General features: G+C 37.3%; 2 protein-coding genes across 4 annotated transcripts; one reads left to right on the plus strand and one right to left on the minus strand.

Annotated features, from left to right (window-relative positions):
* The first annotated feature begins 33,655 nt into the window (after positions 1 to 33,655).
* Positions 33,656 to 38,821, plus strand: LOC136203698 (uncharacterized). 2 transcript variants are annotated; one of them, XM_065994904.1, is made up of 6 exons: positions 33,656 to 35,344; positions 36,200 to 36,672; positions 36,763 to 36,924; positions 37,881 to 37,956; positions 38,196 to 38,351; positions 38,446 to 38,821. In XM_065994904.1, exons 1-6 carry the CDS (start codon positions 33,860 to 33,862, stop codon positions 38,572 to 38,574), a joined length of 2,481 nt encoding a protein of 826 aa, XP_065850976.1. In that variant the 5' UTR covers positions 33,656 to 33,859; the 3' UTR covers positions 38,575 to 38,821. The 2 variants fall into 2 exon arrangements, with proteins under 2 accessions (XP_065850976.1, XP_065850977.1); XM_065994905.1 differs by having other exon boundaries at positions 36,239 to 36,672.
* A 5,996-nt stretch (positions 38,822 to 44,817) lies between these two features.
* On the minus strand, positions 44,818 to 47,555 carry LOC136204070 (GCN5-related N-acetyltransferase 6, chloroplastic). Of its 2 annotated transcripts, none has more exons than XM_065995255.1 (10): positions 47,342 to 47,555; positions 47,144 to 47,221; positions 46,841 to 47,051; positions 46,555 to 46,607; positions 46,049 to 46,085; positions 45,930 to 45,956; positions 45,570 to 45,674; positions 45,313 to 45,466; positions 45,167 to 45,243; positions 44,818 to 45,095 (listed from the first exon to the last, which is right to left on the minus strand). In XM_065995255.1, the coding sequence occupies exons 1-10, from the start codon at positions 47,431 to 47,433 to the stop codon at positions 45,030 to 45,032; spliced, it is 900 nt and encodes a 299-aa protein (XP_065851327.1). In that variant the 5' UTR covers positions 47,434 to 47,555; the 3' UTR covers positions 44,818 to 45,029. The 2 variants fall into 2 exon arrangements, with proteins under 2 accessions (XP_065851327.1, XP_065851326.1); XM_065995254.1 differs by having other exon boundaries at positions 45,891 to 45,956; positions 47,342 to 47,553.
* Between the last annotated feature and the right edge of the window lie 24,534 nt (positions 47,556 to 72,089).

A 72,089-nucleotide genomic window follows, 5' to 3' on the forward strand; every position in this document is an offset into this window, starting at 1 on the left:
GAAGCAAATGAGCTGAGTTGATGATCATTCGGCCTAACTCAGAGGCATTAAGGAAGTTGTAAGAATCATCATCAGTCTGGTTTTGTGTAGTCTCAACAGCCATTTTCTGGTTAGCAGCTGGTGGAGAATTTTGATGCTGCCCAGAAGTAGAAGTGTCAGCTTGATCAGTTGCTGCACTTTTGTTATTGAGGCCAGCAGCAGGAGCTAACTGGCTTTCTAACTGCTCAGTAGGGGAAGGAAGTGGTTGCTCAGCAGTATTATTAACCTGCTCAGGGTCAGTCTGAAGTTGAGTTGGAATCTGAGGTTGAGGCAACTCGGAGTTGTCTTTAGCAGGTGGATTTTTCTTTGCTAACTTAGTGTGATGAGCAGCTGGAACTTCGAGCACTTGCTTAGTGGAAGGTGGAGCAGAGGTGTCGGCAGAAGTTTGACCCTTAGAGACTTGTGGGTTGGCTTGTTCCTCAGCTTGAGAAATAGAGGCTTGTTTTTCGTTGACTTGGTCTAGAGTGGGTTCAGTGATGTCGGTGAAGAATTGGAATTGAAGCCCGGTTAAGTCTGTGATGGGGTCCCTCAGCGGAGATTCATCTAACAAGTCTATGACGTTGGGCTTTTGCACTTTTCTCTTAAACCGCTTTTCCGTACTGCCCTTTTTAGCTTTGGATTGAGGAGAAAGGTCAGCAGCAACGGACTCTGAGGACTCAGAAGAGAGGTCAAGTCCAAGATCAGGATAAAGGTTCTCTACAACCTTATCCTTCACTGGTGACACAGCTCTTTTTTCATCAGCTTGCTCAGCAGCAGCTGTGTTACTTGGCTCAGCAGAACCCATCTTATCATCTTGAGGCCGTTCGTTAGTGCAACCTTGTTCTTCCTCCTGAGGAGTCTTTTCCAGGTCAATCTCTTGAGCTCGCAGGAAGTGAGAATCCTTGGTGATGACAATGTCAAGGGGGGCAGCTTCCAAAGGTGTCATCCTAGAGGTCTTCTTCCTCTTTAGGGGTTGCTCAAGAGTCTCCTCACTTTCTTCTTCAGGGTCAGCTCTTTCTTTCCTTTTCTCAGCTGACTCTGCCTTCTTCTGCACTGACTCAGCATGTATAGTTTTCTTTACACCAACCACCACCCTGAGCTTCTTCACAGTCTTGTTAATATCCTTGGCTAGTGGGGTTGAGGATTGGTCAGCTTTTCTTTTCCTTTCCTGCCTAGTTCACCCAGCCGGTGCTTCCTTGACCACAGCTTTCTTCCTTTTCTTTGATAGCTCAGCACTTGTTTCTTCAACCAAAGCATCCTCAGTAGGTGCTTCTTCAACCATGGGTTCCTTACCCTTCTTAGGTTTGATGGGAAGGTTGTAAGCTAAGCCGAACAGAATGGCTGAGGTGATCTCAGTCCCCTCTACGTCAATTTCTCCTTTGAAGATGACCTGGTGATCCTAAAGGATTTTTGTGATGAGAGAGCCCATCCTAAGGATCCCGGTGTTGCGTTGGAAAGCCCCAATAAGAAAGACGGGCATATTGAGCGGCTTGTAGGTCAGCATGTGCCAAATAAAGCACTGCTCAAAATTCGAGGCCGATGAGGAGGAGTTAACATTGGGAAAGAGAAAGTTGGTCAGGATGTAGTGAGCTTGTTTTTTAGGCTGACCCATGCTGGTACTGGAGATTTCACCCTTGTGATTCTTAGGTTTACAGAACTCGACATTGTAATCAACCCATTTATAGTCGTTTGTGCATCTCAGTTTTGCACCTTCTGCTTTAAGCTTTAGTAGGATAGCAAGGTAAGAGGGAGTGATGGTGATTTCCTTATTCTTAACCTTGGTGACCAAGTAGTCATCGTCGTCCTCAGCGACCTGTAAGTTCGCATAGAATTCCTTTACGAGCTAAAGATAAGTAGTTTCAGGGAGAGAGAAGAGGGTAGTCCACCCATTCTTTGTAATCCAGTCACAGAAGGGTTTTTCTTCCTCGATAAAGCTTCCGGAAAACCATCGAGAATGGTAGACGTTGAGGCCTTTTATGATGTTAAAAACTTGGAAAAACTTCCTTTCCTTGGGTTTCTTATTTTTCTTTTCCTTCTTCTTCTTCGACGGAGTTGTTTGGTCAGTGTTAGGGTTTTCGCCGAGGATGCTGACCTCGAGCATTGGTTGGTCAAGCCGACCATGGGTCTGTTCCTAAGACTCTGAGGAAGTCTCGTGACATTCCTGCTCAGCAGGAGATGGAGGATTAATGTCAGAGCGGTTATCGTCGTATTTCTCACCGGACATATTCTGGGAATCGTTCGACATGGTGTTCTTGAGGATTTTTGAGAGAGTTAGGAGATTAGGAAATTGAGAGAGAGATCGATTGCGAAATGTTTCAAGCGTAAAGAGAAGTTAGTGGGAATTCGTCCACTATTTATAGCCGGAGCGTGTTGATCTGATAGGTCAGAATGGCGGTTCGATTTTGAATCAATCAACGACATTTAATTCTGATATTAATGACACATTCGGCGCATGGGTTCCTAATCATTATGCTTACATCATCCTAGGTGGCTACATAAATACGCATGCAAGTATTCAACTCAGCATCTAAGATACTAAACATTTGGTGTTCTGAGTTTAGCGTAGAAGGGGTTCTTATCATGTGTAGTAACTCAGCATTTAGCAATCACTCAATATATATGGCAACTCAGCAAATAGTGATAACATTCATGTTTACTCAGCATATGACAATTACTGAACATGTAATAATCACTCGGCATGGTGTAATCACTCATCATTCAATTTACTCAGAATTTTATTGAAGAGGATTAGACATACCGATAGCTTCCCTTAGTATGCTGAACTGCTCACGAGCTAGTGGCTTCGTGAAGATATCTGCAAGATGTTCACCTGTTGGAACATAGGTCAGCTTGATCTCACCCTTAAGTACATGATCTCTGATGAAGTGATGCCTGATGCTGACATACTTCATCCTGCTGTGTTGGATTGGATTTTTAGATAAGTCAATGGCACTCTTGTTGTCACATTTGACTTCTATTGTTTTCGTTTGAACTCCATAATCATCCAGATGTTGCTTGATCTGTAGGACTTGTGCAACACAGCTTCCAGCAGCAATGTACTCAGCTTCAGTTGTTGACAGGGCAACTGACGACTGCTTCTTACTGAACTAAGACACCAGACAGCTTCCAAGGAAATGACATCCTCCTGAAGTACTTTTCCGCTCAAGCTTGTCTCGTCCATAGTCAGCATCAGTGTATCCAATGAGTGTGAAATCATTCGTGTTGGGATACCATAAACCTGCATTCACTGAGCTTTGCAAATATCTAAGGATTCTTTTTACAGCTATGTAATGAGATTCCTTAGGGTCAGCTTGATATCTTGCGCAGTAATATACTGAGTACTGTATATCTGGCCTACTTGCTGTTAGATAGAGTAGAGAGCCTATCATACCTCGATATAATTTGCTGTCTACTGACTTACCTTTTTCATCAGTAGAAAGCACAGTGTCAGTACCCATTGGGGTAGATATTGGCTTACAATTTTCCATATCAAATTTCTTCAATATCTCCTTAGCATACTTAGTCTGACTAATGAAGATGACATTCTTGCCTTGTTTGATTTGAAGTCCAAGGAAGAAGTTGAGTTCTCCCATCATTGACATCTCAAACTCAGTTTGCATCTGCTTGCTAAATTCTTTGCACATAGACTCATTAGTAGCACCAAAAATAATATCATCTACATATATTTGTGCCAACAGGGTATCTTTACCCTTTTTCTTAATGAATAAGGTTGTGTCAGCTTTTCCTCTGACATAGTTTCTGGTCAGCAGAAAGCTGGTCAGCCTTTCATACCAAGCACGTGGTGCTTGCTTCCGGCCATACAGAGCCTTTTTGAGTTTATAAACATGGTTTGGAAATTTTGGATCCTCAAACCCTAGAGGCTGACTAACATAAACCTCTTCATTTATAACTCTATTAAGAAATGCACTTTTGACATCCATTTGGAACAATTTAAAATTCATAAAGCTAGCATACGTACACAATATTCTTATAGCCTCTAATCTAGCTACGGTTGCAAAGGTCTCACCATAGTCAATACCTTCCTGCTGACTGTAACCTTGAGCTACAAGTCTGGCTTTGTTCCTGACTACGTTTCCTTGTTCATCTAGCTTATTTCTGAATACCCATTTTGTTCCTATGGTCTTTTGGTTCTTTGGTTTAGGCACTAAATCCCATACTTCATTTCTCTTGAATTGATCGAGCTCCTCTTGCATCGCATTAATCCAGAATTCATCGTTCTCAGCTTCTGAGAAGTTTCTTGGTTCGAGGACTGACACAAAGGCTACATTGCTGAGGTATCTCCTGAGTTGATTTCTGGTCATCAGGGTGTTCTCAGCGGCATCAAGGATGCTTTTCTCAGAGTGTCCTTTTGGAACCTTGATCTCCTTTGGTAGTGTAGTGTCTTCAGGGATAGGTGTTTCGACATTTTCTGCAGGATTATATTGGTCAGCAAAGATAATTTCAGGTTCATTCTTACTTTGGCCAACTCTTAAGGCAGTGACTCAGTGGCTCCATTTTGGTTAGCGGAAGCTGAGCATGTGTCATCTTCGATAGGCTGACTTGTCTTCCCTGTAGGGTCAGTTTCATCGAACTCACCATGTACAGACTCTTCTAAGACCTGAGTTCGTTTGTTAAACACCATATATGCTTTGCTGTTTGTTGAGTACCCGAGAAGATAGCTTCATCAGCTTTTGAATCAAACTTAGCAAGGTTGTCTTTTGTGTTTAGAATAAAACATTTACAACCGAAGGCACGAAAATATCCAATATTGGGTTTTCGTCCTTTCCAAAGTTCATAGGGAGTTTTCTTAAGTATAGGTCTGACTAGAGCCCTATTGAGTATATAGCAAGCTGTGTTGACAGCTTCACCCCAGAAATACTTTGGAAGCCTATTCTCACTCAGCATTGTCCTAGCTATTTCAACTAAGGTTCTGTTCTTCCTTTCAACTACCCCATTTTGTTGAGGAGTTCTAGGAGCAGAGAAATTGTGGTCGATGCCGCTGACTTCACAGAATTCATCAAACTGTTGATTTTTGAATTCTCCGCCATTATCACTTCGGATGTGAGCTATTTTTAGGTCTTTATCATTTTCAAGTTTTCTTACCAGTGTTGAGAACATCTCAAAAGCTTCATCCTTGCTACTCAGCAAGATGATCCAAGTGTACCGAGAAAAGTCATCTACAATGACCAAGGAAAATCTCTTACCACCCAAGCTCAGCGGCTGGATTGGTCCGAAAAGATCCAAGTGTAGTAACTCTAATGGATGCTTGGTTGAGACTACATTTTTACTTTGAAAAGATTTTTTGGTTTGTTTACCTTGCTGATAAGCATTACACAATTGATCATTCTCAAACCTGAGTTTGGGCAAACCCTCAACTAATTGCTTTCTTGCTAATTTGGCTAGGAGGTCCATGCTTACATGACCAAGTATCCTATGCCATAGCCAGGAATTATCTTCCTTTGACATTAAGCATATATTCTTTGAAAACTTCTTTTCTAGGTTTAGCATGAAAATGTTTTCAACACGAGGGGCAGTTAAAATCAACTTATTTGTTTTTCCCTCGAGTATCCTACACTCAGTGGCGTCAAATACAACCTTTCTCCCGCTGTCACACAGCTGAGCTACGCTCAGTAGGTTATATTTAAGACCCCTGACTAGGGAGACTGACTCAATAGTAGGATTACCACCAACAGTACCTGACCATACTATCTTACCCTTTTTGTTGTCTCCAAAACTTACATTTCCTCCTCGTTTATGCACAAGTGTGATGAACTGAGTTTCATCACCAGTCATATGCCTTGAGCATACGCTGTCAATGTACCATAGCTTTGACTTCTCAGCACACCTCAGGCTCACCTGCAATTGAACTAGTTATCTTCAGGTACCCAATTTTTTTTGGGTCCTCGTTTGTTAGAGTCAATAGGTGAAGCATCATATTTAATTTTGTGACGGCATACATTTATAGTGTGGCCGTCTTTCCCACAAAAGTCATAATAAACTACCCTTTGGGGGTATTTCCATTTTTGGTCAGCACGATTGTGCTGAGCATGCCAGCATACCTTTGTGGTATGTCCTTTCTTTCCGCAGAAGTCGCATTGAACATTCTGCTGAGTATTCCACCTTCGCTGACTGGTACCTGAGTACACAACTTTTGGATGGAACCTCTTCTTAGCCGATGTATTCACCTGGTTCTGTATTGATGTGACATCCTTCCTCAGTTTCTTAGAATCTGATTAGACTTCAGAGACAAACCTATGCATGATTTTTAGATTTTCATCTTGCCTGGTATTGTCCTAGAGAAGATGTCGGAGGTCACTGATTTTGACCTCTTCAATCTCATCACACCGCCTGCTGAGTGCTCTTATTTTCTTATTGTACTTTTTGATCAGTGTATAAAGATCACTCAGGGCATTAATCATTTCATTTCTGAGCAAGGGTAGAGATGTTACCTCGGTTGAGTGTTCCTCATGGTCAGACCCTCCAGAGAAGGTCAGCTTGCTCAGAGTGGCAGGTGTCAGCAGATTTGTCAGCCATAAAACAGATGTTTGCTGACTCAGTGGCATCAGCTTCTGACGAGGTTGACTCATCACTATCACTCCATGTGGCCACCATTGCCTTTCTGTCGTTCTTCTTTTCTTTCTTTAGAGTGGGACAGCTTGATTTGATGTGCCCAGCTTGATGACATTCAAAGCAAGTAACTGGCTTGGAGCTGTCTTTCTTATGTCTGCTGTCGCTGGACTCAGCTTTGTATTTGTCACCTTTCTTGAATGACCTTCTGCTGTATTTTTCATTCTTTCTAAACTGCTTCTTCATTTTTCTGGTGAACATAGCCATTTCCTCATCATCTGACGAGTCAGCTTTCATGACAAGAGATTTTTGCTTCTTGTCTTCAGACTTTTCTTTCACTTCAAAATTCTTCATTGAGATCTCATGGGTCAGCAGAGATCCGATGAGCTCATCATACTTGTACGTGGTCAGGTCCTGAGCTTCTTCAACGACTGTCTTCTTTGCTTGCCAGCTCTTGGGAAGACTTCTTAGAATCTTCTTCACTTGTTCTTCTTCAGTGAAGTTCTTACCGAGTCTTTTAAGCTCATTGATAATGTTGGTGAATCTTGCATTCATCTCTGAGATGTCTTCATTATCATTCATCTCAAACAGCTCGTACCACCGCATATGCTGATTCACCTTGGACTCTTTGACCTTATTGGTTCCTTCATAGGTCACTTCCAGCTTCTTCCAGATTTCTTGTGCTGATTCACAACCTGAAATCTTATTGTACTCTGCAGCATCTAACGTACAGTGAAGCATATTGATAGCCGAAGCATTATTTTCTAATTTTTTAAGGTCATCCTCTGACCACTTAGCCTCACTTTTGACAGTTTTTACACCATCAATGGTTTTATAGGGAACAAATGGGCCTTGGACTATAGCTAGCAATGCACTCATGTTTGTTGCCTGAATGAAGTTTTTCATCCTGTTCTTCCATAATGTATAATTTGACCCGAAGAACAGTGGAGGCCGACTAATAGATAATCCCTCAAGGAGTATCTGTGTTGTTTGATTTCCTGGAAGGAAACGAGTGTTGTTTTCAGCCATTTACAGGGATCAGCTCAAGATAGTTTTATCTTGAATAGTGAGCTACTGTGCTCTGATACCACTTGTTGGTCCCGTGTAACGTAATATGATTAGTTCCAAAGGGGGGTTAGGAATTAATGTAACTTTTTCGCTTAATAATGCTGACTTAATCGAATGGTTGATAGTTTAACTCAGCTTTAGGTCAGCAAGGCTGAGTGAGATGTGAGACAGCTTTAATCAGATACTGACTAGAGCTGTTTCAATATTGAGTTGAGAAATAACACTTTAAGTTAGTTTCCAACTCAGCACTCTGATTACTCAGCGTCGGCTTTTACAGATTATTTACTGAGCAATTTTAAGCAAGCAACACACACACACACACACACACACACACACACACACATATATATATATATATATATATATATATATATATATATATATATATATATATATCAAGAGAAGGGGTTAGAGATTACTCAGCAGACTTATCCTGGTTCGGCCTCACCGCCTACGTCCAGTCCCCGGAATCCTTTCGAGCTTTTTCAATCCTCTACTGAGCTCTTTAAAGGTAGAGCACAAACCGTTTACAATAGCAACTGAGTATGCAAGGGTACCGTCCTCTATTTGTCTACTCAATCCTATCTACCACTGAACACTATAACTGAGTATTCAGATTTTCTCTACCACTGAGTACTATAACCGAGTACTCAGTTTTACTCTTCTAACCTTTTACAAATGATAAGAAATTGTTCTTAATACAACAAAGAACACTTTAGATGACAGAATCAATCTAGACTTTTACACAATGATTGGAATTTGGTGTAAGAGCTTGCTTTTTCTTTTCAGACAGCTTCTATTTTGGATTATCACTCAGTGGAGATTTTGCTTGTCTGTATGTATATGTCTTGTATGTGTTTTTTTGATCCAAGTGATGATTTGGCCTATTTATAGCAATCTTTGGGCTTCAATGATTTGAATCCCGACATAGACATTATGGGAACAACGGTCTTCTTCGTCATCACGTGGTCAGCTTCCAGAGCTACAGGCCAATCCTGTCTTCTGATTTTAACAGGAGCCAGGTTTGCCAGATTCGTCTTCTTGCGCCAGATTTATGTTCTTGCGCCAGGTTTGTCTTTTTGCCAAAAGTCAGACGGTCCATGCATCTCGAAAAGGTCCTTGCAACGGATTTCCAAGACTTCTGATTTGTGTCAGACCTTGTCTGCCAAGTTGACGGATCATTGATGCTGACTTGGTTATTACTCAGCTTGACTCAGCGGCTTCGCCTTTAAGCTTTTCTGAAGAAGACATTTCTTTTCTTAAAGCTGAGTTGCGTTCTTACTCAGCGTCTGATGTGTGGTTTGCTTATGCTGACTTTGTTCTGTCTTTCTTTTACACACTTTCAGTTCCTGTTCTCGTTAGTTAACTTACTCAACATTGAACAAACTTATTAGTACAATTAAATCAAAGCACTTGAATTTAATTGTTTAAATCATGGGAATAATTTTGTCAAATCAAAATCATGTGGAAAGGTGTTTCAACATAGGTTAGATAAATCTCGATCACATTTGTTTTTCTTATTAGGGCAATTACCGTCAATCACTGGAAAAACATAAATCTGAACTCCCTAAACCCATACATAGGATTTAATCAAAGGATTCCCCAGCCTAGATTGTGCCATCCATTGATTCACCTTCTACCCTGTCAATTGTTCACTCTATTTTGTTATCTTTATTGCTTTCAATTCATTTAATTAGTTATTAAAAACCCAAACCTTTATTCAACCCTCTAAACAATTAGATCACTCTAGGTAGATTTACTAATTATAACAAATAGTCTTTGTGGTTCGATCTCGTGCTTAGCACAATATTACTTATTGCGATAGGATACACTTGTCCTATTAAATGCTATATATTTTACGAGCATCAAGTTTTTGGTGCAGTTGTCGGGGACTATTTCGATTATAATCTGTGTAAATTGAATAGGTTGAAATAATTGTTTAGATTTGTATATATATATATATAAAAGAAAAAAAATATTTTTTTCCGGTTTTTCGTGTCGTCTCGTCGAGACACCTGGCTGTCTCGACGAGACGTAAAAAAACAAAAAAAAAATTTCTCACCTCGTCTCGTCGAGACACTGTTCATCTCGACGAGACAGACTAAAATTTTTTTAAAAAAAAATTAAATAAATTAAACTTTTTTCTTTTTCTTTTTCTTTTGCTTTCTCTATTCTTAAGTTTGTTTTCTTTTTTTTTTCTATTGGCAGAACCCTCTAATCGGAATACTCACCGACGCCGGATTGATTTTCAGGACTTTTGCTTGGATTTGAGCAATTTAGCATCGGATATTCGGGGTTGGATTGACAGCCACCCCTGAGGGAGTTTTTCTATCCTATTTCTTTTCTGCACTTTATGTTTTGCTTTTATGCATGTTGTAAGTGTGGGGAGGAGGTAACGGGATAGGATGATTTTTTATTCTGCCATTTGCATGTTTTTTTATTTTTTTTTTAAATTTTTCTATATTAGGTTGCATGTTTTTGTTTTAATTTTAGGATTTCGTTCTTTATGTTTTTGTTTGCCTTTTATTTTAATTCTAGGAATAAAAAGAATCCTAGGCAGTTGAATTTGATACATTTAGCTAACCCGACAATACAGTTGACAATGCGCTTAAAAATTTGCACATTATAAATGAAATTGATGCATGCGAAAAATTTTGAACAACGTTTGAGTCTCCAAAGAGTATTATTTTCCTAAAATTGACATGGAACGGAACGTTAGTTGAGGCTAGGATTGATACAAATAACCCTTAAATTGTGAGTTAGAGCCATAAAGATCAATATTTTTAGACTCATAATTATGAACAATTGATCTCTTAGGTGTGGGATTACATTTATTGTCATTGTGCTCATAGGAATTGCATCCAATACTATTTGAATTTTGTGTTACTATTAAACTTGAAATGATTAGGCAACCTAGGTATAGCCCTTTGTGAAATTTTCCTTATTTCTTTCACTATAAAAAAACCCCTTTTTGTGACCAAAAAATTCGTCATAATATATCCATATTTCGTCACAACATACTTATAGTGACAAAAAAATTCGTCATAAGCTTTGTAGCAATAAGCTCGTCTCGAGAAGTTTTTTGTGACGAAATTATTGTTTGTCTCATTTTGCAATATGATATTCTGACAAAATTCCATTTGTCATGTTTACATTATATATTGTGACTATTAATTTGTCAATACAAACATTACATTTGGTTGCTACAAGTCTATATTAGTCCCAAAAAGTGAGAAAATTTGACAAATATTAGATACTTATTGTGATGAAATAAATTAACGTGACTAAGTATGTTTGTCACAATTAATTGATTTACTTTATTGTGACGAATGTCATATTTGTTACAATTATCTGAGTAATTTGTTATGACAAATTTAATATTTGTTGCAATTAACTTATTGAAACAAATGATATTTTGTCAAACCAAATCCGTCATGATATAATTAATTTATTGTGACAACATATCTTATTGCTTACATTAGTCATAAATTTGAAATTTAATTGTGAGGAAAAGATAGTATTAAGAAATTCATGTGTAATTGTGACAAAGTCATGATAACTCTGATTTGTCAAACCTATATAAATGATGCCAAACAATTGTAACAAAAATACCTTATATACAAATCATTTAAGAACAAACATACACTAATCCAATATTTTGTAATCCACAATAGAAATGTAAGATATCCCAACAACAATAAAAACCCAAGCTACTAAGTTAATAAAATCAATTCAAGACAAGACATTTAAAAACAACACTAAATATGAAAATAATCTTCAACTTTGAGACCGTTGAACAAATGCCAAATCCAAGCTTTATCTGCATTTTAAAAAATAAAGGAAAGAATTTAGAAGCAATCACTAAATCCAATATAATTTATTAATATCTAATAGTATTAAAAAAATAAATACCATTAATCTTGAGAAGGAGATGATGAAGAAGTTTGGGTTCCATTACGATTAAGTGTCGATATAAAAAGAGCTTTAAGCTCATCATGTGATGCTTGTAAGTTTGCAATTGTTTCTTCTTGACTTTTGATCTTCTCATCTTGAGTTTGAAGCTTCTCCTCAAGTAATTCACGAGCTTGTTTCTCAGATTGAAAGCTCTCTTGATAGACACGAGCAACTCTACTTGAACTTGGCTTTGCCCCATAACCTAACCCACGAGAGTAGCCGCTTTTGGGTTTCAAAATTTTTTCAACAATCTGTTGCCCGGATAATTGAACCTCCTCTTCCTTAGACTTTTGAAACTCTGCAATCATTTTTTCCTATAAAAAAAACATTATAATATTCGTTAAGTGCCATCAAATGTAATAAAGTACTTTTAAAGTTTGAATAAGTATCATTACATAATTTTCTTGAGTTTCTGGATTGAACCATGTTCCATCTTTGTTATGATGCATATCAAAGTATAACTTCAATTCAGGTGGTTCATCAAAGTTCACTTGAGAGGACTCCTACATGAAAAGAAAAAATTCATGAATAACTAATTGACAAGAATAAAACAACATAGCATGTTAGAATGGAAATGTTAATGTCAATTCTGCTAAAATCATGGAAGAAAAAAGAACTACATAGCATGTAAATTGGGAAAACTAAAACAGAAAATGAAAATAGAACTAGGAATGTAGGGCTCTGTATGATGAAGCCTCAAGCAGAGAACAATGAACTGACTTATAGACAAAATAGCATAAAAGAATAATTAGGATGCTCCAAAAGAGTACAAAAATATGGTAAACAAACAGAACATAGTAAACAACATCATGTATATTCAAGTACTTTAAAGGTTATATGCTTAACAATGGATGCCAAGAGTAAAAATACATTATTCATCATGTTAACTATTATGTAACGTAAAGAACATGAAAGAATGATCAAATTATTCACCAGTTAACAATAATAATCGGAATAACCATAAGCATAAGGAAGTAGAATAATTATAATTTCAATTGAATGTTCGAACTTGATTACAAGCAGATGAGCATTACAAGGAATAGAAGATAGTAAGTAAAGCTGCATAGAACAATGTCCTAATAGCAAACCAAGAATTACTGAGACACTTTGATGAGAACCAATTTTTATATACACTATTTTCCAAAAGAGAACTGTATATACACTCATACTGCACAAACAGAACATACAAACTCATGTGCCAAATAATTAATCTTTTACAAGAGCAATAAAGGTGCAGTATAACACGCAAACATGTCAGCATTTTTGCATTGAAAATGTGACACCGACATACACAATCTCGTTCACTCAAATTGAATATAGCTAATGCTTAGCCCTGTTTAACAAAATATATGAATTCACTAAAAAAATATCTGAATTCACTAATGCATTTTATTGCTAGTCGGTTCTCTAAACAACTTTTATCTATCCTCTATTCAAGCCAACTTTCCACCTAGGAGCCAAACATGCTGAATTCAAACAAGTATCATAAATTTCATTCTCCTTCCAATACAACATGCAATCATTTGGGCATGCGTCTATCTTGATGTAACCAAGTCCAAGATCACGTATAATCTTCTTCACCTTATAGTAAGATTTGGGAAAGAGTCTCGCCTTTAGGTAGAGCATCCTTAAACAACTCTAAGTTCAAATTGAATGACTTGATGGTAGAATTAGTCATTATCTTATTATGCATCAACCGCAATATAAACGATAATATGGAGTACTTTATACATCCTGGGTATAATTCTCGTTGAGCATCACTAACCAATCTAGTGAAGTTGTCATGTATGGCATCCGTTTCAACATTGTTATGACTATTCGACCCTTCTCCTGTATGAGTCTCTAGAAAGCTGGCTCTCCGTATATCATCCAACATTATTGGAATATCATCATTCATATTGTCACTTTGTCCATCCAAATTATCATTATCATTTATTTCAGAACTTTGATATATGTTAGTCTGCATAAAAGGCTCCCCATCATGTATCCATTGAGTATAATCAATGGTCATTCCATGCCTAAGCAAATCATATCTTACCTCAACTATCTTCTTCAAATAACAATTATTGCAGTTTTGACATGGGCAACGAATTCTACCAATAGAGTCAATATGAGAGCTAGCAATATCTATAAATTCTTGAACGCCTTTAATATATAACAAATCAAGTCTATTTTTACTTTGTATCCAACTTTTATCCATCTGTTAACATATGTTGCCAAAAGAACGCAATCAGAAATAAATAAGATATGAACTTGCATATTTCATTCTCCAATTCTGAGGCTAAATGTTATATAAGCTAAAGTTTGCTAAAATATTTGAACAGGAAAACACATGTAACTAAGATAACTAATATATAAGGAAACACATACCTTATTTCGTTAAAAAAACAAAGTATTTGCTGAATGATTGCTACAAGGTCACTGCTGGATTGTGTTCCCTGGAGGTTCTTTTGGCTACTAAATTTTTTCCTTTTACAAGCAACAAACACATTCTTAATACAGGGCAGCCAGTAAGATATTTACAAAAAAAAAAAAGAATGAAATAGCAGCACATATAATGAACTACTATATATACTTGTTCAACTAATTAAAACACTAATAGCAAAATAAATGTAACTGAACCAATAACATATATGATTAAGGCTAAGGTGGAAACAAACAACATTGACCTGTAAATATGCAACATGATATGTACTCAATGTTAACTATGTTCCACTTAATAAATATGCAACATGGTGGACCACCAATTTTAAGGATAAATTTTGTATTATCTTTTTCATAAAGGCATATGACTCTTGTTACTAATCATGTAGCATGCCTTGGTTTGATGTGTTTTCTCTCATTCAATGGTACTCGTAAAAATAATGGGAATAAGTGTAAAAATACCGTGCAATTTTATCCCTAACGTCTAAAATGGTGCAACTTTACCCCTAACGTCTAAAATGGTGCACCTTTACCCCCTAACGTCTAAAATGGTGCAATTTTACCCTAAAGGTAAAATGTACCGCTTGCTGTCCCATTGTATTAGACGCCTTTGTTGTGCTGTACTGGACTAATCCTATTTACACAAACATGAGTTTAAAAAACTAATTATTTTCATATATTTCTTCAATTTTAACAATTGAGAAATTGACAGTATAAGTTTCAAACATCAATCACATTGTGATTGACAAGAATTCAATTTACATTAGAACATATGCTATCATAATCTTGAAAATTGAGGAAAAACGTATCTATATGAGAATATACTCTATCAAGATTTAAAGGAATATTGTAAAATAGTTATCATTGCATCTTAAAATAAAGTGACTCTCCAGAACTACATCAAAGCCACATCATATCAACAATATCTGTCATCTTGGCTTAATTAAATTTATCAAATCTAAAATAATATTTCAATTCAAAGAAAAGTCAAGTGGCATACTCAGATAAAAACATGAACAACTAAAAGTTATAAAGTTCTACTCCACATGTTCAAACTATCTACTAGTGTTAGATAATTACCTTAGATACAAGCATATGCAAGGTAATAAAGGCTTCAACCCGGAGTTTGGAATTGCCTCGATGCCCCCGTTCTGCCTCAGTATCTGCAGCCTTCATAAAACCAAAGAAGAAAAAGAACATTGGGTCCATAGAGTATAATATGATGAAAGATTTAGTGAGAAAATAATCCTTAATGAAGTGTGTAAAAAGATTTAGTTTTTCACACACTTGGATGCATATAAAGATGATTTGGGATTTATCTTTGACAAGGTGGCATTCACAAACAAGAGATTCTACACATGAGGTATATTTATGATCTAAATTCATTGTTCCCAAGAAAACCTCAAAATGTTGGTGTCTCCAGGGCTAATTTTTTCGGCATCTATACACCTCTAACAGGTTCATGATTTCCACTTGAACTCCCCCCCACTCAGGCACTAGGTTCCGAATCTTGGTAGAATACCAATTGCTTTAATTTAAATCATTACCTAGAGTTATAACTCATTTTGGAAAACCCAATGCGTATGGGACTTTTTTGTATATTTCACAATTAGCAATTTAAAATGTTCACTCTACTTCGTCATCCTAGTAATTAGTACATGATTAGGGTCCCAAAAAACAATTCATATCAGTTAATAGTTGAACTAGAACTCGATTAAAAAGTCAGGAGGAAAATGAAGATTTGCAAAACGATTATCAAAGTAATTGAAGCTAGAGATTAAATTGATCAATTGAAAGGAAATAGAAGCACAAAAGAAACAAAATAATGGACAAAATTGACCTGCACAGGAAATAAAAAGAGTGAAGGAAAGCCATGGGGGAGGAGGAGGCAAGTTTGAACCGATATATGAATATCGCATAGAGGAGAAGAACTTCCATTTCTTTTTCTTTTATGGTAATTGAAAAAAAGAATAACTAAAAAGAATAGAACCTCCCACAACTAAAGAGATGGACCAAACCTATATCTATAATTAGCATGAATAAGGACAAAAAAGAAGTATATGGAAAGTATAAACAATTACAGTATAAACAATTAAAAAGTATAAATAAGAAGAAAGTACCAAATTCAGAAATTGGAGAAAGATGCACATAGAAAGTACCTGATTCAGAAATTTTCCATGGATGAAAAAGAGAAAGTAAATGGAGGGGCTGATGAAAAGAGAGAGACGCTTTGGAGATGGTAAAGGAGAAAGCCATTTGATGTACTTATACGGTTTAGGGTTTAGAGATAATCTCTTAGTAATTAGTTGATTTAATTAAAAAATTAAAAAATTAGAGAAGAAAACCAAGAGTCTGATATCATAAAATTGGCGCCAAAATATCCCTCCAGATTATTTTATTTGTTATGGAGACAAAATAGACTTTTGTCACAACAAAATCATTTTGTTATGACAAAAAATGGTCATAATAAATATTTATTTATAATTTTAAAATCTATTGTGGCGAATACCGTTTGTTGCTCTAATTACTAATATTGTGACAAAACTCAAAATTGCAGAAGTATGTTATTGTAACAAAACTATTGGTCACAATAAATTAGCTTTGTTGCGACAAAATAATTGTCTCCGTATATGCTTAAATTTGCACCAAATTTTCCCGGCATATATATTGCTACAAACTACTGTGACAAATGGAATTTGGTCACAATATATATTCATATAGTGACAAAATTTTGTCAAAAAAAAGTATTTCATCACAATCTCATGTAGCTTGTTTGTGTATTCTGACAAATATTTTATTTTGTCATAATAACCATGTTTATTGTGACCAACTTACTTTGGTTATAATACAATTAGTCACAATAACATGAATTTTTTGTAGTGTTTGTTTAGCCAAAATTCTTTAACAATTCCACTAGATAAGCTCATTTGAGCCTATATTTACCCATTTCTTTCATCAACCCTGTTACAAACCTTAGCCTTTCTAAATACCCTTTCTCACCCAAATTAATTGACTCAATTTAGTTTTGATAAATCCTTAGACACACTATCTTACAAATTCTTGCTAGCAATCATTAAAAGGTTGTAAGGGTAAATTACACCCATGGCCACTGAACTATACCCATTTTCACATTATGGCCACTGAACTTCAATTCTTCTCGGTATGGTTATTCAACTTTACACTTTGTTACACCGGTGGCCACTGTCACCGTTGACCAACACTTTTTTACCTTTGACTCACCTTTCTGACCAGTTCTTTCTCTTCTCTTCTTTTTCTAAAATTTTATATTTTTATTTTGCCCTTAATTTCTTTCTTTCTCTTCTTCATCTCTCTTCTCTGGGTCTTTCTCTCTCATTCATATACCACCATTTCAATCCCGGTTGCAGCTTTGTCTGTTACCAAATACGAACAAATAAAAAATTGGGGTAAAAGCAAAACCTTGAAGAAGATGAGAAATGAGATGAAAAAAAGTTGTAAAGCATCTCCTCAAGCTAGAAAGAAAAGCTAGAAAATTAAAATGGGAAGATCAAAATTAATGGGTATTAAGTAAGTAGAATAATTTGAACAAGAAGTACTGTAATTAGATGAGATAAAACCTAGAAAAAGACAATCAGAAAAACAACCATGAACAGCAAAAAGTAATAGAAAAAAAAAAGAAAATCCCACTAACTAAAACAATAAAAGAAGCTCACCAACCATTAATAATCAAAGAAATCAAAATGATCAGTAAATAACAAGATAGGAAAAAGGAAAACATACCCATAAAAAGCAAAATCAAATAAATAGGGGAGGTATTATTCTTCTCTGGATATTCACCGATTGAAAATTGATAGTCGTGAACTTGTACCAAGCTACTGATTCTAGCCTCCGATGATTCAATTTCAACAGGAATGAAGTTTCTGATCATCTCGTGATTTGGTTTTTCTGGTTTTTTTTATCGTCTTCCACCCAAATGACGTGATGTTTGAGATTTCTGATTTCAGAAACTTGTATGTAAAAATGGGTAAAATGGGTTTGATGATCTGGTAGAGGGGTTGAAGATGAAGGGTAAAATGGAACTTTTAGGGTTTAAAATGGTGAAATGATAGAGAGAACCGGTCAAAAAGGGAGTCAAAGGTTGAAAAAAGATGGTCAACGGTGACAGTGGCCACCAGTGTAACAAAGTGTAAAGTTGAATGGCCATATCGAGAAGAATTGAAGTTCAGTGGCCACAATGTGAAAATCGATATAGTTCAGTGGCCATGGGTGTAATTTATCAAAGGTTGTAATTTTGGTAGAAGAAGCAACCCTTACCCATTTGAATTTCACTCATTTTCCCCTCTATTCAAAAGAAAAAAAATGGTTAAAAACAAAATAAAAAAAAATAACAATAAAATAGAGGAAAGGATAAAAGACGTGTTTATATTTTTAGTTGCTTCCCGAATACTTCATTAAATCACAAACACAACCTTGAGCTTAAACCTTCTTATACATAGCGGATAACGTGTCCCTTTTGGATTCTGACTTGCTTGAGGACAAGCAAGATTTACGTGTGGGGAGGTGGTTGATAGCTCCCTAATGCGAAAAATGTGTCCTTTTTGCAAAAATCTTAACTATTTGAGTCATTAACTTTTTGCCTATAAATTCCATTTTTCCTACTCTAACCTTTAGCCCACGTTACAACCCTTTAAAGACCTATGATTTTGTTTAATTTTAATGCATTAATTTTGACCGGATGGATGATGCAATCCCAACGTGACCACTTTGTGCAATAAAATGTAGAGCTTTTACAAATATAAATTTTACACCCAAACACTTGAGCGTTAGAGTGACCACTTGTGAGCTATCAATTTTAGTTCTCTTCTTTCATTTTCATGAAGTGTTGATTGATAAAACCAATTAATCAGTTTTGGAGACTTATCTGAGGTTCATTATGTTTTTAATTGCAAAATGAGTAGTCTGAACTGTTGTGGATAATAAAGTGCAGTAGATTCTTGTTTTTGTACGAGAGCTATTTGATGATTTTTCTCTGTTTTGAATTCTGTCTTGCTTGGGGACAAGCAAGATTCAAGTGTGGGGATGTTGATAGCTCCCATTTATATAGTGTTTTTAGGATTGTTTTACATAACTTTCGCTATGTTTCCATTTAATTCTAGTATCGTTTTGTTGGTTTTTAGTTAAAATTAGCAATTTCCTTTATTTTTGGCATTTCGATGTTTTTAGGGATTTTCAGGGACTTTTCGTGCATTTCCAAACCAGAACAAAGCCCATTGGGGAATTACCGGACTTTTTAGGGACCATCGGATCACTTTTGGGATTCGTCAGGGACCATTAGAGCATCTTTCGGAAGCCCAGGGACTCAAAAGGATAAAAATCGGAGTTTAATCCCCCAAATGGGACCTGTCTTGGCGAGACACAGGCTGTCTCATCGAGACAGGCCCTCGTCTTGTCGAGACAGGCCTTGTCTCGACGAGACGAGGCGGGGGAAGGCGCACCAGCGCCTTCCCCTTTGCTGAAATTCGTGAATTTGGACTCTGGGCCCACTAAAATACTTTGTAAATGCCTATTTTGCCCCCGGAGACATTAGGGTTTCTCCCTAACTCTATAAATAGGGAGCTAATCTTCATTATTCGAGGAGACAGATTCATTAAGAGCCGTCATAATGTAGATTTATATTTAGCTTCTAGTTTAGCTTTTCCAGCTTTCTAGATTAGGTTTATTTTCAGTTTTATTTCTTTCAAGAACGATTGATGGGAGAAGCTCGTTATCTTCTATTTTGTAATCGGAATCGACAAACGGGTTCTAGATTTCTTCTCTCTTACCCTTTTATCTTTTACTTTTATAATCTATTGAAGCTCTTTTCCATTATTCCTATTGTCCTATTGCTATGATTGGTTTGTCTATGAACTGATCCTCATCCAATTTGGGATGAAGATGAAATTGATTGTATGAATATGTATGATTAGGGATCTAGGGCCTTTTGATTGATCAGTTTATGCATGCTTAATACCTTGAAATTGTCAGAAATAGGATTATTGCTAGAATGAGACTCGATGACGATCAACTAGCATGGTTTATGTATATCTTGTGCCTAATGCCTATAAACCTGACAAAGATAAGATTATAGATAGATAAGAACCTGACCATGGAATTATCTATGCTGAACTTGTGTAAATCTAACCTCGCTAGAGACTAGACCTGTCCATGGGCCGGGCTGGGCCGGGCTCGGGCCGGGCCAGTCGGGTTTTTAAGTAAAAATGCTCAGCCCAAGCCCAGCCCAGCCCACAATTAATTTAGGCGGGCTCGGGCCGGGCTGGGCTCGGGCTTAAAAATCAAATCCCGAGCCCAACCCATATAAGCCCACCTAAATATATATATATATATATATAATTGTTAATTATAAAAAAATAAATATTATACTTAAAAATAAATATTTAATATATAAATATATATATATTAATTAATATTAATAAGCGGGCCGGCCCGTGTTATTTTTATTAATCCCAAGCCCGCCCAAAAATAGGCGGGCTTTGGCGGGCCTGGGCCGGGCTGGGCCGATGAACAATTTTTATTGTCCAAGCCCGATCCAAGGGACACGGGCCTGGGTGGGCCGGGCGGGTACCCGGGCCCGTGGACAGGTCTACTAGAGACCACTAGGAGTGCGGCTTCGTGGCTGGGCTACGGCTTTAGCCTTAGTTGCCAAAGAACCTAATGCTTTGCATGACCTAGAGTATATGCCTAATCAAGCCGTCACCCGAATGCATGTGAATAGGTTAGATAAATCTTGATCACATTTGTTTTTCTTATTAGGGCAATTACCATCAATCACTGGTAAAACATAAATCTGAACTCCCTAAACCCATACATAGGATTTAATCAAAGGATTCCTCAGCCTAGATTGTGCCATCCATTGATTCACCTTCTACCCTGCCAATTGTTCACTCTATTTTGTTATCTTTATTACTTTCAATTCATTTAATTAGTTATTAAAAACCCAAACCTTTATTCAACCCTCTAAACAATTAGATCACTATGGGTAGATTTACTAATTATAACAAATAGTCTTTGTGGTTCGATCTCGTGCTTAGCACAATATTACTTGTTGCGATAGGATACACTTGTCCTATTAAATGCTATATATTTTACGAGCATCAGTAAGTAGTTACTGACATGCCTCCCTTGCTCAAGCTCATGTAATTCAATACCTAACTGAAACTGTTTGATTCCTGTGATAAGGCCATAGGCATTTTCCAAAGCTACCCAAATGTCATGTGAATATTTGAGATATTCTATATCAGGAAAAATTTCTTCAGTGATGGAATTTAGGAGCAAAGTCCGAACTATATTTCTAAATCATCCCATTAGGAAAAAGATGGATTTATGATTAAATCTGCAGCAGATGTCATAAAACCTGTTCTGGAAAGAAATTGAGATGGAGGAGGTGTTGTACTGATAATATGAGAGAAAAGATGATAGGTTTTGAGGGTAGATTCCATAGACAATCTCCAAGCTTTGTAATTATGAGGGGTTAATTTGATGTTAATGGTAATATTTATGGGAGGTTGTCTTGGTAGGGTGACAGAGGAAGAAACAGGTTCTGTATAGACAGGATTGATTGGGTGAAGGGAATTGGAAGGAGAAATAAAATTAGGTTGAAAATTATTTGAAGGTGCATCTAAAGTATTGTGAAAGGAATTTGAGAAAAAAGATGGGGATGGATCACAGGCTGATTGAGAATTGTAAACAAACAGTGAGGTGTTGGATTCAGAAATAACCTTATGTTGATTACTGGCATCAACTACTTGATAGGCGGCTAGGGCAGTAAGAACAGACGGAGAACATAGGGTTTGAGTTATCGTGGTGACAGATGGTTCTTGAGATGGAATCGGCGGCTGCTGAACAGGAATCTGCTGATGGTGTAGTGGGGGCGGGACTGCTGCCTAATAAGCCACAAGGGCGGCCAGAATCGCAGCATCGGCGGTGGAGTTCGTCAGAGTCGGTAGATGTGGCTGCGCAAAACCGCTTTGCGGATTGCGATTGGAGAGAGCGACGGCAGACGGTGTCGTATTCTGTTGCGCGAGGGCCTGATGCGCCTGATGCATCGGGTTCTGGAGAGCGGCGGCCTAGTGAGCCGTTATGGTGTCGAAGTCTGATTGCAGGAGGGCGGCTGACAGCGTCGGCAGAGGCTGTGGCGACGACGCAGTCGCTAGATTTGTTATTGCGGTAGATGCGAGGAACTCGGAGTCCATAGAGTGAAACGGCAAGGTGAACCGCCACCCCGAGCTCAGATTGACGGAGAGGTCAGAGTCGCCGGTGGTGGAATGCGCAGCGGCCGAAACAGGCCCAACAACGGTGGATAGGTCGACGGCGGTGGCGGCGGCGGTGGAAGCCGAATTGTAAGAGGTTGATTGGGGATTATCGGTTGATTCAGAGGAAGCGGAAGTTGAAACTACTGATACCATGTTGGATCTATAGTTTGATATAAAGGAATAATATGGAGATAGAGAGAGAGAAGTAATAGGCACAATAATGTTTGAATCACCTTGAATGTGATTAGCGCCAAGGCCTTATATTTATAGTGAGACAATTGGAGTTTGTATAGGAATACAATATGTAAGTATAGAAGTATTTAAACTCTACCTAGATAGTAATATAGACAAATTGAGACTCTAACTAGATAGGAATCTATTTATAGGATAATATGAATATTATCTCTAACACATACGTCATGTGCAACAAGGCCTATCTAAGGATGACTTTTAGAAGCTTCAGTCTCCTATAAATAAAAGACCATTCGAAAAACACTAAAGTTTCACATGACAAATGATTCCTCCTAGGATAAAGATTCCTTACCGGACACAAAAATTGTCAACTCATAAGGATTCCTAATTAGTAAGAGCCTTGATATAAAACCCTATATATAAATAGATATAATCACAAGATATTGTACATCAACTATTAGCTTACAACTAGTCCATACTCTTCGACCATTCCTAAATCATCAACTGACATAGACATCAGAGCGGGTTTGTCGGATACGTGTGCAAAGTTCAGATACTCAGTTATCACTTAGTGAACAATTAATTTTACTGAATTAATTCATGTTAATGACAATTAAACTAGTGTAACCACTAAAATATTTTATAGAACTAATAACGAACATTAATGAGATTTTTTTTTGAAAAGTAATGAATTTAATCATTTAACTTTTATTCGGGAGTAGACCTGTCCACGGGCCCGGGTACCCGCCCAGGCCCGTGTCCCTTGGACCGGGCTTGGACAATAAAAATTGTTCATCGGCCCAGCCCGGTCCAGGCCCGTCAAAGCCCGCCTATTTTTTGGGCGGGCTTGGGATTAATAAAAATAACACGGGCCGGCCCAGCCCGACCCGCTTATTAATATTAATTAATAAATATATATTTATATATTAAATATTTATTTTTAAGTATAATATTTATTTTTTTATAATTAACAATTATATATATATATATTTAGGTGGGCTTATATGGGTCGGGCTCGGGATTTGATTTTTAAGCCCGAGCCCAGCCCGGCCCGAGCCCGCCTAAATTAATTGTGGGCTGGGCTGGGCTTGGGCTGAGCATTTTTACTTAAAAACCCGACTGGCCCGGCCCAGCCCCGGCCCATGGACATGTCTATTCGGGAGGGAGCAGTAAATATACTAAGATGAGTTATCAGCCTATTTGAAGGAAAGCAATTACTTATGGAGTGTTTGTTATGAGGGATAAACAATTTTGTCATTTTATGGAAGCTAGACAAAATACACTTTATCTCTCTTATTAATAATTTTTTTTTGTCACTAATTAAATTGAACCACTCTTCAGGTATAAAAAACTTCAAATAATAAAAAGTGCAACTAATATTAAACTAAACTTACAAATAATATGAAATAAGAAAATTTGATCAACTGAGACAATTATTTTAAAACAAAAGGAGTATTCATCGTCTTTCCTCTTTCTCTCACCTATCTCTCATTCTCTCCCAACTAAAAGGATGTTTTGTTGCTCATTTTCACGTTTAGGTTTACCTTTTCACTCCAAAATAGAGAATTTTAGCTATTTGGTCAGTGACTTCCTGTTTGCCTTAAAAGCAACCTTTTATAAAAACAGTTTTTTCAACAGCATGGTAAAAACTTAGAGCTCATGAAGAAGACCAAAAAAATGTGCATTGCACACGAACCAGGCAGTTGCATGCTTACATTTTCAATTCCTAAATTTTCCACCTCCAGGCGTTGACCTCTGCATAATACTCGGCCAAAGTAGTAAGAATCCCATTGAAATCTATGCATCAAGTCATAGGCGATGATGATAAACGGAAGCCCATCATCGTCGTCGTTAAACAAAAAAAAAAGGGTCGTTTCTGCCATTGTTGGTTCTTATCAGAGTTGAATCATGGAATTATTGAATCGAGAAAAAGAGAGTAGAAAGTGGTTAAATATTAAAGGAGATGTTTGGTAATCAACTCAATTTGATTTAATTTAAAATTAAAAAGATTACTCAAATGCTATTCACTATTTCAGAACATCATATCATATCATACTTAAATTGTTCAATATTTGCATTCGACTGTATGGAATTTCATAGGTGATAGATTGCTGAAAGAAAAAAGACATGATGAGGTGTCACTTTTTGCAAAAGGAGAGAAGTTGTCAAGAGTTATAAGCAAGTAGGTAGGTTGAGAGTTGAGTATTCCAACAACCTTCACTTGTAAAAATTATGCAGAGTATTCTTTTTAGGATAAATTCCAAAAAAAACCCCTGTGGTTTGATGTTGTTCCAAAAAAAAAACCCTTGTGGTTTGTTTTTACAAAAACAAAAGGACCGTGGTTTCACCGTTACCCGAAAAACGGAAAAGGCTTTAACACCGTTAACAATGCTGACGTGGCAAGGGGTAGAGTTGGAAAATTTTTTTAATTTTTTTTTTTTAAATTTTTCTTTTTCTTCTTCTTCTTCTTCTTCTTCTTCTTCTCCTCCTCCTCCTCCTCCTCTTCTTCTTCTTCTTCTTCTTCTTCTTCTTCTTCTCCCTCTCTCTCTTCTCTTCTTCTTCCTCTCTCTCTCTTCTCTTCTTCTATTTTTTTTAATTTCTGAAATTTACGTCTGAAATTCAGACGTTCAATCCTTTTTCATTTACGGAACTCTAGTACACACTGATTCTGAGATTACACTCCCCAGCCGGAAATACTGGACTCATTATCTTCTAAGTCTTAATCATTTCCTTGAACAAACTAAAATTATTATTTAAAAGAACAGAATCATTATTGAAAAGATAACCTAATTTGGAATCAAATACAGTAGACGAAAGGGTGAAATCGCACGACGACGGTCACAGTTTCCTGCGCCCCACCGCTCCCATCCCTCGTAGACCCGACGGCCAAATCCTCCGCCGGTATTGAGGACGAGGAGGTGAAAAATTCCAGATTTCCGAAAATCTGGAAAAATTCCAGATTTCTGGAAATTTTCCAGAAATCTGGAATTTTTCCAGATTTCCGTCGGAAATCTGGAATTTTCTGAAACTTAAAAAAAAAGAAAAAAAAGGTAGAAGGAGGAGGAAGAAGAAGAAGAAGAAGGAGGGGGAAGAAGAATAAGGAAGAAGGAGAAGAAGAAGGAAGAAGAAGGAGGAGAAGAAGGAGGAGGAGAAGAAGGAAGAAGAAGAAGGAGAAGGAGAAGAAGAGGAGAGAGAAAAAATAAAAAAAAATTCGAATTTCCAACTCTACCCCTGTGCCACGTCAGCAAATTAAGACCGTTAAGCCCATTTCCATTTTTCGGGTAACGGCGCAAACTACGGTCCTTTTTTTTGTAATAACAAACCACAAGAGTTTTTTTGGAACAACGTCAAACCACATGGTTTTTTTTTGGAGTTTACCCTTCTTTTTAGGGTAAATTCCAAAAAAACCCCTGTGGTGTGATGTTGTTCCAAAAAAACCCTTGTGGTTTGTTTTTACAAAAAAAGGGACCGTGGTTTCACCGTTACCCGAAAAACGGAAAAGGCTTTAACACCGTTAAAAATGCTGACGTGGCAAGGGGTAGAGTTGGAATTTTTTTTTAAATTTTTCTTTTTCTTTTTCTTCTTCTTCCTCTCCTTCTTCTCTTCTTCTTCTTCTTCTTCTCCCTCTCTCTCTCTTCTCTTCTTCTTCCTCTCTCTCTCTTCTCTTCTTCTATTTTTTTTAATTTCTGAAATTTACGTCTTAAATTCAGACGTTCAATCCTTTTCCATTTACGAAACTCTGGTACACACTGATTCTGAGATTACACTCCCCAGCCAGAAATACTGGACTCATTATCTTCGGAGTCTTAATCATTTCCTTGAACAAACTAAAATTATTATTTAAAAGAACAGAATCATTATTGAAAAGATAACCTAATTTGGAATCAAATACAGTAGACGAAGGGGTGAAATCGCACGACGACGGTCACAGTTTCCTGCGCCCCACCGCTCCCATCCCTCGTAGACCCGACGACCAAATCCTCCGCCGGTATTGAGGACGAGGAGGTGAAAAATTCTAGATTTCCGGAAATCTGAAATTTTTCCAGATTTCCGACGGAAATTTCCAGATTTCCATCGGAAATCTGAAAATTTTCCAGAAATCTGGAATTTTCCAGATTTCCGAAGAAATCTGGAATTTTCCGAAACTTAAAAAAAAGAAAAAAAAGATAGAAGGAGGAGGAAGAAGAAGAAGGAGAGAAGAAGAAGAAGAAGGAGGGGGAAGAAGAAGAAGAAGGAGGGGGAAGAAGAATAAGGAAGAAGGAGAAGAAGAAGGAAGAAGAAGGAGGAGAAGGAGGAGGAGAAGAAGGAAGAAGAAGAAGAAGGAGAAGAAGAGGAGAGAGAAAAAATAAAAAATAAAAAAAATAAAAAAAAAATTCGAATTTCCAACTCTACCTCTGTGCCACGTCAGCAAATTAACACCGTTAAGCCCATTTCCGTTTTTCGGGTAACGGCGCAAACCACGGTCCTTTTTTTTTTGTAATAACAAACCACAAGGGTTTTTTTGAAACAACGTCAAACCACAAGGGTTTTTTTTTTGAATTTACCCTTCTTTTTATTAATAAGAGAGACAAATTGATTGTTCTTACATACTTTGTGTAAAGCTTTTAAGTTTTCCGCTACAACACGGTTATTTATCTATTCCGTTGCGTGTTTGTTCTTGCTACGTTCCATTGTTCGAGCAAGTTCGAGTTAAGGCTGACTAGCAATCAGAAACAATATTGCTAGTGCTGCACGGGGTTTGGGTAGCGCAAAGTCTACGCTAGTAACAGTTCGATAAGGGGTACAATTTTAAAATAAAATAAATGAGAAAACATAAAATAAATAAAAAAATAAAATGATAATTTTATTCTTTGATTTTGATGATCATTTCATATGTTTTCACAGCTTTAGTCAATTTCGAGCGGAATCAATCTAAAAGTATATGTTTGTCAACTTTTAAACAATAGAGATTATATTTGAAAATTGACCAAACATAAGGTTTATTTTTATACTTTTCTCTATAATTAATAACAAACATTAATTTTATTTTCCATCAATAATTTGTTTTTAAAAAAAAAAAAAGTAATGAGATTTAACCATTCAACTTTTAGCAGGGAGGAATTGGTAGAAAAAATCTTGAAAAATCTTAGTTTGACACATCATCAATTGCTAATATAATGATATGTTAAAATAATTACTTGTTGTTATTAATCATTTTAAACATGATAATGTACAATTATTTAATACACTTTTGTTTTTTTTTATAGTTTGTTCTCAGTTCAAGGCTTGTCAGGCCTTTCGGGTTTTTTTTTTAATTTTCCGATTTCTTAGTTTGTAAGCATTCAAACCAACTTTAATTGGTTAATCTTTTGTTTTTTTAATATGATCCTGTTTGGTAAAGAACTTTTAGGGGTAAAATTACAGGTTTGAGCAACTTTAGAGGTTTTGACTAGTCAAACCTTTAATAGTGACGTTTAGTGAATAGATGTTTAAAAGCAGTTATTGAGTCTAAAAAACTAATTTTGAAAAGGCTACTTTTCAATTAGCTTATTGCTCAATCTCTTTTGAATGACATTTTTACCCCCCAATTACTACCCTTTAACCCTAGATAAATGATTTATATCTATCAATTAAATTTTACCAAATTAGTTTATACAATTAGCAAATTAAATCACCTAATAAAAAAGGTAACCAGCTAACATCTATTGTAATCCACTAATGCTTATTTGTCAAACAAAATCTATGTTGTTTAAGGTTTTTCTACTAAGGTCAATAATAACGAATTAGACTATCAAACTAATTTACCTTTAATACTTCTTTCTTAAAACTTTACTTTTTATATGCAATTCTTTTTCATAATTACCATGGCTCATTAGTGTTAAATTTTATCCCATACTATAAATAAAAGCAATTTGAAAAAAATTGTATTGATGATACAAAATATCATATAAAAAATAAATAATTGATAAATATATATATAAAAATACTTAAAAAGAGTATGTATTTAAAAGTAAAATGATTTTAAATATGATAAAAAGAAATTAAGTTTTTTCATCTCACATAAGAAAGAAAACAAGAATTTTTAAGTTAAAGAACTTTTAACAAATTACTATAGAAAAAACTCTTTCATGCATAGGAGGGAGTGCAATCGAAACACCACCGAGTGAGAGACGCACTCACACGATATGAGCGACGTGAATGCTATATCGAAATAAGTCCATTGGACCGATTTTTTTAAATAATTAAAAATACGGGGTCACATCGAATTCCGACAAGACCATCAGGTCCCGATTCGACCTCGAATCTACCCTATTTATTGAAAATTCATCAAACCAGATATGTTCAGACTAAATGGCTGGCCGCTTCCTGATATGATTGGTCAAACTGACCGGTCTGGTCTAAGTTTTATAACATTGAAATAAGGTGACTATAAATAGTAAATATTGCAATACAAATATGTGAAAAAACAATCACCTTTTACTTATTAGTAGTGATGTAGTATGTGAAGATCCCCTCTTCAAGTGTCATCGACCCAAGTCTCCGATGTCGGATCCTCGTCGTCTCTAGACCTACCCCGTCGCCTTTAGGCCAGATCCTTGGCCTGGGGGAACGACGCGTGAAGACTGACCCCGACTTCTTACAACCTCATAATTGTTACTTTTTCTCTATCCAAGGACTTGAACTTTGTCTTTTTATATCACATTTGCCAACTTGACCATCATAGTGTATTCAGGGGACCGCTCCGGGTACAAGTCGACCCACAGCATACGTCGAGTTCGACTCCTTAACATTTCGTGCGGTGAGTGATGCGCCTTCGAGCAGTCGCTCTAGAGACTCACTAAGGGATAAGTGTATCCCGTCGTTATCAAGTAATAATCTGGACAAGTTCAAGTATTGAATCCACATGATTTATACCGCAAGTACCAAACTACTAGGCTTCTAAAGTTATCTAGGCTATGGGGGGGGTTTGAGATTGATGGTTTTAAGATTAAATCTACTCCTAATTAAGTTAAACCTACTCTTAAGTGATCTTTAGCAAGGTAAATTAACTTGGAATGAGATGAGGTGATACGATAATATTAATTCCAATCCTATTTTGACATTCAATTGTTAACCTAAACCGAGTCACTTATGCCTAAGGCGATTAACCCTACTTATCCTTCTATGGTTCCTAACGAGTGATTCCCTTGTAAGGTCAAAACTAGCTTCGAGGCTCAGAAATTTGGGTTTAATCTTTCATAATTTTTTCAATCTTATAGCCTCTGACTTAGTCAGATTCAGCTCGCAATATGTGCCTAGACGATATTTGGACTTATGAATGAGTTAACCCAGAAAGGCAAAGCGTAAGACTTAGAAAATCAATAACAATCAATTGAACAAAATAAAACTTAGATTAATATTAAAGATGGAAAATTGTTTGTCACGATGATACAATCAAGCTAGGATTTATAGAATGGATTAGAGGCAAACAAATATAAAAGAGAAAGAAATCCCTTTCAGGGAACTTGTCGACTAGTGCAGACGTCTTTCTAGGACTTGAAGGATGGAAGCCTTGAATAATCCTCTTGGAGCACGAAGGTTGGTGTTCTTTAATGGCAAACGGAGGAAGGAGGATGATTTTTCAAGGTTGGGGGCTAGGGTTTCTTTACACAAAACTAAAGATCTAACAACTAAAACTAAAAACTAAAAATTGATTGATGAAAAACTGATTACAAAAACTAATTCTCTAACTTTACAAAACTGTCTAACTAAACTGATTATTTCTAACTAATGGAACTATCTATAATGAAAAACTAAAAGCTATTCTAATGAAAGACAAAAAGCTATTTCTAATGAAACACTAATCAATAAAAAGATATTCTAATGAAACACTAATTAATAAAAAAACTATTCTAATGAAAAACTAACTCTTCAAACATTATCTAATAAAAACTAATTAATCTCCAGGGATGGAAAATCCAATTATTTAAATACAAAAAACTCAAAGATAATCCCTAAAAATCTGCCAAAATATTCTGCAGGATTTTTATTTGAATTTGAACTCTTAAGTAAGTTCAATGAATCTGGTCAGAAAGATTGAGTCCAATGAATCTAGTCAGAAAAGCATCCTCATTTTGATCCTTAAAAATCTCCACATTTATCTCTAAAAATCTGCATATAATCTCATAAAATATTATTTAAATAATTCACCTAAAATGAATTAATTATCCTAACAAAAATCCTTTTTAATTACCAAGTAAAATTTGATTTATTTTTCGTAGGTTAATTTCTTAATTTTGGGTACAGATAAAGCTCAAAATAACATATAGAGATTAATTTATCAAAAGTGACAAAATACTGAACAAAAGTTAGGAATATTTTAATGAAATGCTAAAAAAGTAATTCAAAACCTAAAATTGACAAAACAATGATAAATTATTATTAAAGCAAATAAAAAATAATAAAAGATACAAAATAACGCATAAAACCGTACTAAAATATAGAGGTTTTTGACCCTTATTAGTGAGCATTAATCGAACATTCTTAAAACCCCCCACTTATTCCCCACCACACTTCGACATGACGGAAACCCCTCAACCGGTAGAGCCTATGCCCACCAAGGAGATCTTAGGAACCAGCCAGCCTACCTGCCAACAAGACCTCGAAGCAGCAACCAACCGCATCGCCTTCACAGATGGTGCAACAACCAACTCCTCCACAGACCTAGATCAGGGTCCATCAGCTCAGCTTCTGAAACCCTTGCAACAATTTTAGGCAACTCAGAACGGCCAGGCCAAAGCCTAGCGCCAAATGTTAGCAACGCAGGCAGCTATGCTAGAAGAAAACAAGAGGATCTGGGAATTCATCTAACTCAAACACCCACCAACGTTGGAGCCAACTGCTCCCGGCCCAAAAGAGGCCATCACCCTCACGTATGGAAAAGCAGCCAACCTCATAGGCATCGGCGCCCCCACTTTCCTGTTAGGGCGACCAGTACGATTGTGAAACCTGTTTCCAATGTTTCTTGGATAAGAAGGCCATGGGAGGCCCTAGAGGAGGGAGCATCACATCGAGTAAGACTCCTCTAGTCCAACGAATCATAGAAGCTTGCTTCTCGGAAACTAGAAACCCCCCCGACTCCCCTCATACATAGGGATCGAGGACCCCAATGAGAATTGCACCACATGTGCAAGGTCTTTCCCACCACACTGGCAGGCGTGGCCCAAGAATGGTATCAGGGCTTGGCACCTGAAACGGTCGATTCCTTCAACCTCCTTAAGGATCTCTTCATCACCCATTTTGTAGGGACTGTTAATGCCAAAAGGATTAGGTTCGATCTCAACAACGTCAAGCAAAGGTCGATAGAGCCCTTGATAGGATACCTCATCTGATTCCATCACATGTCATCGTAGGTCAATTCAATAAACGTAGAGGTTGCGATCGACGCATTGGCTAAGGGGAGGATATGCAATCCCATTTCGACAAAGCTGTTACACCAACCCACCCCTTACTTTCCAAGAGCTTATGACGGTGGGGCAAAGTTTTATTCGATACAATGAAATTTTTCGGCCCACGGACTACGAAGAGAGAGAAGAAGACAAAAAGCTGAGGAAGGAAGATCGGAGCAAGCTTGTAGCTGAAAAAAGGGATGATCACCAGAGTCGAAAAAACAAAGGACCGATACCCTATTGTTTGCACCAAAACAAAGTTTTCTTGTTGCATACCCTGGTTTACACTTTTCAAGGGATGAACTTTTATTAAAAAAAAGCTAAAGGTGGAAGTTAGTTTCATTTACCTTAGATTTAGAAGCAATGGGAGTGTCATTCTTTGATGGGAGTTCCCCTACATGGTCTACGATGGCTATATCAGAAGAAGATGGAGATTGAGGGATATTGACCACGGCTGAAGCAAGGATAACACCTACTGATGGTGAAGTACAATCAACTTGTGCTACAAAGAGTACGCCATCATGCTCTGCCTGGGTGCCTTCATCACCTGGGTCAATGGTATCAGCCGGAATATCAGGGGACTTGCCCATTTTTTGCCTTTTTAAAGGAGGAGAATCATCTTCTAAGAGTCTCTCATCTGAATTTAAATCTAAATCTTCAAAGTTAACTTGGGCAAGGAAAGCAAAATCTGTTTCAGGGAAGTCGTCGAGGTTGGTAGATTCATCAAGAGCAACATCAGCTTCAACAACATCGCTATCTTCGTCTCCATTGGCTTCTTCCTCATCAACCACCTTTCCTGTGTGAAGTATGTGTGAATGGTCTGGTTCAATCAGAGATGAGAGGAAGTAGAAAGAAGTAGATCAAGAAATTTACTTATGCTTCTACTTATTGTTGAAGGTAAGGGAGGCGTAAAGACCACTAATTGTCAAACTCAGCTGTAACAATCGAAGAGATCTTGCCCACTTTTGTCAATTTAAAATGAAAACCATCTTTGAGAAGCTGACGTAGACGAGGTTCAGAAGCTTTGTAACGTTCGTCCAAAGGGAACAAAAGAGAAGCTAGAATGACCTGAATAAGGCCAAATTGATGAGCACACAATGCTGGCCAATACAACTCAAAACAGGCACCCATCCCTGCGTTATTTGGCTTGAAGGTAGCACCGACATGGAGGAAACGAGTTGATAAGAATGACATCCACATTGAATATGCATCATCCAAATTGATTGTAGAAGCTTTCATCATTCTTCAAGATTCTGGCAGTCTGCATAAACAATTAGTGAACCTCAACAGATGCTTATCTTTCAAAGATGAGAAAAACTTGAAGAGCTTGTCGGTCTGGGTATTTTAAAAAAAAATAAAAGTTTATCCCTTGAAAAGTGTAAACCAGAGTATGCAACAATAAAACTTTATTTTTGGTGCAAACACCTACTAATGACTTTTTCTCTCCCCATCTACTCATAAGGTAACTTTTTCTCTCTACGAGGACTTGGACTTTCTCTTTATATCACATTTGCTAACTTGATCGTCGGAGTGTATTCAGGAGTCCGTTCCTGACGTAAGTCAACCCACAACATACGACAAGTTCGACTCCTCAACAAGTGATATAGTTTTTTCCCTAATGAAGGATTAAATTCAAGAAAATCCAATTATATTAAATATTTATTTATAAGTTAATGTAGCCTTAATCGAAGGAAAAAGAGTATAATTAAGAAAAAGGAAACAAAAGAGAAAGCGAAGAATTGGCGGGAAATTCCAAGCATCGCATCGGCTGACACAGAGAGAGCCAAACCCTAAAATTCGCCCACAAAGAGAAACACAAAGGGCGCCAAAGCACCACTAACCTCCGTTCAGCCATACCTCCTTTCCTCTCTCCCTTTTTTTTACCGAAAAACGATTTCTGCTCTGATCATCACCGATTTTCATCGCCTTTCTCCAGTTGCGATGGTGGTACTTAGGTCTCGTGAAGTTATTCAAACTCAATCTATTCCCAAACCCCTAACTGAGCAGTCCACTCCCGAGCCCATCACTCCTGCCCGAATCAGCGAACCGTCCATGCAGTCGCCCACGGCCTCGCTTACCCTGAACATTGATCATATGGCTTCCGACTCTGTCTCCAATTCTCAATCCAATAGGAGACGGAGCCTTCGTCTGGCTTCGAAATTGGTTACAGGTGATGGCTGCGTTCAGAATGGGTCTAGCAAGAGGAAGAAAACCGTCAGCTCGCGGTCGGAAGAAGAGAGAAATTCTGATTCTAATTTGAAAGATAATGAGGATGGTAGCGGTGTTGCTGGTAATTCTTCGGGGATTTTGGGCTTGAGGTCTGGGAAACGGATTGTTTCTATCGAGGAAGAAGTGAAAAACCAAAGCCCTAATGGCAGCAATAATGCAGAGGGAAGTGATAGATATAGCAGAGACGATAGAGGGAAGGGGAAATTGGTTACAGGTGATGACTGCGTTCAGAATGGCTCTAGCAAGAGGAAGAAAACCGTCAGCTCGTGGTCGGAAGAAGAGAGAAATTCTGATTCTAATTTGAAAGATAATGAGGATGGTAGCGGTGTTGCTAGTAATTCTTCGGGGATTTTGGGCTTGAGGTCTGGGAAACGGATTGTTTCTGTCGAGAAAGAAGTGAAAAACCAAAGCCCTAATGGCAGCAATAATGCAGAGGGAAGTGATAGATATAGCAAAGACGATAAAGGGAAGGGGAAATTGGTTAATGATGATTCCAAATCAAATACTGGGGAGGTTACACAATTGGAATTGGAATCCCAATTACAGGACTTAAGGTCAAAGCTTCAGGGCTTAGTTGACAGTTTCAAGGATGCATTGGAGAGTGGAAATCTGGCTAGTAATTCCAACTCAGGCAAGAGTGAAACAAGAATGGAGCGATTTCGAGAAATCGCCAGGAAAAGTGCTTCTCGATTTGCTCACTTTGAGCCTCAAGAGCAACAGGAGGAAAACGTGCCTCGTGTTGATGTAGAAACGCCATCTGAGGAAGTGCGTGAGAAAGTTGAAGACTGGCCAGGTCCTTTCTCAACTGCGATGAAGATTATTAGGGACAGAGCAAACAAGTTAAACTCACAGCAGGGTCACTCCACTTCAAAAGAACCAAAACCTGTTCCAATAACATGGATTCCTAGAAAAACCCGATGCTCTAATCTATCAAGAGCACATGTTCCTTCACTGCTGGATCTTTGCATGAAAATTCTTGTCAAGAATGTTGATGCAGTCTCCTCACTTGATCATGTCCCAGATGCACTGAGGCATAGAATTTGCCAACTACTCTGTGATTGTTGGGGCATGAATAGTTGTTTCTTAGAACTTCTTGTCCGTGGGTCCCCTACTGAAATACGCATTAAGGATTGTTCATGGCTGACGGAGGAAGAGTTCACCAAATGTTTTGGGGCCTGTGACACCAGCAATTTATCGGTATTTACACGAAAGCTGATGCTCTTATTGTTATCATCTGAAATTAAGCTCTAATTAGTATTACAATGATCCTGGATATGCATATGTCGGTTTAATTCTCAATGCGGTCATTTTAAAAGCAATTAATTTGTATATTCTGCAGTTTGGTGATTAGAAAACTTAAAATTGTGTTTCTATCTTCCTTCGAACTTGCATGTTTTAGTGAAATTATGGTAACTATTAATTATTATTGGTTGTACCAATGAAAAAAATGCTTAAGAATACAATTGAAATGAACAGAAGGGAGAATGACAGCATGAAACCAAAATTTTGACTTAAGATAAATGAAATATCTTCCAAAGCATATGTTCATGTAAAAAGGATTACAATACTATTTTCTTACATTTTTATAATTATTTAACTAATAGTTGAAAGGAATGTAATACCTTATTTTTTTTACTTTTCATCACATTTACTTGTGCAGACTAAATTGGCTGCAAAAAATTTGGTGAATAGGAGTTTTAGAATCATGGTGATATTGGTACCTAAGAAATTCCTTCCATACAACATGTTAGGAGTTTAGTGCTTATAGTTAGGGGTTTTCCTAATGGCAACCGTACATTGTCACATGTTTCAGTGACATTTGAATTTGATTCATCTTTGCCTGCTTCAATCTTACATATTTTAGAAATATTTTGAGATTAACTTGTGGATTTTATTCCTTTTAAATGGAAATATAATTATAAACATTTTGTGGTTCTGTTTGAGAAACTAATAATTCTAAGAGCTATGATTGTTGTCCATAAATTTCAATCGATCTTCATTACTTCGTTTATGGAGAATTTATTAGTGGCCTTTTCCTGTTTCATTTTGTAGAGATTGCATATAATTCGACTCTCATTATTGTGTGATCAGGTTTTACAACTTGATCAATGTGGTCGCTGCATAGCTGATTATATTTTACCTGCTACCTTAGCTAGGTCATCAAGGAGCATGCCTGCTCTAATTGCTTTATCCCTTAGCGGTGCATGCCGGCTTACAGATATTGGGCTTGGTTCACTTCTTTCTGCTGCTCCTGCACTAAAATCTATAAATCTCAGTCAGTGTTCTCTTCTTACCTCTTTTGGTATTGGTACTTTAGCGCAGTCGCTGGGATCACATCTGCAGGAATTATATATTGATGATTGCCAAAGTCTTGATGTCAAGCTTATTTTGCCTGCATTAAAGAAACTGGAACACCTAGAGGTGCTATCACTGGCTGGAATGCAAGCTGTTCGCGATGATTTCGTGCGAGAGTTTGTTGGTGTACGTGGTCATAACATGAAGGAACTTGTTCTGTCTGATTGCACGTAAGCTTCTTTAGTCCATTTTTATTTGTGATATTTGTCAATCTTATTTGACCACAAGAGTATAACTCAGAACTGTCTATTTTGGTGCAGGAACTTGACTGATTCTTGCATAAAAGTCATAGCTGAAACTTGCCCTGGCTTACGTTCACTTGACCTTGTTAACCTGTATAAATTGACAGATGCTACTTTGGGATATCTTGCAAATAGTTGCCAGCAAATTCAAACTTTAAAATTCTGTCGCAATACTTTCAGGTTTTCACCATAAGCTTTGTTATTACTTCTATATATATATATATATATATTTCTTGCTTGGTCTTGCCTTTTATTGCTTGTACATGTATGTACCTTTTAGTATCATTCAAGCTTGGTTGATTGCCAAATGAAGTGAAGGGATTGAATCCTTTTAGTATCATTCAAGCTTGGTTGATTGCCAAATGAAGTGAAGGGATTGAATTTGGAATTGATGTTCTTGGCTATTTAGTGCTTAGTTTCCTATTCTCAATTCTGTAGTTGAGAAGTGTGGAGCATCTGTAAATAGGTTGTCTATACTCTAGGGTTGATGATGATGATCTAGGTGCTTACTTGAATTTTTTTCACCATGATTTGGCATGGGTATTATTGAGTTATTTCTTTCTGAGCTAAGATCAATACTCATCCCCATGAAATTGTCCTTAATGAGAAAAGGTGGTGGAGGATAGTAGGTTTGTGAGGTCTGAACTATTGTAGCTATTTCCAGACACCAGCATTTGCCTATTGGTATTTTGCTCAAGGTATTGGTGTGCATGCTGTTGATGGAATGAAACTGGAGGAAATGGTTTGGGGTTGCTCTTTCTTATTGCGATCTTGCTGACCCAAAACCAGATACTTAAGAGGAGTCTTTGTGAATCCAGGAATGGGACAGACAAAGATGGGCCTAACTGTTGTTTCCCTGTTTCAAATTGACACACCAAGATATTATGTTTCTCGTGTATAATCTGTTTTCTCCCCTCTCTAATAATGCCTTGATGTGATAATGGAATTGTTTGGAAGTGTGGTTGTGTTGTTACTTTGCTTAGTCTAAACTCAGGTGAATAGTATATGTGGTTGGACTTTTAGGTTCTGGACATGTCAAACTATGTAAACTTTGCTTCTTGTTTTGGTGTCACTTGGGTTGAGTGCTGGTAGTAATTCTCATCAAGTTATATATCTTATACTTTCTGCTGTGTCAGCGATGAAGCTATTGCTGCATTCTTGGAAACCTCTGGGGAGCCTTTGAAAGAACTTTCACTGAATAATGTTGCAGAGGTACGAATAATATATTTATTTTACTTATTTGGCGATTAATTCAAGAGTTCCTTTTCATGTAAATACCATGTAGCATCTTTGCTGTTCTTGCCTGATTTTCATTTATTGCATCTTTAAGCATGCATGCTATATATTGGTCTCGACTAATTTCTATATTGGTTTGGAGAGTTCTGATGATTACCTCGAGTAATTTTTATATTATGTACTTACTGAATGGAGCATCAATGTTTGGTTTGTAGGTTGGCAACAATACAGCCCTAGCACTTGCCAGACGATCAAGAAATTTGGAGAAATTGGATTTATCTTGGTGCCGGAAGTTGAGAGATGAGGCTGTGGGTTTGATTGTAGATAGCTGCTCATCACTGAAGGTGCTTAAACTTTTTGGATGTGGTCAGGTAATATTCCTTGTTCCCTTGAAATTTTTCCTGGGTTGGTAAATGATAGAAATTATATGGACTATATTTCACTGGGATGTTGGTATCTCTGCAGATCACAAATGTGTTCCTAGACGGTCACTCAAATGAAGGAGTAGAAATCATCGGTGTGAAGCTGACTCCAGTATTGGAACATATTCGGGTGCATGATATGGAAGTATTTCCACTGCGATATACCTCATAGTTTATCACATTTCTAATGTTAGGTTAGATGCTAGTCCATGCATAGAATGCTAGATATCAAATGAAATTTTTGGAATGCCGCGAACTATAAATTTAGCGGTGATTTTGCCTATCCCAAGTTTATGGGAAATGGAAATCGGGTGGGTGGCTGAAGGTCATCCGCCCAAAACTATTTAATTTGTAACGAATATGCTACACTTTAACAAAATATCTGTTATAAATGTGAAATTCATGTTTATTTGCATTCATATTTTGTTATAGGATAAGCAAAATAGGCTGTTTGAAGGTAAAAATTGAACCGTGAAACCATGTTAATTTGCAAAATTAGACCCTGATTCTTACGAGGCTCGAAACACATCTGCAATAAGGTTTCTGAGAGGACTCAAGTCTAATTTTTCATTGTAAAATCACAGATCCTCAGGTTTTCTTTTCAGTATTACAGTAAGAATTCTGTTGAATCTAAATCAGTATTATTGGACAATTGTATCCAAATGAGGACAAAACAATCACGTGTTTTCAATATTATTTCTTGATAATTGTCCATAAATTGCAAATTTAATTTCTAGGAATTCAAATGTATTTTTTTGGAAGTGTTTTTTGGTAAAAATATTCGTATTGATTACTGTACTAAATCAGATTAATTACACATTCGTTCTCAGTTTGCTGCTCAAAACAAAACTTGGTATTTATGTGCTTTATTTTTTGGTATTGAATAGACTTTTAACAATTACTATTGCGGATTTGCTATCACACAATATATTTGTCGATTCGTGGCGGAGACAGTGACGCTGAGGGTTTTCACTGACTGCTTCGGCAGCTTTGCTCAGGGCAACGACAGACGCCACATCAGTAGAAAACCCTTGAAATAACTCGTCGTTACAAAATGACCAACAAAACTTAAGACATTAGAGCAAAGGCAACGAAGGAAGAGAACGAACTTGGGCCGCTCGGGAAATCAATAAATTTGCAAAAGGCTCAACAGTAAAACCTTCTACTGACCTAAATCCTAAGCAAGGCGCGCGAATCTTGGAAGGTTGTCTTCGGTCCATACTGGTACACCCACATCTGGAAGAATGTCAAAAGTCGCCCGAAGAAACGAAAACACAGCTCAAACGAGGGAAATGCAGAAAATAACACCAAATACCTTAGAAGTGTGGTATTCCTTGAAGCGCGCCAACTCATTAGGAGTCAAACCCTAGTCGAAGGAAGGGCTTGAAGCTGGATATCTGTCCTCACAGCGTCATCGACCTTGACCTTTGCCTTTGCCTTATCAACTCCCTTAATCGGAACCTTCGAAACTTTCTTCGCTTTAGCCTTCCACGCTACATCTGCCTTGAGTTTCTTTGGAAGAACTTGACTCTCATTCATAGGCTCAACTTCGGCATCTTTCCTCTTCAGAGCCTCCAGCTCTAAGAAGATTCAGAAATGGGAAGTGATAAGCAAAAAAGATAAGGAGTTCAAACAAAAACATAGCGTGAAATCATACTTTATTACCTTTCACAGGCTCAGTAAGCGATACAGAGGAATAAGTTTCATCGCAAGGGGAGCTTCCTTCGACGATACCAAATGAGATATATGAAGGATGTCCTCATCAGTTGAACCAACAACTTCTACGTGAGAAGGAACAACCGATAATGAAAGTTTTGCATGTATTGCAGAATCGGAGGCAGCTTGCTGTAGGACTCCAACTGTCCATACCAAGGGTTGGGGAATGAGAGAAACCGCCTCGAAATGACCTTTGCAAAGAGGCCTTCAAGTTTGGTCCTGACCAAAACCATTTATCCTTGAAGCCCTCGATGCTATCTGACTTCTAGGTCAGAAGAACGGACCTCCAATAACATGAAGATTGGCCTTTTAAGCCCCAGTAGCAGAAATCTTCATTCTTTCATATAACAAGCCTTCAGAATTGGCGGCAAACATCCCCATTTAAAATAAGACCCAAATCTGAACATAATTTATGAATAGCCAATACCTCCATCCAAGCATTTGGTGATCACTGACAAGGGTTGACACAACCGATCTTGGAGAACTTTTCAGTCGAAACTTCTTTTGCTATCAATACTGCATTCACACCGCCTCCGTCAGCTCCTATTGAAGGTGCCGAATCTCTTCCCTTCGGCTCTTCCACCCCCTTGAACGAAGTTGTTATCTCTATTGAAGGAACGCCCCCTTCACTTAGAAGATTTAGTGACACTCCGGATCTTCAAAATGAAGAAATGACGGAAAACTTTCCAATATATTCACTCCGGATCTTCAAAATGAAGAAATGACGGAAAACTTTCCAATATATTCAGTGCCCTCTTCACCTGAAGCTACCCAAATTGTCAAGACTATTGTCTCAAATTAAGGTGAAAGCTCGAAAGGGTCCGAAAAAGCCAAGCTTAAAGTTAAATTCTCAGACAAACCTTCCAACGTAAAAGACTACTCTTCTTATTCTGATTCAGATATATTTGACACCGAAGAAGTGCTAAACTGGAAGAAATGAATCAAAAGTTAACTTAGAACTGCCGCTTGAAGAGGATCCAAATTCTAGTTTCCGAAAACTCCTACTTTGTAGAGAAACGCCCCAGACCTATTGAAGTGATAGACTTAAAAGAGCTTGTGGCCAAAAAGCGCAAAGTGTATAAAGAAGAGACGGCCCGAAGGAAAGCGAACCAAAAGTATTCTCTTCCAAACCTAATGAGATTAGAAATCTAATTAAGTAAACCTAATGAGATTAGGGTTAGGAAAATCAAAACACTATAAATACCCCCTACCCTATGTATTTCGGCCAACCCTATTCCAAGAGAAGAAAAATTCTTTCCGTCTCTCACTCGATAAATTATCTTTCTCATTCCATTCGTTTCTTAGTTCGTGTGGATACCGTTAGAGTCAATCTACACTTGGTTGCTTTAATTGGTTGATTACTAACGTGTTAGTTTTGTTTTTGTTTGTGTTCGTGATTGACAATTGATATCCTCGTGAGAACTTCGTTTGCAACGGTAGATAATTCATCAACTAAAGTACTTATGTTTAATTCATCTTTATATAAAATAACAATTAACGGATCTTGAAAAAAAGGAAATAGACAAAATTTTATAATTCCGCTGTGCGTAGACTTATCTATTTTCCTTCACTGTCACAACAAGCGTTAAATCCGTTATTTCATAAATGAAAACATTAAACATTAAAGACGAGATTAATAGGTTTTATAATTCGGCTAATTAACAAATAGGATTTTTAGAATTAAACCATAAATAAAACACTGTTTTGTATATGTGATATACATGTTTGTGGATTAAAAATTTAACCGTTTGAATCTTTAAAAGAGTTAATTAAATTAATCTTTTGAAAATTTGATTTTGTTAGCGATTTAAACGAAGGGGTTAGAATCGATTGATTAAAGATATATATTTGAAAATTGTTATATATATATATAAAGGTAAATTAGTTTATGAATGTATATATATGAGTTGCTTTGGTTAGTCTTTCATAAACCTTTTATTTATATTCTTATAAAGAATTTTAAAGCTGTAATTAGTACTGCTTTGAAAAGGAGTTTTGAAAGTCTTTCGTTAAAATGAAACTCAATCTGGACTGAAATGTGCAATACATAAACATAATAATAAACCCAGAAGATTCGCTCTGTTAATGCAGCAGTATTTTTGTTGTTCTCTTGCCAAAAATTCTAGGCTTGTATGTGGAATAGATCATATCAACGAGAGGAAATTGCAGTGACACAAACATGAGCTTCCAGCATCTTTGAACAACCCCAATACCTCATAATTTGGAATATGTTGTGATTCTAATAATCTGAAAACCGGATAGCATGAGGAAAATTTTCCATGATTTCTTCAACTTCATAAATACCCAATTCCTGGTAAAAGAAAAAGGTTTTTGAAGCATTCTGGAAGCTTTTTCATAATCTTGGCATATTATGTCAGTGCAGAAGTATTTGACAACTGACAAGTTCAAGTATTTGATGATGCATCAATTTTTGTGTCATGTATTTCCTTCAGCGGAACTGCATTCAAATCAAGTAATCAACCTACTTATTTATCATATCTTCCATAACTTGGGATTGAAAACAAAAACACCAAGCTGAAGTAGGATATGATGATTCATATCTAGCATTGCAAGGATTTTCCATACTACAATCTCACATGAATGCATCACTACATGCAACAATCAATTGTAAAGTCCACAACAGCTCATGGAGGCAAACCATTAATAAAAAAAAAAAAAAAGGGCGGCCCGGTCGCATTACGCGTCCCCGCTGGGCGAGGGTCCGGGGAGGGGTCCCACCACAAGGGTGTATTGGGGGCAAGCCTTCCCTTGCCAATTTAATTGGCAAGAGGCCGCTCCTAAGACTCGAACCCGTGACCTCTGGTCACACGACAACAACATTTTACCGTTGCCTCAAACCATTAATATACAGGCAAAATTAAACTCTCCAGGGAAAGGGCACTGTTTCATTATAAACTTTAAAGACAAAAACCAGTATTTATTGCTCGCTTGCTAGGTGATTTGATTGCAACCTGACAATGTTCTGGATTCTCTACATCCACATCATTTGGTTTTGCTACTGCTTAACCTGATTGGAATACCTTGAAAGGACAAGACAGAGAATCATGAAACAAAAGAATCCATTTAGACATTTCTATTTGTTCCGAGTTGAAGTGTGATGTGCTCACAAGAATAAGCGGTGTCAAAAACCTGGTTGGCCACCACTTGGAAATGCAGATGGTGGTTTTGATGCCACTGCACTCGGAAGCGATTTGCCAACACTGTACTCCACCATGGCTAAAGGAGGGTGGCTTTGAACCAACTTCAGTGCCAAGTCTGCAAAACATTGACTTTTGAGAATGATTGGCAATTACAAAGATTGAAATAGATAGGAAAAAATAAGTATGAAATGAATCATTTTGGTGACCACAAGCACAAGATTCATAAAAAAAAAACGCCAGGTTTATCAGCAGAATATTCAGCGGCATGCCAATAATCTCCACTGACTTCCTTCCAGTAAATAGTAAATCATGTCCTTTTGGCCATGAACACGGCCGTCATGGTTTGCAACCTGAGGCAGATTTGGATGTTTGCAGATCATCATAGTGGCAGTCCTGATGTTTCCAACAATACCAGCAGCAGAAAGGCCGGTGTTGCCATTAGAATTTTGCGGAGTTTACTGATGTCTTCACACCTGATTCACAAGATAATCACAATGTGATTCACTATTCCGTTTCCAACAGCTACATGAAGAGCAGTGTCCCAATAGACTGTGATCCTAGCCTCCAGTGCCGGTAGGTCATGATGGCATATGCTGTTAACGCTCTGTAAGTCATCTTCAAGAATAGCTTTATACAGTGGTCCGTTAGTGATAAGACTTGTCAGACTCACTGCAATTTCAACCAATAAAAGTTTCAAACAAACATCAAATCTCATTTGAAGCTGAACAAGAAAAAATCATTAACTTAGGTGCTGTTTGATAAAGCTGAAAATTAAGTGCTGAAAAAATAAGTACTGAATTTTAAGTGCTGAATATTATAAGTGCTGAAAATATTGAATGATTTAATTTATATAAAAATATTAGTTGATAATGTTGAACTTAAAATATTAAGTTAAATATTTTGACTTATCAAAATAAGTGGTTTTTAACTTAATTAACTAATTTAAGTGGTGGAGAAACAACTGTTATCAAACGCACTTAAATTAAATAAGTGCTTAACATTTTAATTTAAGTAATTAAGTGGTTTATCAAACAAGGCCTTAGTTACCATGTGATGAAGAGGCTGCCATCAGTACCCACCTGTTGTGGCTCAGTTGGCGACACAGGATGATCCCAACTAAACAAATCTGCAGAAAGAGCTGAGGAGCCTTAACTCTCCAATCCTTGAACAAAATTCCCTCAACGAGGGTACCAGTGGTTGACACAAAAAACAAATGAAGAGGCTTCCATCTATAAACGGTTAAGATGTCAACCTCCTATTTTTATGTTCTTGATAGACCTAGTTTCTCCTGGAAACCTAGCTGGGACCACAGTAATTAGGCGTTAAAGATCAACAACTGAAACAAATATCAGCTCTTCTTTGCCACATCTTATCATACTCCATTTGTTTTGGGAGTTTGAGGCATCCATATTTCTTCTATAATTTTATTGGATAAATTAAAAAACTCAAACTCAATTGCATTTCACTTTCTTTTCATTTGTATTTGTTTCTTGGTAACCGATGACTGAACATAAAAGATTGAAGTTGGAAGCAGAGCGTGAAGAAGAATGTAATTGTACATATATTAGCAGATTGCGTAAGTAATAATTACAGTTATAGGAAGGTTACAATTAGCAGTAGGACTAAAAGATTGTGCTTATTGCCCTCCCAATTTTGGATCAGATTAATCCAAGTATTACACAGTTGTTGTATATGATATGAATATGATGCCTCTGTACTTGCCAATGGGAAATTTATATCTTTGAAGTTTTTACACCCTGTAACAAAGTAGGTAAGTTTGCTCTTCTTGTAATTGCTCTGTTGCAGCTTCAATCATCTGATAAATAATGTAAGCCCTGTATCAGATTACATTCACAATCACAAAATAAGTATCCACAGTTAGATTACCTCAAAGCCCATCTTTTCGTATAGTTCTCGCGCGGGTCTATTGTTTCTATGCACATGCACATATAAATGTTCTACACCTGCAATCCAAGTACAAATTTTACCAGTTTAAATTGTTTCTGCAGTAGGAGATATATGTGGATACTTACCTTCGAATTTGGCTGATTCAACAGCGAACTGCAACATGTTACTCGCGATCCCTTGACGACGAGCTGATTTGGAAACACACAAGTTTGCAACATAACCATATGAATGTGGACCCCTCCTGTAAATGCTGCGGAACACCGGAAGCTTCACCCTCTCCTGTGAGAGAATCATGTAATAGCTACTTTAGCAAAAATATTTGATCAGATTAATTAATTAACTAATCAAATACCAATTTCAAATTAGATAGAACGCATTTTACCCCTGGAAAGGTCTCTCCCTGTAATAAACATCGGATGCTCAAATCAAGAGTTCCAACTACACTTTTCAGTACAGTACGTTTTACATTTTTGTCATCCTTTTTTACCTGATAATGATGATATAAAGAGGTAGTTAATTAAGGTACATAATAGCAAATGAAGTACACAGTGGTAAGATGATCTTCAATATTTTGAGCATCTTTCAACTATTCAAACCTTAAAGAAAAAAAAGGATTAAACTAGAATACAGATTACTACATCTTTCTCTTATTTATATTGCCAGGGGAAGTGTCTAAGATGAACTAATGATAACAAGATCATACCGTAACTAAACATTTACAGTTTTGTCCATGTAGACCTACCCGTCGCTTTTTTATAGCATGGAACTCCTACACATAATGAAAACGACTGAGAAATTCATGAAAAAGATAAACTTTAGGTCGGCAAGAAGGGGGAAAAAACAGATTATATTCACTCATACCTGATCTGCAAATTTCCTTTTGTAGTTATCAACATATCTGTTAATTAGGGATAGCTAGAATTAGTAACTACTTATATCTACTAATAAACTTATATATGCTTGTGGACAAAATCTAAGTCGGATAAAGAATAATTGCAGGAACCAGTTTGAAACCACTGCATCAATCTGTTTTTCTCTATCACCTTTTATTAGGTATTGAATCCGTTGTTAATTATAATAAGCTTGACATGCAATCACAAGAAGAAGAGATTTATGTGATTCTGCTAATTTTAACTACATCCATGGGCAAGAAGCACATAGTTCATTAGTAAGGGAGAAGTTGATACAACAGCAAGGATATCCCATTACCTTAACACCTTCTGGATTGTAAAACACCAATTATTGGGACTAATCATCCCTTTTTCAGAAGAATACAAATAATAGCAATTTCGTGTTTTTGTCTCTATTGTTCAAATCATCAGATCGTATATCAGAAAATCTGAGTTGGATTGAAACAAATTAAGCACCTGTCATTCATTCGATCTTCCAAATGACTTTCTGCTCGCAGCCAAGCTGCAGTCTGCAACAAAATTAAACACACAACACGAGCACCACAAATTAGTCATGAAAAACAGTACAAAATGAAAGGTCAAAAAATTGGAAAAGGAAAGGAGAATTAGAAGTTGTTTCATCTATGCTATTTATGTGCCTTAGGAATATTTCCCGGGGAAGGACCAAAACAGAAAAATTTACACAAAAACATGAAAAAAATCCAATAAAAAGTATAACCCATTAAAATAGAGAGATGTGTACCCATAATTCTTCATCAATTACAGCCTCTCGAGCCACAAACTGGCCAAATTCGAGCTTGTTTTCATCTAACAATTCCTTTTCTGGTACTTGAAGGCGGTCAAATCGCAGATCAGGTAGCCTCGATGTCTCGAATTGAGGAATAGATGGCTCAGGAAGCTGTATTGACAACTCTTCCTTTCTCTTCGTAGGAAAAGACCTAGAATCCATGGCCCTATTTATCCAAAAGAGACAAACATAAAAAAAACACGATTAACATCAATTCCCTTAATTAGAAAAACAAAAAGATAGATGATTAAGACTTGCATTGTCAAAGAAGGTCCGATCCTGTGAAATCTCTGATTATATCTGAATCCATCATTTGGAAAGCTCAATATTTCAGGTCTGTAAATGGAAAGAGTAGACATCAGAAAGTTAGCCCCCTCCCTTCCCCTCCCCTCCCCCCTCTCGAAATGGGAATTTATGGTGTTGCAGAGTAAAACAAAGTGAAGTGCATTTGCATACCTGTCTGGTGGTGGGCCAGAAGACGAAGATGTAAATGTAGTGGATAAGGCACAATACCAGTTACTTGTTGGTGCCTCTGCTAGAATAACCATTATAGTTCTGCTTCTCTCCCCTCTCACTTTAATTTTATTTTAGTTTTTTGGTGAGAGAGAGAGGAAAGAAAAGCAGATTAGCGTATGGAATTTTGAAAAGAAAACATCTTTTTATATTCAAGTTTTCAAGTGAGAGAATTTTATACCGAAAATGTAGCAAGTACCACACCAAATCCTATGGTTATTATCGACATAGAAAAATCTTGTTTATCTCAACCTTTTCTCGTTTTGATTGTAATAATTTAGAGTATTGCTAAATACCGCCCTTAATTTCCGTTCCACCGCACTGTTGTGACCATTTTACCCTTGCCACTTTTTTCCCCCCTAGAACCTTAAAAACTCTCTCTAGTTTTCTCTCCCGAGCACAAATCCCGGATTTGAAAAAAATGGATCAAAACATTCCCGAAGACAATGAGTTCGAACACGAGGTAATATTACGAGAATTAAAAACGTTATTAATCATTTTTTTATTTTTTTTATTCGAATTTTGCCTGGGCGGGTGGCGATTACCACCCGTTCCTTAGGCCGATCGGATGAACTACCCGATCGGCCTAAGGAACGGGTGGTAATCGCCACCCGCTCCACCCATGGAACGGGTGGTACGCGCCACCCGTTCCACCTTTGGAACGGGCAGTACGCGCTGCCCGTTTCCACCTATGGTGGAACGGGTAGCCTGCCCGTTCAGGCAAAAGTGGACAGAAATTGCCCCGAACTAATTTCGAACGGGAGAAATAGGCCCGAAGTATTTTTTTTTTGTAATTTTAATGTAAATTTTTCGTATATTCAGGTACCGATAGAAGATTGGAACCCCGATAACATTGATTATAGTTCGCGTTTTATAACGGATACCGTTTTCCCCTCCAGTCAGGATGCTATTGATTGGGCAAAAAAGATAGCTATTCAGAATGGGTTTTAGCTTGTAATATCTTCGCACAAAAATGGGGGTAAACAGAAGTTGTTGCGCTGTTCACGGGGTGAACGATATAGAGGTGTTGTGAAAAATGATGAAGATCCTGCAATTAGGAAAAGTAAAACTAAAGCGTGCCGATGTAAATTTCAGATTAAAGCCTATCAACATGCAGACCTTTCGGGATGGGGGATAAAGGCTAAGGCTGGGTTAACTGGAATGCATAACCATACAATGCGTATGTATCCAGAGGGAAGTCAGCAAATGAGCGGACTCAGTATCGCATCTAAACAAATTGTGCGTGATATGTCTTCAGCTCAAGCAAAGCCTTGTGCTATTTTAGCAGCAGTTAAAGAAAAACACCCAGAGGGAAGTCGCATCTAAACAAATTGTGCGTGATAATTTTTTTTTTCTATACGTTCGGGTTTGCCTACGCCCGGTCCGTGTAATTTTTTTTTAAAAAAATTCAAAATTTGCCCCTTTTTGGCCTGGGCGGGTGGTTTACACCACCTGCCCTAAGGGCCAGACCAGTGCGCCGCAAATGTTTGGCCCTTAGGCCAAACGGGTGGCGCATGGGCCCCACCATAAGGTGGAGCGCATGCGTTGTACGCGTTCCACCTTAAGTGGAACGCGTACGTCGAGCGATCCACCCTAAGGTGGATCGCATGCGCCGCGCGCTCCGCCTTACGGTGGAGCGCGTGCGCCGTGCGATCCACCCTAAGGTGGATCGCTCGACACTATGCATCTCCACCTACGGTGGAACGCATAGTTCATGCGTTCCACCGTAGGCGGAGATGGATTCCGGCGCCTGCCTAGGCGAAATTCTGGGATTTTAATCCCGAATTTCGGCCCGATTACTCACGATTTTGATAATTTTTTTTATGGAAATACTTACCGTAATACCCATGTATCCTTTGCCGATGCCTCCTCTTCGTGCCATCTCGTTTTTGGTCGGTTTTTTTTAGAATGGAAAAGATGTTGAGAGGATTTGGAATTTCAAAACTTATGTTTGAAATAATGAGAAGGGCAAAAAGGTCAATACAGGGCGGTGAACCGGAATTTTAGTGCGGTATATAGTCGCCCACATAATTTAATGTAATTAAGGTCCACACTAGATAACTTTCATTCTCATGAATTTAATCCAAATCAACCTTTTTCTTTTTTTTTAATACGTTTTGAAATGGAGAGAGTATTTAATAAACTTAAATTTACTGTAAAGGATTAAATTCATTTCGCCATTATGGTCTATGTGAACACTATTACCTCAAAGACCGTTAATATTTACCACATTGTAGTTCAATCTCATTATGTTTAATGGTTCTATGTATTTTTTTTAAGTAGCTCTTAGTGGAATTTGCCTTCAAACTTATGTCACCGTTTACTTAAGGATAATGAATGTGGCAATGTCTCTTATTGGTTTACATAGTTGTTGTTTTGTTTTCTTGATTTATGTTTGTATGAACTTTTTCCTGCTATCTTTAATAATATTTGGATTGCAGTTATGTGGTCTATAGGGGATGCCAACCTCATTGGGATGTCTTACTTCCATATTTCCTCCTCTCCACTTCCAATAACAAAAAATAAATACTGTTTAGTATTTTATACTCTCTATTTCAAAGTAATTGTCAAATTTGACTAATCACATATAAGAAAATGATTGATTTGTATTAAATTTATGGAATATAGACTAAAAAATCATTTATCTTTTTTTTTATTAATGATTCTCATTCTTTAGTGTCATTCATTAAATTGAACCACTTTTCATACATAAAAAACTTTAAATGATAAAAATTACAATTAATATTGAATTCATTAATAAGGGTAAAATGGAAAAAAAAGTACATTGAAAACTAAAACTAAATCTAATAGATAATATGAACTAAGAAAATTTGATTATATGTAACAATTATTTTGAAATAGAGGAAGTAATATATTATTATTTTTGTTAACCTTCCCTGTACTTGAAAAGGAAAAATGAGCAATACCTCATGCATTGATAAGAAACAACTAGATTACAATAAGGGCATCTCCAAGGGTTCTCCAAACATGAAGAACCCTTACTATTTGCAGCTCCAATGGAGCTGCAAAACCAGAATGCAAAAATGCAGCATGGTTGATGGTTCTACATATATGCAGAACCATCTTGCCTTGCTGCATTTTTGGAGTAAGACAAATATTAATATTTTTTTGTGTTTTAATTTAAAAATATTATTTATTTTGTTTTTTAGTTTAATATTTATTTGTTATTTGTTTTAAGTTTAATGTTATTTAATTTTTTTTGTACAACAAATTTTATTTAATTCTTTTGCTTATTATAAAAAATTGATATGAAATTCAAATTATTAACTATTAATTTTAATAATTATTATTTAAATTATTGAAATAATAATAAATTATATAATATGATAAAAAATTAATTTATAGATATATTTTGATTAATAATAAAAAGAATGAAAAAGTAATATAATAGTAATAAAATATTGTTTGTTAAAAAGAATATGTTTGTTTAGTGTTATAAATAGAGTAGATGGTTGGAAAAGTTTTACTGTAGCAACTTTATATTTAAAGATAGAGTAGAGAAAAATGAAGATAGAGTAGGTAAAATAGAGTGTATTGTTGGAGATGGTCTAAGAGTACAAAAAATCCCTAATAAAAGCATACATTTCCTGCCAAATAAAAGGATTAACATAGAACTTGGGCGTCTGAGCTAAATAATGAGCAATTGAATTCACTTATCAACAACAAAATGAATTTTATCCGATTTAGAAAAAAAAAGAAACTAACGACCAACAAATACCCATTATAGACTTAATTTCAAAAAGATCCTCAAAATGAGAATTAATGACCACAATCACACCTTGTGAATCTGGCTCTATCAAAATATTATGCAAGCTCACACTATTGATCCAAGACAAAGCTTCTCGAATATCCATAGCCTTTGCTTCTCTAACTTCAAAAAAACCCAGCAACTAAACAATTTGACAATCCACAAAACATGCTCATGATGGCACAAAATCATTCCAAAGCCAGTTTAAACGTTGTCTCGGAAAAGCGCAGCATCCACATTCAGTTTGAACAACCAACAAGCAACCTCTCAAATTGAATTCCATCAGTACCAAGCGAGACTAAACTAGCAATCGAAGCCTGATTTCTAGGCGACTTTCAATGGCCAAAACACGTTGGTTGTCACATATTTCAACAATTGCGAATAAGAAGAATACAATAGAGTTCAGTCTTATTTCAATTCCAATAGTCACCAAATTCAATCAAAATTCACATTAAAGGCACACTAAATATACTAAACATTCTAAGATTGAAAATACTTATTTAAACACGAATTTATACACCCCAAACAAAATATAAGAATCAAAATCCATCAAATCTTGAAGCCCTAAGTTTTGAGTTCATCAACCAAAATTGAATAATCTTGTAACAAAATTGAAGTTACTTGTGAATCGTTTCTTCATGAGGAAATGGAATTTTGCCAATCACCATTAGATTAAAACCCAAGGTGAAGAAATTTATACCTTATTTAATTAGTTAATTTCTTCATCGTAGAATTCTAATCTAATGATCAATGGCTAAATTCCATTTGGCCAGTCACTAACCATGTGAACATTATCACTTAATACTCCTTTAAAATCTGTAAAATTAATTCTTAGTAAAAATTATCAAACACTTCTCTCTCTAGGGGTGGGCAAAAAAAACCAATCAAACCGAAAAGCGAACCGAAAATCGATAATCCGAACCGGAAAAAGCGGTTAACCGAACCAGTGGTTTTCTTAATGGTTAAAAAAATAGATAGGTACCGGTTTCGATTTCGGTTTCAGGTTAGAGTGTTTAAAAACCGCGATTAACGGTTAACCGAACCATTTAATAAATATAAATTTTAAAAAAAAGATATAGGCCATTTGACGACAAAGGCAAGGCAAATATAAATATAAATACATAGATTATACTGCTTAATATAAATATATAGATTATAACATAGATTATACTGCTTTATGTTGTAATAAGTATTTTGACGAAATATTATTTACATTTTGTTCTGTTTTAAATGTAAACTTGATAGATTGTTTTTTAGTTCGGTACTTATGTTTGAATTCTAAACTTTTATATGAATTCATTTCGTTTGAATTTTTGAAATTATGTGTATTTTAATATTGTTTAAAAGTTTAGGTTTAGGTAAAAATTTAACCGTTGATTTTTGGTTAACTAGTGAGAATTGGTTAAAAACCGTTAACCGAAAAACCTAACCGAAATGAATGGTTAACTGATTGATGGTTAATCGATTGATATGGAATGGTTTCGGTTTGGATGGTTAAAAAACCATTGATAACGGTTCGGTTAATTTTTTTACCTAATAAACCGGTTAACCGAACCGTGTCCACCCCTATCTCTCTCTATATAATTTTAGAATTATGCTGATTATATATTTAGAGACATGGCTTCAAATCACATAAGGTATCAGAACGACATCATGTGGAGGGAGCTTAGGATATGTTATGGACTATGTTGCATGAAAACGGAAACGGATACGGAACTGAAACGAAAACGAATACTGGGAAACACAATTTCTGAAAAACATAGGAAACAGAAACGTGGGGAAAACGTGTAAATATTAAAAATATAGAGACATATTTATAAATATAATAATACATCGTTCCTTCCTCTGGAAAGGGCTTAGTGCTGTTTTTGCTGAGTTCTGTACGGGGATTGGCTTGGAGGTGGGTAATGGGATATCCATTAGTTTCTGGTATGACACCTGGATTGGTGACAAACCGTTGATTGAGGTGTGCATCGCCCCTCCGCCGAATGATCTCCTCTCCTGGAGAATTGCTGATGTGGTGGACTCGGAGGGAGACTGGATCTGGTCTAAGTTCGACTCCTTTCTTAGCCTAGAGACCCTCCTTAATAATAGAGGTGTGAAGATTAGTAATCAGGAGGAGGATAAGGACAGACACTGCTGGGCCTTGACTAATAATGGTTCTTATTCTTGCAAATCGGCCTATGAAGCTTTTACCCCTAATAGGGCTGATCCTCCCTTGGAAATTTGGAAGTCCATTTGGGCCCTCAAAGTCCCCTACCGCATTAGGAGTTTCCTATGGCTGGGAGTCAAAGACAGGCTCCTCACGAATGCAGATAGACACAGAAGGCACTTGACTGTATTGCGATTTAAAATTTATTTCTAATCCCTTATAGCTTGATCTTTGTCCGTTAACCATTGATTGAATAAAACCTTTTGATCCGTTTAAGGATATAAACATACCCGGACTGTCTCTTCTAGATACGGCTGAAGAATCCACAAGGTAGTAAGATCTCCGTAGTCAGGTGCACGAACAACTATTGAGCTAGAACCGGTGCTAACCGAAGAACGAAGAAGAACTGGAGAGAAAATGAATTTTTCCAAAACAAAAATCCACTTTCTAGTGGAATGGTGGCTGCTGTCGAAAATCAATATTGATTTTCTTCCATGGCCGAATATGAATAGTGATTAATTAGGTTAGATTAGGTTTTAGGCTTTTATTATATATAGTGTAGTTATTCCTAAACCTAATTGGTTTAGGGTTAATTGGTTAATTATAAAACTAACCTAATCCTAACATAATCACTTAAATAAATACTAATAGTATTTATTCTATGCAATTAGTTACAATTAGATTAAATTTAATTACCCCAATTAAATAAATAACACTAATTAATAAATTGACGTATTAGTTTGATTAATTATTCACGAATGCAATTTCATTAATTTACAAATTAATTAATTACATCCCGTAAACTAATTAACCAATTAAATACTCAACGCCTAAATCCATTAATCAATTACATTGATACAAAGTATCAATTAATCAATTAATTAACCACCAATTAATTATCTTGACATTTTACTGTCAACCAATTAATTAATCTCATCCCTCTAGTGTACCGTTCTATAAGTTCTAACTCAGATGTTCAATGTGTACGATCCTATGGGACTGTCCTTAGCTAGCAGTGGGCTCACGGCCCACAGACAGTAAGTGGGTTCTAGCAAACCATTACTGCCCCTAACCAATACAGCTATTTCAGCAGTCTAAAGATGCAGAGACCCTGTAGTTATCTCTTAACGTCTTTTACCATTTGATATCGATATTATAAACTAGAGGCATGGCGGCTGTCATCCTCTCTGATGTTTATGATATTTTTCTTGATCTTAAGTAGATTAATGAATCAGATAAGTAAACTACTTATCAGGGTGTGGCCACACACTTATCAATCTCACTTATCAAGTGGCCTGTGTTATCATCTCACTGTTATGTGAGTGGTAATTCCATCACTTCACTATCAATACTAATGTGTTCACCTGTTCACCCAATCATACCCGTATTTGGCATCCTGTTACAGACCTGTTAGGCGTATGTCAAAGGGAACCGGCTCCCACATTGATATTATAATGAAATCTAGTCTGAAGACAGTTAGAGACCTACTTAAGAAAACTAATGACACAACCACCATGTAGTTTTCTCGGGCGGATCGATCCAGTCACATGTATACAACATGTACCCATATTCACAACTGACTTATCAAGTGCTATGGCTAGTATCAATTGCTACCATACAGTCGTCGAATATACAAATCTGTGGTCCTAATCATTCCCATGATAGAATAGACTTGGGATATGGTTTTATGATTATCAATCAATGTATTCTCTATTCATATTATAGCACAAGATATAAATGAACTAGATTAATGCCTTTATTAATGTGACACAAATACATTTTATAAGAACCAATGCCTATGAACTAGGGCACACCAACAGTCTCCCACTTGAACTAGTTCCAAGCGGGTATTGCCCTAAACACTATAGATCTAGTACTACCAATTGCCTTGGTAAACTGACCAGCGACATTGTTCTCAGTGTCAACCCTCTACAATGTAATGTCACCGGGTAAGGTGTTACTATCTAAGTATGCGTTTGGATCTCTTGTGTGACATGGGATCCAGGGCTTGTGCTATGACCCCTGTATTGTCATGGAAAACATCAACTGATCTTAAGAGAGTTTGACCTACTCCTAAATCAGTTATGAACTTCTTAATCCAAACTACTTCCTCTGCTTCATCGCATGCAACGATGTACTTAGCTTTCATTATAAAATCGGCAATGGTTGGCTACTTTAAGGATCTCCAACTAATGGCATCGCCATTCAGGAGAAATCCATAACCAGTATGTGACTGGTTATCATCCTCAAAGTCTCGATCAGTGTAACCTGATATTTCCATTCCTTCTACCCATCAAATACTAAGAAAAACATCCTTGGTACGGTTAAGGTACTTTAGGATTGCCTTGACTGTCTTCCAGTGTTCCTTATCGGGGTCTAACTGGCACCGACTAGTCATGTTTGGTGCAACACGCAACATATGGCCTTGTACATAACATAGAGTACATGATGGATTCTTGTCTATGTACGATGCCTGACTCAAGCCTAGAAGTCGGTTGGATCTAACCTTGTAGATCTTGATCGGCTTCTCCTAAGTCTTTCATTGTGAAACATTTACTCAACCACTGCTTGATCTGGCAGTGTTAATATATTGCCTCCAATGAACAGTATGTCATCGACATACAATATTAGGAAAGTGGATATGCTCCCACTGAATTTCATATACACATAGGGTTCATCAGAATTCTGTACGAATCTACTTGAAACACCACTTGTATAACCGATTTAGCCTCCTCATTATTTAGAGGATCTATATCGGTTCCCAAAGCATCCTCAGCATAAGCTGCAGGAGTTTGTGAGTCTTGAATCTCAACGAGATCAATATCACTCCCACTGTCTACTTTGGAAAGGAATTCCTTTTCCAAAAAGATTGCAAACCTAGCCACGAATGTTTTATTCTCAGCTGGGTTGTAGAAGTAATAACCCTTAGTTTCCTTAGGGTAACCCACGAACTGGCATTTAATAGATCTAGACTCTAGTTTGCCACTTATCAATTTCTTGACATATGCATCACAACCCCAAATCTTGATGAAGGAAACATTGGGCTTTCGGCCCGTCCATAATTCATATGGTGTTCCTTCCAATGCCTTGCTCGGTGTATTGTTAATTATATGAGCAGCAGTTTCCAAAGCAAATCCCCAAAAGGAGATAGGGAGAGAAGCTTGACTCATCATTGAGCGGACCATGTTGAGCAGGGTCATATTCCTCCTTTCTGACACTCCATTCCATTGGGGTGTACCAGGAGGAGTGAGTTGGGAAACAATCCTACACTCTCTCAAGAATGAGACAAACTCTTGGCTCAAGTATTCGCCCCCTCTATCAGAGCGGAGCGCTTTTACTTTCTTGCCAAGTTGATTTTCTACTTCATTTTTAAAATCTTTGAATCTCAGAAGAGTTTCAGATTTATGTTTCATCAGATACACATACCTGTATCGGCTATAGTCATCTGTGAAGGTAACAAAGTACAAAAAACCAGATCTAGCACTGGTGCTCATTGGACCGCATACATCCGAGTGTATCAGCTCCAATAGCTTTGTGGCCCTTATACCAGTTTTGGTGAAAGGCGCCTTTGTCATCTTCCCTCGTAAACAAGATTCACACGTGTCATAAGACTGCATATCAAATGACCCTAGCGCTCCACTAGAGTGAAGCCTAGTTATGCGTTTCTCATTTATGTGGCCAAGACGACAGTGCTAGATATATGTAGGATTCAGTTCATTAGTCTTAATCCTTTTAGCGTTTATGTTATAGATTGATTCACTACGTTTTAGATCAAGGATATACAAACCATTTTCTAGAAATGCGGTTCCATAAACAATATTGCCACGATATATGGAAATCCTACCACGTCCAATATTAAAATTAAAACCATAAATATCCAACATAAAAACTGAAATAATATTCCTGCGCATTGCAGGTACAAGATAACAATTTCTAATTTCTAAAATTAATCCACTAGGTATCTCTAAGAATAATCTTCGATCTTTAAGGCCTCTACATGAGCACCATTGTCGACTCGAAGATCCACTTCACCAGATCCCATCAATCTCCTATTTCTTTGTCCCTGCACATTTGAACAAATGTGAGTACCACATCTAGTGTTTACAACCCAAGATGTAGAAATAGCCAGATTAAATTCAACAATATAAATACCTGAACCAGAAGCTTCATCCTTCTGTTTCTCCCTTAGCTTTGGACACACGTTCTTCCAGTGTCCCTTCTCATTACACTCATGACAGATATCATCTGCCGAGGCCAACCTACCTTTAGGAGCTGCCACCTTCTTTGTCTTTGACTTGGCCTTTTGGGCTTTCGCCTTAGACTTGGACTTGGCCTTTCCCTTAGGTATGTTCCCTTTATTGGCTGGTAAGGTAGAAGTCAGTACAAATTCCTTCCACTCGTGTCTACAAACCTTTTGTGAGTTTATAGGACAGTCAAGGAAATCAGTCCCTGAAAGTTTTTCCTTTTCCAGGAGTGGTTTGAGTGAGTTGTTGCTTGTTGCAGTCATTATTTCTTTTATGTAACATGGTGATTTTTATCTACGTGGAAAAATTACATTAGAGTTAGAATAAAGGGCTTAAGCCAAAGGTCAAATTAATAATCCATTTTAATTCGTTATTGGTGATATTTATTTGGCTATCTTGACCAAGATCCACAATCCATCAACAATCGACCGAGCTAGGGCTCTTTCTCCGACCATTGACGATCTGGTAGGATAAACTATCCAATCCTCCGCAAGGACTCTTGGTTTGATGGGCTTTGTGACACTTAGCCCATCTGTGCTTAGGGCCCACTCTGAGCTAATGCTACCCACGTTGAGTCCAACCACCATACACGTGTTAGCCATACCGAAGTATCCTAACCCTCGATGGCCCACTAATTACTACAGCATACCTGCTAGGGCACGTCATACACTGTAGCACTACCTGGGAGGAAGAGGTGTGAATCTGGAAAGCACTTTTAAACGACTCAATATTTCATTATCCGGATTAATTAAGTGATACGGCTTTAACATATAATTATCGTGGGTGATGATCTGGTGATCAATGCTACTTATATTTCATGTTATACTAAGCAATTATATAATCAAAATAAATATAGAGACTCTATGGGCCTTATAATACCTCTTAGTGAAACTAGATAAACTATCTAATCTTCACGGGCTTGCTTCAAGTCTCCTTGGGTTCCCACCATGTGCTTGGACCATCTGGGCTTCTTCACGATCAATTACAATTTTATAAATAGAACTTGTTCTAAAATTACATTAATAAAAGAATGGCACGCAGGCCATAATTCCCAAAATAATTAAATTACAAACCAACTTTAATTTAGGGCCCATAGAACTCTATAACACGTTGCTGCACGGTAAGACATACAAATATAATGCATGATCATGGCATTCCAAAATCATCTAATAAAGTTAAGCCGAATGACTTAGGGTGAAATCGCCAATTGTTACCATATGTGACTAAGGTCCATAAAGGCCCAAACGGTTAACATCCATTTAAATACAAAATTACAATTTCGCTCCCACTAAATTTTTAGGGTCGTCACATATCTAAAATTTAGTCCTCCCAATTTAAACCGGTGTCACGGTCTATTGGGCAAATTTCACAAATTAACCATATTCAATTTTATACAAATTATCAATTCGATTAAAATTAAATATGCATGCCAATCAAAAACATTTTAATACCAATTAGTTTTTATTAAAACACGTTTAATAAATTAAACGGTATTAGGGCCCTGATTTCATTAAAATTACCCGAGAAAAATTTAAAACCAAAATCAGTCCCATCTAATCCAAAATTAACAAATTCTGAATTTTTTAACGGACCCGGAACAGCGGCGGGGCTGCTATCCATGGACAGCAGCCCCATGACTACTATCTGGTAAACAGCAGCAGCGCTGCCGTCCACACAACAGCAGCCGCGGGGCTACTGTTCGCGGACAGCAGTCCCGTGACTGCTACTCCATGTCCGAAACTATTATTTTTTTCTTTTTTCTGTTTAAAATTGCTGCTGTAGTTTTTATTTAATTTTCAATTATTTCAAAATTAATTTCAGAGCTAAAAAATATAAAATACAGACAAAAATAATAAATAGAAAACTTCATAGAACAATTTCTACACGAGGAATTAATAGGAATTCTCAAAACTGATTTGAAAAAATAATAAAAACCAAATCTTATTAATTTTTCAATCAATCAAAACGGACTAAACCATGGCTCTGATACCACTGTTAGGGATTATTACCAGTTAATCAACTGTAGCGCAGCGGAATTGCGATTTAAAATTTATTTCTAATCCTTTATAGCTTGATCTTTGTCCGTTAACCATTGATTGAATAAAATCTTTTGATCCGTTTAAGGATATAAACATACCCGGACTGTCTCTTCTAGAGACGGCTGAAGAATCCACAAGGTAGTAAGATCTCCGTAGTCAGGTGCACGAACAGCTATTGAGCTAGAACCGGTGCTAGCCGAAGAACGAAGAAGAACTGGAGAGAAAATGAATTTTTCCAAAACAAAAATCCACTTTCTAGTGGAATGGTGGCTGCTGTCGAAAATCAATATTGATTTTCTTCTATGGCCAAATATGAATAGTGATTAATTAGGTTAGATTAGGTTTTAGGCTTTTATTATATATAGTGTAGTTATTCCTAAACCTAATTGGTTTAGGGTTAATTGGTTAATTATAAAACTAACCTAATCCTAACATAATCACTTAAATAAATACCAATAGTATTTATTCTATGCAATTAGTTACAATTAGATTAAATTTAATTACCCCAATTAAATAAATAACACTAATTAATAAATTGACGTATTAGTTTGATTAATTATTCACGAATGCAATTTCATTAATTTACAAATTAATTAATTACATCCCGTAAACTAATTAACCAATTAAATACTCAACGCCTAAATCCATTAATCAATTACATTGATACAAAGTATCAATTAATCAATTAATTAACCACCAATTAATTACCTTGACATTTTACTGTCAACCAATTAATTAATCTCATCCCTCTAGTGTACCGTTCTATAAGTTCTAACTCAGATGTTCAATGTGCACGATCCTATGGGACTGTCCTTAGCTAGCAGTGGGCTCACGGCCCACAGACAATAAGTGGGTTCTAGCAAACCATTACTGCCCCTAACCAATACAGCTATTTCAGCAGTCTAAAGATGCAGAGACCCTGTAGTTATCTCTTAACGTCTTTTACCATTTGATATCGATATTATAAACTAGAGGCATGGCGGCTGTCATCCTCTCTGATGTTTATGATATTTCTTGATCTTAAATAGATTAATGAATCAGATAAGTAAACTACTTATCAGGGTGTGGCCACACACTTATCAATCTCACTTATCAAGTGGCCTGTGTTATCATCTCACTGTTATGTGAGTGGTAATTCCATCACTTCACTATCAATACTAATGTGTTCACCTGTTCACCCAATCATACCCGTATTTGGCATCCTGTTACAGACCTGTTAGGCGTATGTCAAAGTGAACCGGCTCCCACATTGATATTATAATGAAATCTAGTCTGAAGACAGTTAGAGACCTACTTAAGAAAACTAATGACACAACCACCATGTAGTTTTCTCGGGCGAATCGATCCATTCACATGTATACAAAATGTACCCATATTCACAACTGACTTATCAAGTGCTATGGCTAGTACCAATTGCTACCATACAGTCGTCGAATATACAAGTCTGTGGTCCTAATCATTCCCATGATAGAATAGACTTGGGATATGGTTTTATGATTATCAATCAATGGATTCTCTATTCATATTATAGCACAAGATATAAATGAACTAGATTAATGCCTTTATTAATGTGACACAAATACATTTTATAAGAACCAATGCCTATGAACTAGGGCACACCAACACGTCCTGCCTTCGATTCTCTTACCTTCTCCCATATTTATAGGGAGCAAAACCGCGTGGCGGATCGCTTGGCAGCTGCTGGGTATGGGGGGATGTTAGGTGTTTCTACCCTTTCCGTTCCTCCTTCTTTTCTGTTACCTTCTCTTCTTGAGGATAGGATTGGGGTCAGTCTTCCTAGACTGATCCCGGGTTAGGTTTTTGTTTGTTTGTTTTTTTCTTCCCTTCTTACCAAAAAAATAAATAAATATAATAATACATTAAAAATAACAAGATTTAAGAACAAGAGAAAGAAAGTCCAAGCTCAATCGAGATTTAAGAGACAAAGATTATAAGAGAAATTTAATTTGGGTAAGAGCATCTCCAACAACCTCTTAAGTTGGCTCTTAAGTTAAAATTTAAGGAGGGAGAATGAAAAATCAGCTCCAACAGTCTCTTAGTGGCTCCTCAAATTACTAAGGGCCTCTCCATCCTCTCTATTAATAGAGAGACTCTTGTTGAAACACATTTCCACATTAATTTTGACTATGACAAAAATATTAAATGAAATTAATATCTTCATAATTAATAACACATTAAATTTAAATGTTGATTTAATTTGGACTAATATGTTTGTTAAGTGTGTTGATAAATTAAGTATAAGATTAAAAGAAATGATCAAAAGCCCTTGGCTTCAGCCCAACAGCCAGAAGGATCCAGAAGCACAAGACGAACTCAGAGGACAAACGATCAAGGCACGTAAGACAAGTTCAGACGTTGACTCTGTGCAACTGACAATGCATCACCAAATGAGGAAAGATTCAAAAGTGCCAGATGGCATGTCCCCTGGTCAACTTGGAATATTTGCCTGATTTGCTTAAACAATCAGTTTGCCTCTGACCGAGTTCTAAAGCACGACGCAACAGACAAATTAACGAAAAAGAGAAGGAAGTCTATTGGCCACTAGGCTCTCAGGATGAAAGGGATAGGAGAGCTGTTTCCCTCCAACTGTTATTTTGAAATTCGAAATAACCAAAGACTTGAAGTGTCACTATAAAAGCCCCATCACTTGCTACATTGGAACTTGATCTTCAACGTTGAAATTGAGAGAGAATCATTATTGAAGTTCCAAAGCAAAGCAAAAGTCATTTACACAATTATTGTATTCATCTGTGTAATATTTCTAAGTTCATTCATTGTGTTTTGAGTCAGAACAAAACCATCAATAGATTAGAATAGTTCAAAAGCTCTCCTGTTTGTTCGTTATTAAGCAAACAAAGAGATAGATAGTTGAGTGTAGATTATAGAAGAAGGTACACTGTAATATGTCAATATCTGATGTAAGGATTTGTGCTCTACCATCAAAGAGCTCAGTAATGGATTAAAGCTCAGAAAAGGGTATTCCGGGGATTGGATGTAGGTAGAAGGCCGAACTAGGATAAAACTGCTGAGTATCATTTTTCTAACTCTTACTTTTTGTTATTGCTTGCTTTTTTGTTTCGAAAGTATTAAAGTTAAATTATTCAGAGTTGCTTCTAAACGTACTAAGTGTTGAAACACCTTTCCACATGATTTTGATTTGACAAAATTATTTAAGTAATGATAAAAATATTCTAACACATTAAATTTAAATGCTTTGATTTATTACACTAATGTGTTTGTTCAATGTTGAGTTTAATTGTTTATAAGACATTGAGATTAAAAAGCCCAAAGGCCCATAAAGTAGAAGTCAAGCCCAAGTCAACACATCAAGACCATTCGGTCCAAGAGTTCAAAACGAAGTCGTATCAACTAAAACGACGCCTCAGCAAGAGAAGGATCGAGAAGCCTTCGTGGAAAAAGCTTCAAGTAGAAGCTGCTGAGTTGGACGACAAAGCAGTCTAGACAGCGGCAGACAATGTTAAACTTCTAGACAAAGTATTTCTACTTTGGGAAAAGTTCAGAAGGCGCAGAAAGCTGTCTCGTGGACTTTTCCTTAAATGTCGAAACATTCTGCCGAAGACTGACGAAGACAGAAGATGCGTGAATCCTATTGGCCAACGACGCTGAGCACGCCCAGAGTGACAACGACAGGAAGTCGTTTCCCTCCAATGGTTACTTCGAAATTCGAAATGACCAGGTGCCTCAAGTGTCACTATATAAAGGCCATCCATTTGCTTCAATCGATGCAGATCTTCAATTAGTCGAAACGCTGACCAAATTCATACTTGAAGTTTTTGTGAGAAAAGCAAAGCAAAAATACCTTACACCAATTCTTAATCTTTGTGTAAAAGTCTAGATTGATTTCCAATCATCTAAAGTGTCTTAGCAATCGTTGTTTAGGACAAACACTTTATCATTTCTAGAAGAATAGAAAGGAGAGGCTGAGTACTCGGTTATAGTACTCAGCGTAGATATAGGAGTGAGTAGAGGTATAGAGGAAGGTACTCTTGTGATACTCAGCTTCTATTTGTAAAAGGTTTTGTGCTCTACCTTTAAAGAGCTCAGTAGAGAATTCAAAAAGCTCAGAACGAGTTCCGGGGACTAGACGTAGGCGGAGAGGCCGAACCAGGATAAGTCTGCTAAGTAACATCTTTCTAACCCTTAAACTCCTTTAATATATATTGCTTGCTATGAAAACTGACTAAGTAAAGAACTCACGCTGAGTTAAGTTTACTAAGAAGCTGAGTTCAGGAATAGACTCTAAGTGCTATTGCCTGACTCAAGTAAAGAAGCAGACTTAGTCACAAGTTGACTAAGCTTGTGTCTTGAATCTACTTAGTGACGCTGTGTAAACATTTTCATAAGAAAAGAAGTCAGCCTTAACGGACAAAATTTTAAATAGTTCCTATTCCCCCCGTTGGAACTAACTTGTCACGTTATAAGGGACCAACAAGTGGTATCAGAGCTTAAAAGCTCACTATGCAAGGTTTAACTACCTTGAGCTGATCCCCACTATGGCTGAGAACAGCACTCGGTTTCTCCCAGGAAATCTGACAACTCAGATTTTACCTGAGGGTCTGTCCATAACTCGGCCTCCTCTATTCTTCGGGTCTAACTATACCTTTTGGAAGAATAGAATGAAAAATTTCATTCAGGCAACAAACATGAGCGCATGGCTATCTATAGTCCAAGGCCCATTTGTTCCCGTTGAAACTATTGATGGCCAAACGGTTGTCAAAGCTGAGACTAGATGGACAGAGGATGATCTCAAGAAGCTACAAAATCATGCTTCAGCTATAAACATGCTTCACTGTGCGTTAGATGCTGCAGAATACAACAAGATTTCAGGTTGTGAGTCAGCGCAGGAGATTTGGAAGAAGCTGGGGGTCACCTATGAAGGAACCGACAAGGTGAAGGAATCCAAGGTCAACCAGCACATGAGGTTGTACGAGCTGTTTGAAATGAATGATGATGAAGGAATCTCTGACATGAACGCAAGGTTCACAAACATCATCAACGAGCTCAAGAGACTTGGAAAGATCTTCACTAAGGAAGAGCAAGTCAAGAAGATTCTTAGGAGTCTTCCTAAAAGCTGGCAAGCAAAGAAAACTGTTGTTGAGGAAGCTCAAGACTTAACCACCTACAAGTATGATGAACTCATTGGCTCACTGCTGACCCATGAGATCTCAATGAAGAATTTCGAGGTGAAGGAAAAGTCTGAAGACAAGAAGCAAAAGTCTCTTGTCATGAAAGTTGACTCCACTAATGGGAGCTCAACAGACGATGAAGAAATGGCTATGTTCACTAGAAAGATGAAAAGGCTGTTCAAAAATAATGACAATTATTCTAAGAAGCCTTACAAGAAGTTTGATAAGTACAAAGATGACTCCAGCGACAGCAAGTACAAGAAGGACAACTCAAAGCCCATTACATGCTTTGAATTTCATCAAACTGGCCATATCAAGTCAAGCTGTCCCACGCTGAGGAAAGAAAGGAAGAACGACAAGAAGGCAATGGTGGTAACCTGGAGTGATACTGATGATTCATCATCATCTGAAGCTGATGCCACTGAGTCAGCAAAGATCTGCTTCATGGCAGATGAGCTTGCTGAGCCTTGTGTTTCTGAGCATGCTGACCCCTCCATTGCATCTGACAATGAGGAACACTCAACTGAGGTAATATCACTACCCTTGCTTAGAAATGAAATGTTTAATGCCCTGAGTGACCTCTACACACTTGTCAAAAAGTGTAATAAAAAGGTTAGAGCACTCAGCAAGCGATGTGACGAGGTTGAGGAGGTCAAACTGAGTGACCTTCGATATATTCTCCAGGACACTTCAATTTTGCATAGTAATGTAGAAATTATGCAAAAGTTTGTCATTGAGGTCCAATCAGATTCCAAGAAACTGAGAAAGGACGTCACATCAATTCAGAACCAACTTAAGGTTCTGAATAAGAGAAATATTCCTCTGAACACTAAGTACCGAAGTACTAGTCAGCAGAGATGGAATCCTCAGCGGAATGTCCAGTGTGACTTCTGTGGGAAGAAAGGACACACCACAAAGGTGTGCTGGCACGTTCAGCACTGGGGTGCTGACCAGTCAGTGAGACATCCTAGATGGAAGGTCAGCTGTGACTTCTGTGGAAAGAATGGACACACTGTCCAAGTATGTCGTCATAAAATGAAATATGATGCTTTACCTGTTGAACCTAATAAGCAAGGACCCAAAAAGAATTGGGTACCTAAAAGCAACTAGCTATATTGCAGGTAAGCCTGAGGTGTGCTGAGAAGTCAAAGATGTGGTACATTGACAGCGCATGCTCGAGGCATATGACTGGTGATGAAACTCAGTTCATCACGTTTGTGCGTAAACGAGGAGGAAGTGTAAGTTTTGGAGACAACAAGAAGGGTAAGATAGTAGGGTCAGGAACCATTGGTGGTAATCCTACTATTGAGTCAGTCTCCCTAGTCAGCGGACTCAAATATAACTTACTCAGCGTAGCTCAGCTATGTGACAATGGGAGAAAAGTTATATTTGATGACACTGGATGTAAAATATTCGAGGGTAAAACAAATGAGTTAATTTTAACTGCCCCTCGTATTGATAATGTCTTTATGCTGAACTTAGAAAAGAAGTTTTCAAAAACTGTATGCTTAGTGTCAAAGGAAGAAAATTCCTGGCTATGGCACAGGAGACTTGGTCATGTAAGCATGGACCTCCTGGCTAAATTAGCAAGAAAGCAATTGGTTGAGGGACTGCTGATAGGGGTCAAAAACCCCTATCTTTGGGTACGGTTTTAGGACGGGTTTTAGCGTTATTTAGTTAATAAGCGAGCAATTCTCGCATTTAAATGCTTTTGTGTGAGTTAGTTAGAAATTAGAAATGTTTTATTTACTTTTCGTTGTTTAGGCTCGTTTTATGATCAATTTAGGCAAATACGGCCAAAATGGCATGCATATTATAATTCCGTTATCTTTTGAAGCTAATTGATCCGTCAAAAGTCGCACCAAACGGAGCGTTTGCTCAAAATAAGCGATTGGCGGGTCAATTTAGACTTTGGACTAATGTTGTTTGGAGTTTATGTGCGTGTGCAGGTTAAAACATGATCAATTTCAGGCAAAAATCATGTCTCAGGGACCCCCGGCAGTCGCTCGGCGAATTGAGCATCGGTGAGCAGCCCAGGCGCTGCTCGGCGCGCTGCCCGGGCGTTGCTCGGCGAGCGGCCCCTTCACTGCTCGGTGAGCTGCCCAGGCACTGCCCAGGCACCGCCCAGGCACTACCCAGGCACCGCTCCTGCTCGCCGAGTAGGCTGTGCCTGCTCGCGACGAGCTATGCCTGCTCGCCGAGCAGCTCGCCCTGCTCGGCGAGCAGACCTGCGGGAATTGGTCAAAAAGACCAATTCCGCCCCCACGACGCCACGACTTCCTACCTGCATAAGGACACGAAATAGGTCAAGAAAAGGGCCCGAGCCACGCCTATAAATAGGATTTTTCCAATGTAATTAGGTATCTTTCATTATTTGTAAATTACTTTAGCTTTCCCCTTGAATTTCCTCTCCATCTCCTCCATCTTCTTCGACCTCCATTGAAGCTCCTTCAAAGCTGTTCTCGAGGAATATTCAAGGTCCGTCCTTAAGACCTAGGAAGCCGATTCCAGAGTAGACAGGTTCCTTGAAAGGGATTTTCGTATCTCCTTTTACTTTACTTTGTTTGTACTCTTTGATACAATCTATGAATCCTAGGCTAATTGTATCCTGTGACATTATTCTTCATCTTTAATAATACTTTAACTCTTATTTTGTTCTATGCTTATTGATTTAATCTTTGTCTTACGCTTTATTCAATTGGTTTAACTCATTCAAAAGCCCCAAAATCGAGTAGGCACATATTGTGAGCTGAATCTGACCTAGTCAGAGCCTAGGAGATTGACGACCTCTTAGTTGATTAAGCCCAAATTGTTGAGCCTTAGACCTAGTTTCGGCCTTACAAGGGAATCACGCACTAGGAACTTCAGGAGGGTAAGTAGGGTTAATCGCCTTGAATACAAGTGACTTAGATTAGGTTTTTAATCAATAGACCTGATAACCTAACTTCATTATTATCGTTCATACCATGTTCCTTCGGGTAATTGCATTAGTGAAAGATCAATTAGGAGTAGTTTAACTTAATTAGGCATAGAATAACCTAGTTAGAACTAGTATAACTTAGCTAGGAGTAGCGTAATTCAACCTAGGAGTAGATTAACTTAAACAAACAAATTCAAAACCCACAAAGCCTATATAACACCTGAGACCAAGTAATTCGATACTTGTGGTAAATAAGTCCTGTGGATTCGATACCTGGACTTTCCAGATTTATTACTTGATAACGACGGGGTACACTTATCCCTTAGTGAGTCTCACGGTGTGACTACCATGAGGCGCATCAAGTTTTTGGCGCCGTTGCCGGGGATAGTAGATTAATTCTATAAATACCCGACAACCGTCAATAATCAAGTTTTTGGCGCCGTTGTCGGGGATTTATTTCTTCTACAATATCGAACCAAAGGTTGATTTGTTAGTTTAGGCATTCCTTTGTGAATATCTTTGTTTATATCATCTATACTTGTTGATGTATAATTCCTTTATACTTTTCTATACTTGTTCATATCTGTATACTGTTACTTATCAACTTTTGTGCTAGAACTTCACTTTTTCTCAGCATTCTTTGATCAATGAATTGGCAAGAAAAAGTCGAGTGGCAAGCTCAAAAGTTTACTATCCTATCAAGACAATACATTCATGCCCTAGAGAATGAGGCTCCCAATCCCTCCATGGCCGACTTAAATGAGAAAATGGATATCTTGATGGCGAAACTGAGCCTCAACACCAATGAAAGTGTAAGTTTTGTGGGTAATCACCAAAGGTATAATTCTAACCCCAATTCTTACAGCTTTTATGGTAGTGATTGGAGGAGACCTCAACACTCAAATCTGTCCTACGGGAACCCTAACATGTTGAGGCCTCCAAATAGGTTTGTTAATGGGCACAGGGAAAACGAATTGGGAATGTTCCCTTACGAACAAGCAAGCCAAGTTCCTCCACAACCCTCTAGCTCATGAGATGAGGTGCTGTCCCTTTTGAAAGGAATATCAGCCCGACTTACAATCAACGAGGAGGTTTGCAAGGACTTGAGCAACCAATTGGCTCAAATAAACCATGAGATGCAAAAGCAATCCCGAGATGCTCTCCCAGGCATAAAGGAAAACATAGAAATCCCACAAAGGGAATCAACTCAAGCCATCTCCTTGAGGAATGACAAAAAGGTAGAACCAAGTCCACTATCACATGCATCACTCGAGGTAAGTGAGGAACCGGAAGCGGTAAGCAACCCCGGTTCAAAATCTGAAATCCTAAATCATGTGATAGAGATAAAAGATCAAATCAAAACTTGTATATCTCAACTACCTTTTCCTCAAAAGTTAGAAAAGTTTAGATTTACTCCTTGTTCAGAAGTTTTCATTCTCTTCGACCTACCAAGAGAATCCAAAAGGGAGCAAACCAAATTTTTTCATAATATGTTTAAATTCGGCCTCCTACTTTCATTAAACTTATTTGAGGCTCTTAATCCGTTTTGTAGGTACGGGTTATTTGTTAAGGAGTTCGAGTTCCTAACGCGAGTAGAAGCATACACCTAGGCGGGAATTCTATATCGAGCTCACCGACTATAACGTAGCGCTTCTTGGGAGGCAACCCAAGTTTTAATAAAACTTTTCAGGTTTATTTTATTTATATTATACATTGATATTTTAGTTTAGTTGTTTAGTTTTATTTTATTTTCTTTTATTTTATTTATTTTATTTTTTGAAGTGTTCAGGTTTAAAATAATAAAAAAAAAATTTGGCCCCAGGAGGCCCAACTCGGCGAGCTGGGCACTGCTCGCCGCGAGCTGGGCGCTGGCGCCCAGCCCGCCGCTGGGCACTACGCCCAGCCCGCTGCTCGGTCGAGATAAGCAACGGTTCGGGATTTTTCCCGAACGGAGCTGAAATAAATAAATAAATAATAAAAAAAAACAAAACAAAACAAAAAAAAAGAAATTTTGGAACCGCAAATCATCAAGTTTTTGGCGATTGCGATAAAATCCGTAAGTTGTCTTCTCCACCCTAACTTTTTGCACTTGTACTTTATGGTTTGTGATGCAATGTTGGAACTTATTGCATATTTTTAGTGTGAGGAGGAGGGGTAGACAAACTTACAAAAATTGTATAATTTTTAAATTTTTGTTGCGTCGTGTCTAGTTTAGTTTTGCGTTTTTTCGGGTTTTATTTAGGTTTTGCATGTTTAGGACCTAAAACCGTGAACCTCCTTCGAATCTAAACTTCGTTATTTGTCCTTGAGGACTGAGAACCGAATCTAAGATTGCATGACAACTAGTTTAGGTGTAGGACACAACCCTTGTATCTGTAAAAGCATGAGCTAAAGTTTGCATTTAGACCCTACTTTTGAAGAAATGCTAAAATCATTACTTAGGTAGATAACTTAAGAATTGAAGGCATGTGATATTAAACTTGAGTTTGGGGAGAACTAGTAAACACAAAATTAAAACCCAAAGAATTGTGAGTTGAATTTGAGCCTAAGAGCGAACATCAAAAAGCTCTTTTTCTTGACATTTTTGTGTGAATGCTTTGACTTGTGGAAAGATTACAGATTTTGCACCTAATACTGTGTTGAACCTACATGCAATGATTTGAGATGATAAACGATGAATCAGCCTCATTAGAATTAACCCTTTTCTTTACCTTATTTTCTCTTTTTCAACCACTCTAGGAAGCCCCTTTGAGCCTGTATTTTTGTAGTTTGTAGAATTTTTCTTTCGTTCTAACCCTTATTTTTGCAAACTATCACTTAGTTTGTTACCTAACCCAAGTTTTTGCAAAGCTCAAATTGAGCCTTTGTTTTCTTCTAGCGCTTTTTCTTTGTTTATGGCATTATAGTAGCAAGCCAAAAGGCTAAGAAGTGAATGAGCATCACTATCCCAAAAAGAAAAAAAAGAAAAAAAAGGAGAAAAATAGAAAAAGAAAAGAAAAGAAAAGAGACGAACAAAAAGGGGAGAACTTCATTCCCCAGTTCTTAAAATCAAAACGTCTCAAGAAAACGTCCTAAAAAGAGAATAATGAATGAATAAAAAGCTCAGTCACTTCATATTTGCTAAAGCCATTTTAAACTTTGTTTTTCTAGCGCTAGAAATCCTAACCCTTGTTGTACCTTTAACCCTCTAACCACATTACAACCCCAATTCGAGGGTGTTTTTGATATCATCGGAGTCATGTAGCATAATAGAGGAACGCGGATGAACGTGCAAAGTCAACGTAATCCTAAGCAAGAACATAAGCCGAGAGTAAACACTTTAGCCACCAAAATTGTGTGAAATGAGTGAACTACCTATGGTGAGGTGTTTTACTTAGCGATCCCCTCAAGCTCGTTTAATTGAACATGTGTCCTTTTTCTTAAAACATATGACCTATGATAATTGAAATGCGGCTTTTGGATATCGTGTCTCTACTTTGTATTTCCGAATGCATTTAATTACAGATGCTCGAAATTGTGTCAAGCACCTAGTCAAACTGGGAGGTTTTCTAGCTTGCTTGTGATTGCGGGTTTAGTTTTTTAGTTTACTTGGGGACAAGTAAAGTTTTAAGTGCGAGGAGGTTTGATAGGGGTCAAAAACCCCTATCTTTGGGTACGGTTTTAGCGTTATTTAGTTAATAAGCGAGCAATTCTCGCATTTAAATGCTTTTGTGTGAGTTAGTTAGAAATTGGAAATGTTTTATTTACTTTTCGTTGTTTAGGCTCGTTTTATGATAAATTTAGGCAAATACGGCCAAAATGGCATGCATATTATAATTCCGTTATCTTTTGAAGCTAATTGATCCGTCAAAAGTCGCACCAAACGGAGCGTTTGCTCAAAATAAGCGATTGGCGGGTCAATTTAGCCTTTGGACTAATGTTGTTTGGAGTTTATGTGCGTGTGCATGTTAAAACATGATCAATTTCAGGCAAAAATCGTGTCTCGGGGACCCCCGACAGTCGCTCGGTGAATTGAGCATCGGTGAGCAGCCCAGGCGCTGCTCGGCGCGCAGCCCGGGCGTTGCTCGGCGAGTAGCCCAGGCGCTGCTCGGCGAGCTGCCCAAGCACTGCCCAGGCACCGCCCAGGCACTGCCCAGGCACCGCTCCTGCTCGCCGAGCAGGCTGTGCCTGCTCGCGACGAGCAGTGCCTGCTCGCCGAGCAGCTCGCCCTGCTCGGCGAGCAGACCTGCGGGAATTGGTCAAATAGACCAATTCCGCCCCCACGACGCCACAATGGACCCCACGACTTCCTACCTGCATAAGGACACGAAATAGGTCAAGAAAAGGGCCCGAGCCACGCCTATAAATAGGATTTTTCCAATGTAATTAGGTATCTTTCATTATTTGTAAATTACTTTAG

The sequence above is a fragment of the Euphorbia lathyris genome, chromosome 8 (assembly GCF_963576675.1).
Source record: "Euphorbia lathyris chromosome 8, ddEupLath1.1, whole genome shotgun sequence".
NCBI lineage: Eukaryota > Viridiplantae > Streptophyta > Magnoliopsida > Malpighiales > Euphorbiaceae > Euphorbia > Euphorbia lathyris.

Bases quoted from the DNA above. Each gene is read 5' to 3' on its own strand.
- LOC136203698 (XM_065994904.1), top strand. From the start codon at position 33,860: ATGGTGGTACTTAGGTCTCGTGAAGTTATTCAAACTCAATCTATTCCC. The intron at 36,925-37,880 runs GTTTTCACCATA...CTGCTGTGTCAG, and splicing joins TTCTGTCGCAATACTTTCAG to CGATGAAGCTATTGCTGCAT. The intron at 38,352-38,445 runs GTAATATTCCTT...GTATCTCTGCAG, and splicing joins AACTTTTTGGATGTGGTCAG to ATCACAAATGTGTTCCTAGA.
- LOC136204070 (XM_065995254.1), bottom strand. From the start codon at position 47,433: ATGGTTATTCTAGCAGAGGCACCAACAAGTAACTGGTATTGTGCCTTA. The intron at 46,608-46,840 runs GTACACATCTCT...ATTTTGTTGCAG, and splicing joins TAATTGATGAAGAATTATGG to ACTGCAGCTTGGCTGCGAGC. The intron at 45,467-45,569 runs GTAAAATGCGTT...ATTCTCTCACAG, and splicing joins AGGGAGAGACCTTTCCAGGG to GAGAGGGTGAAGCTTCCGGT.